The sequence below is a fragment of the Hibiscus syriacus genome, unplaced genomic scaffold (genome assembly GCF_006381635.1).
Source record: "Hibiscus syriacus cultivar Baekdansim isolate YM2019G1 unplaced genomic scaffold, ASM638163v2 tig00111098_pilon, whole genome shotgun sequence".
Taxonomy (NCBI): Eukaryota; Viridiplantae; Streptophyta; class Magnoliopsida; order Malvales; family Malvaceae; genus Hibiscus; species Hibiscus syriacus.
In genome coordinates this window covers 1,200,569-1,252,926 of record NW_024062983.1, presented here as the reverse complement: position 1 = coordinate 1,252,926, position 52,358 = coordinate 1,200,569, and the positions used below count along the sequence as shown (strand labels likewise).

Genomic DNA, 52,358 nt, shown 5'->3' with positions numbered 1-52,358 from the left:
GCTTTGTCCTGAATGAAAAGACGGATTCTTTGCTAGATGGATAGCACTTTGACTGTCGCAATACAAGATATTGTTTTCTGTTTCTTGCCTAACTCTTCCAAGAAACTTTGGAGCCAAACCATCTCCTTGCTGGCTTCCGTAACAGCGACATATTCTGCTTCAGTGTGGAGAGAGCAACTATCTTCTGTAGTTGGAAACCCAACTCACTGCAGTTCCTCCTAGAGTATAGACATACCCTGTAGTGCTCCTTCTGATGTCGACATTTCCGGCTAAGTCAGCATCTACATAGCCTGTCAGTATCATATCTCCACCTTTGAACAAAGTGCTTTGTTTGTGGTACCCCGAAGATATCTGAGGATCCATTTGACTGCTTCCCAGTGTACCTTGCCCGGATTATTCATGTACCTGCTAACAGCTCCCACTGCATGAGCAATATCTGGTCTGGTACAAACCATGGCATACATCAGACTTCCAATTGCTGAGGCATACGGCACCTCACCATGTGTGCACGTTCTTCCTCCGTCTTTGGTGATTGGTCTTTGGAGAGTCTGAAATGAACCCTAAAGGTGTACTTACTGGTTTAGCATATTGCATGTTGAACCTGGAGAGTACTTTGTTGATGTACTCAGCCTGTGATAACATCAAAGTCCCCGACTTTGTGTCTCTCTTGATCCTCATCCCAAGAATCTGCTTTGCAGCGCCCAGATCCTTCATAGCAAACTGCTTCGACAATTTTTGCTTCAAGTGTATAATCTCTTGCATGTCTGAGCCTGCAACGAGCATGTCATCAACGTACAATAATAAAATAATGAAGCTGTTGTCGAACCTCTTGATGTAGCAACAATGATCTGCTTGGCATCTGATAAAACCACTGCTACTCATGAAGCTATCGAACTTCTTGTACCACTGTCTAGGAGCTTGTTTTAAACCATACAAGCTCTTCTTCAACCTACATACCAAGTTTTTCTTGTCTGCCTCTATGAAGCCTTCTGGCTGCCTCATATAGATTTCTTCCTCCAAATCACCATGAAGGAAAGCTGTCTTTACATCTAACTGCTCAAGATGTAAATTCTCTGCAGCTACAATTTTCAACACCAGTCTGATTGTAGACAATTTTACGACTGGAGAGAAATTTCATTGTAGTCAATACCTTCTTTTGCTGAAAGCCTTTGACAACCAATCTTGCTTTGTAGCGTTTGCTCCCATCGTGCTCTTCTTGATCCTGTAAATCCACTTGTTGTGGAGCGCTTTCTTGCCTGGTGGTAATTCAGCTAATTCCCATGTCTGATTTGACATAAGCGAGTCCATCTCATCTTTCATGGAAGACTCCCACTTGACTGAATCCTCCACTTGCATTGCTTCATCATAGCACTCTGGTTCACCATTGTCAGTCAGCAACAAGTAGTGTAAAGAAGGAGAATACCGTTGGGTTGGTTTAGGAATTCTGGAGGAGCGTCTCAGTTCTGGTGTGCCTGGTTCTTCTTGAACTGCTTCAGGATTGATCTGAACATCATTTCCAGAAATCTCCTCGAACTCAGCAAATTCCTTTGTTTCAGCTTCGGTATTAATTGATTCTGCGGTTGATCTATCTTTGTACATCACATTTTCATTGAAAATGACGTCTCTGCTTCTGATGATCTTCCGATTTTCATAGTCCCAAAACCGGTAACCGAACTCATCACCGCCATAACCAACAAAGGCACATTTGTTGGACTTAGCATCAAGCTTACTTCTTTCAGCAGAGTCTATGTGTACATAAGAAATACAACCAAACACTCTTAAGTGTGAAAGGTTTATTTCTTTCTTGCTCCAAACTTCCTCTGGTATTCTGCCATCCAAAGGAACTGAGGGCCCACGGTTGATCAAGTAAGCTGCAGTGTTGATTGCTTCAGCCCATAGAAATTTGGGCAAGCCGGCATGTATCCTCATACTTCTGGCACGTTCATTCAGAGTTCTGTTCATGCGCTCTGCTACACCATTATGTTGCGGTGTCTTGGGAACTGTTGTCTCCATCTTGATCCCATTGTTTGCGCAGAAATCTCTGAATCTACTATCTCTGTACTCTCCTCTATTGTCAGACCTCACCGCTTGACTTTCAAACCAGTCTCATTTTCCACCATGGCCTTCCATTTTCTGAAGATATCGAAGACTTCTGATTTCTTCTTCATAAAATAAACCCACCCTTCCTTGTTGAATCATCGATGAAGGTGACATAATATAGTGAGCCTGCAAGAGATGGAACTGGGATGGTCCCCATACATCAGTATGAACCAATTCTAACCTTTCTGCCTTGGGTGTCTTGCCAATCTTTGCAAAACTGACTTTCTTTTGTTTGCCAAAGATGCAATCCTCGCATAGTCCGACATCTACATTTTTTAGATCCGGCAGCTTCCCTTCGTCTGCAGCCATCGCTCCCACTCGAATCTGGCTTCGTTTGGATCGTTTCTGACAATTCTTGCGAATCACCGTGTATTAGAACACCACCGTCGATAAACTCGTATCGCCGACCGAATTTCACTATTCACGAAATTCACTATTCACGTGAATAGTAATGAATAGTAACCTCGCAGAAAATTTGACAAAATTCACAACCAAAAGCTCTGATACCAGTTGTTAGGAAAATAAACCGAGTACAAGTAATTTCCCTATAACCAGATTAGTGAGAATGCGAAATAAAAGCGGAAAAATAATACCCGAAAATTGATAACGGAGTTCAGCCAATTGTGCTTACGTCTCCGGGCTGCTGCAGATCTTTTACTAAGAGAGAAAATTTACAGGTGTTTACAAAACACTCACTACTCACAAGAAAGCTCTCTAGTATAAGAAGAAAGAAATGTTTTGGGATGGGATTTTGAAGCTAAATGGGTAAGGGTATTTATAGTAGAAACTTAGGGACTAATCTTTGAAAATACCCTAAAGTGCAATGACTAAAGTGAATTTACCCATTCCTATTTTCAACAAACATCTACCAAAATTTTACCAAACTTTGAAAAACATTTTTCAAAGAAACATTTACCAAACTTTGAAAAAAACATTTTCCAAAGTTGATTGCCAAACTTTGAAACTTTTAACAGAGTGCCCCTTGTAAAACCTGCTCTTTCAAATCTAAAAATCTTTCATCCAACCTTTTCCCTGCATATTTCCGATTCCATCATCTTCAGTATACAGATCAAATCCATTAACTAACTCTTAAAATACAAAATATTGATCAAAACCCCAAAATTAGTCATTTAAATTTTCATTTTTCATTTGGTTGGTTGATACTGGGGGGACCATCAGCATTGATCAAAACCTCTCTTGGTAGGTGTGAAGTATTTAGTGTAATCTTTCAAACCATTAAGATGACAGCTTGGGGATCTGAATGATAGAAGATACAATTCCGTCAATAAGTCGCATGGAATGTTAAAGTCGGCTAACATGTTATATTCAGAATTTGAGCTCAACTATTAACTTATTGAGCACTCGAAAAATAAAAGATCAGTTTGCTATTTTCTTCAGCTTTTATTGCATGCAGACTTATCAGTCGAGAGAATTGTCCAAAGATAAAACAGTAAAATGCTTCATTAGTTGGATAAGAATGATAAACTGAGTAGTAAGAGATTGATCTTGCTTAAGCAAGGTCTCATGTTAATCTTAGTTGGAAGATTCACCCACCAAAGACAGATGTACGACCTAGGTCGGTCCAGATTAGTCAATACGAAATATTGGAATGGAGGGCAACAAAAAAAATTAATGATACCATTGATCTAATTTAATGAACCCTTTTTAATATCCTTAATGAATCTATTAATAGCATGATTAAGTTGGTAATTAAACACACAGTCCACCGACCTGATGGTGATGAATAACATAGATTTTGATATGCTTTTATTATTTCAATCCATTTTGGGTGGAATTGGATACCAATTCAAATTGAAATCTTTAAATTCATTATTCATTTTACTTTTTAAATTTTTATTTTAGATGTATTAATGTTGATAATAAATTGATTTGAATTTAAAACATTTGATTCAGATCCCAAACACTACACAAACAACAAATATCTTATCAATTATTAGTTGATGCGAAATACATTATAATTTAAAAATAAAAAATGGCCACAAATATTAAGATTTAAATTTCAAACCTACTAAACACTATTTAAAAAAAACAATATATGTGATATTTAATAAATTAAACAAACAAGTAACGAAAATTAAATATTAGGAATATTAAGTATTGAATTCAAGTTCTAAAATATGTTTGATATATTACTTATAATTAGATACTATACATAATCAAATTGATGATAATGATCAATTTTAAAAGATAATAATACCTTGAAAGAAATAAAATAGAAAAAAAATTATTGAATATGTTTTATGTTAGCATGAAGGAATAAATAAATCTTTATCTACTTACTGTTTTTCATAGAGAAAGTTTATAAAATGGGTTTCATTTTAAATTATAAAATGTATTTTTAAATTTTAATTTATTAAAAATAGTAATTTTATTGTTTTTTTCAACTAAATATCAAATTCCAAGTTAGATATTTTATGTTGTATAGTTGGTTTAATATAATTTTTTTAGGGAAGTTTGTTTAATATGTTAACTTAATTGTATGGTTTGGTTGGGATAAATTATGAATATATAACATATAGTGGGTTTAATTTCACATACGAGAGAGTTTACCTAATCAGGGGAACAAAAATTGATCATCTACCTTATTGCATATATAATAATAGTAATATTTTTATTAAAGTGGGTAATGCTTCTGTTAATTAATTTTAATTTAATAAATATACAGCTAAGAATGTTATATTTATATGGTTCTTGAAGGTATGGAAATTGTCTAAATTATACATTTAAAATTATCAACTTCAAAATTTTGCCCTTTTTATAATAAAAGTTAAATCCAAGAATTCCATAATACAATGATCTCTAAATTCATATTCAACTCCAACCCATTTTATAAAACAAGGAGGCAAGTTTCCACTTTGATATAAATAAAACAAAAACATCATTTTAATATATATTGATCTAGTGGGACGGTGTACTAAATTGCTTAAGCAATATCAAAGATTCGAATCCTGATGTCTGCGTATAAAGCAAATTGGGTTGGGAGAGTTACCCCTATAATGAGCCTCTGCAAAACTCGATCTGCATTAGTCGGTCAATGGATATATACAAGTGATTAATTAAAAAATAAATATATAGTTGAAAAGACATTTTTTTATATAAAGTTGCTAGTTTTATTAAAAATAGAAAATATCCAAAATTATAATGAAGATTTACAAGTATAATTGTAAACCTAAAATATAATTATGGCAAATTCCTATTACCATTGTGACAAAAACTAACCACCTGGATCACGTAAGGATCAAAGAAGGAAAATGTTAAAAACCTAATAAAAACTCGAATAAAATAAAGATATAAACAAATTTGATTGCATCGGTAAATGAACCACAAAAGGGGATGAAATTACTGAAAGATCACCGACAAATCGAAAATCAAAGTCAAACGACATGAGAAAACTATCCACGAACGCAAAACGTGTATCCAAATCAATTCGAGAGTTCAAAGTAGGGAAGATCTTTTATGATAATAAATAAGCAACATCTTTATCAGTCGTGGAGATGCCAAATCAAACTCTAAGAAAAAAATAAACAAAAACAATGAAAAATAACCGTAAACTACTGAAATACAAAGAAAAACATGTCACAAAAACATAGATAAACATATCACAAATACATAATTATTGTTAGAGATACATTTACTCCATGCTTTAGCAAATGATGAAATAATGAAAGGTGCATTAATATTCTTTATATGCTTAATTCTGTGGACTTTGAAGGGTGACGTGTGTGGTTTGAAACAACGTAACATAACTATGACATATCTAACCCTTTATTAAAGATGACAATAACCAGTTGCTTGCCTCATTTGTGCCGTGTTTTATTGTTTTACATAGAAATAAAGCTTGTATTAAGGGAGATGCAATAAAACTTAAGATTTACGTCGTTATGAATAGGATTAAAAATATGATTTTATGTTATGAAAATAAATTTATAAAATTTTAAAGATAAAAAGTATATTATTAATAAAAAAATATCTTAAATATATAATAATTTAAAGTTTTTAGGGGCGAATGTCCCGGCCTACCCAGCCTTTGATCCATTATTGATTATAAGTACTCATCACATATTATTATAAATTAAGTTATGGCTTTTAGTATTCAAAGGAATCGTAGGTAAGGATTAAGCAAGGCTTACATGTTTAGGTATGATTTTGTTAGGGTCGTTCTAAATTGATCCTCAGACTTTTGAACATTTCAATAACCTTCCCCATAATCATTCTAAATTTTGGATGAATTAGGAATATTCAAAAGTTTAGGGACCAATATAGAATGAGGGTCATATATCAGGGGACGAATTTGGAATTATAAACAGTTTAAAACCCAATTTAGAACGAGAGTTATAGTTGGAGGATGTATTAGAAGGAAGTAGGAACTTTACTAATTTTACAGAACCGTCACGGGCGGGGTTGATTTCATTTTAGATTTTGTACACTTTGCCGTGGCCGTAAAGTCGAAAAAAGTAATACTACTTACCTCCAGTCAACTACCAATATTCCATTTGTAGATTGCCAAAATTAATAACTCACTGTATTAATTAATATGCAAGTATTAGGGGTCCATTTACTGATTTTTGCCCTTAACAATTGGGTAAACTGTCCCATTAATTATTGAATTTTAGATTATGTATCGATTTTAATATTAAATTTTAAAATATTTTAATTTTGATAGTAAATTTATCTTATGTTTCGATTTATCAAATTTAAAACGACATGATTATGTGAATAATAACTTTTGTCAATGTGACAACGTGAAGTTTGAATGTTATAAAAAGATGTAATAACGACGGTTGTACAAATATTTTTATATATAGAAAAGATGTACGTATAAACATCTGTATTTGATATTTTAAGTATTTAATATTTTTGAACCCATTGAGTGGTCTCAATCGTAAAATAAAATATTATTTTCTCGAGAGGACATGCGTTCGCACAAGTGTATCTACAAAGGGTACGTACGTCATCAACTGACTAAGAAACTTCTGAATAGATACAATGTTGTAATTACTTCGTATCATTAAAAAGTATTTAAAATTATTTATTTAAACAAAAAATTCGTAGGGGGATTTTTGGTGGGCTAGTGAAGCTTTATTATTGCTGTTGTTATGTTCTGTCATTCTTTTTTAAACAGTACGTAGAGTAAGCTACTAATTAAATTAACAAAAGAGAAGGAAAATTAGAAACAAAAAAAAGTCTATTTTTTAGACATTATTAATTTAGCTGGAGACGGTCCATTATCCATATTTAATGTCTGCAAACAATAACACCATCACTAGCATTATATGTATATTAAGGAAAACCATTATCTTTTTCATTGGCACAGGTCTGGTACATTAACAATAATTATTTCGATAATTTTCACATCTTAATCACTTAAATTTGATTATTTAATTATAAAACTCCAATATTTGTAAAAAAGTAATCATTTAATATTTCTAAATAATTAAAAAAATGAATTATGTTTGTTGAGATTTAATTAGATTGACTATAATTTTGAAAGCACACAAGCTTAAACGTATTTAGTAATAGAACATGTATAATACTAAATAAGGTAAATAGATAAGCTGCAATCTTTTCTCTACTTCTTTATTATAAGAATCTCAAAGTCCAATTATGTATTAAATAATATTTAATTTAATGAATAAACAAATGTATCGTAATCTTCTAATAATTCGATGAAAAATAAATGAGATGTTAAGGATATGTAATATTTTAATTCATAAAAAAATAAGGAGAAGACTTTATAAATTGAATATTATAATTTAGAAACTTTGTATTTTGTTTGAAGATTTAATTATTTGTAATTATTAAAATTCTTGGGTAAAGTACATAAACGATCCATGACTATAGGGCATTGTTTTGTTGACTCGATCGACTATTAAAAGTTATAAAATGATTAATCGACTATTCATTATATTATAAACTGTCTTTTTCTAGTCCGTACTTTACCCTAATTTGTGTTCTTTTTTTTGCCCTCCCGATTCCAGGACTTCACCCTGATTAATCCAGATCGACCCGCGTCGCACGTCTGATTTTGATGGGTGAGTCTCTCAACGGGAATTTTCTACATACATTGGGACTCGAATCCAAGACATTACTTAAGCGATATTAAGTTGTTTACCACTTGAATCAGCCTGTTGGTGATATTTTTATTAAAAGTTATATAAAATCGTATCTTTTTCTTCGGGATCTTTTTAAAATAGTGTTAATACTGTTTAAATTTAAATATTATTTAAAATTATGATATCATCTAAAACAAATCACAAATAGTATTACGGAGAAGTGTATCGTGTGTTGTTGCCTTATGTGTGTGTATTTAGTGCGTCATTGTCAATGTTTCTGGTAGATTTTGTCCCATTAGTTGAGTAGCATGACAAGGGCGGCCAAGCTTTCTTTCTTCTAATTATAAATCAAAACTTTGAATGGTTGTGATTAGCATGATTAATGATGTATGATTCTTCTATATTGTAACACTCAAAGTATATATATATATATATATATATATATATATATATATATATATATATATATATATATATATTTAAAAAACCATAAAAAATGACAAATCTCTCAGTTGGGTCACTATTTGATGTTCATTTTGGGTGTCATTGACGTTAACAAAGAATATTAAAACTAAAATTATTTTTAAATTTATGTTTTTTTTATTATTTTCGATTTTGGACCTACTTAATGCATTATTATTGTCATTGATTATCTCTCTTAATTCATGCAGAAATTATAGTTAAGCAAAAAAAATCCAAAAAATAAAGTAAAGAATTAGTTATATAAAATTTATACTGCTTAGACTTTCTGTTATTAACAAATCGAAAAATATTAAAAATTTATAGAAAGCTGCGGGTTTTATTAAAAATATAAAATATTCACCAACGGATATTGATTCAAGTGGTAAGCAGTTTAATATCACTTAAGTAATGTCTCTGATGTTCGAGTCCTTGTGCATGCAAGAAATCCTTGCTGGGAGACTCACTCACCAAAGTCAGGTGTGCGACACGGGTCAGTCCAGATTAATTAATGCAAAACATTGAAACTGATGAGCAACAAAAATATATATAAAATATTAAAAATTACAATGAAAATTTACAAACATAATCGTAAACATAAAATATAATTAGGACATTTTCTTATTACAATTGACACAAAAATTAGTCATCTGGAATACATAAGGACCAAAGAAGAAAAAGTTTAAAAATCCTAACCAAAAAGTTCAAACAAAATAAAGATACGAACAAATATGACTGCATCGGCAAACAAACTACAAAAGAGGATGAAACTACTGAAAGACCACCGATAAATCGTAAATCAGAGTCGAGCAGCATGAGAATAAATTTGACTGCATCGGCAAACAAACTACAAAATATGATGAAACTATTAAAAGATCACCGATAAATCGTAAATCAGAGTCTCGAGCGACATGAGAAAACTATACACGAACACAAAACGCATATCCAAATCAATCCGAGGGTTTAAAAGTATGGAAGATCAACATGATAACAAATAAGCACTATATTGATCAATTATAACGATGTCAAATCCAACCATAAGAAAAAATATAAACGAAAATAACAGCAAAAAACCAGAAAACTACCAAAAGGAAAAGGTAAATGTGCAACAAAGACAGAGATAAACGTGTCATAAAGACATAATTATTGTTATGAAAAAAATTAAAATAAAAATAAAATTAAAAGACAATAAACGGTCGACAACATGCATCAAAATCGATACAATCACCGACTAAACAAAATCAAAGAAGAAAAAAACGATTTCATCTATAAAAATATTAAACGTTCAAGTATGTTCAATCTCACGTCTTCTTATATAACATACTAATTGCAATATAAGCTGAAAGAGAAAAAAGTAAAACTCAACCAAATTAAACATTCTATCTCGTATATATTACATGCAATGTTGATGAAACAAAATATAGAAGAATAAAAAAGATGATAGTTTACCGATATTTGTCTTGGATTAAATAGTTTATTTCTTATACACTAGCTTCAATAAGAAAAATAAAATAAAAATGATCTTGTAATAATAAAATCTCAAAAAATATATAATCCTAAAATGGTATTTTCTTTAAAAAAAATTGAAAACAATTATATATTTTACTGTAAACTTAAAATTAATTATTCTAAATAATTGTTCACACGTGTATACTAATTTTTTAATATTCATTTTTTTTATTTCGACCGCAAATAAATAATTTCACAGTTAAAAGTCAAATAAAAGATTATTACTATTAAAAGTTATATTTGAAAGAAATTCCAAACTTCTGTTTTGAAACCTTCCAGATAAAATCAAAACTAATAAAAAATCTAGGATATATAGATTACATAATATTTGACTTGGATTTGATATATTTATAGTTTTTTTTTCTAAAAAATATAGACTTTGAAATTATATATAATTAGATTATGTAATAATTAAATGTTAATATTATAAATATATAATTAAGCATTTTCATCGTGCAAGCATATTATTTTGTATTTTAAGATCTATATATATTTATAGATTGTAAAGTGAATATAATGTATACACTGTGCATGGCATACGCCGACATTTTGAAAGAATCTGCTTTTTTTTTTATAATATAAAAACAATATGAAAAATATAAAACAAAACAGATCAACCAATGAACCAAATGAGCTTATTAATCTCTAAATTAAAAATAAAATTTGAAAATTTAAATCAATTAAAATCCGATATACTCTTTTTTATTGTTGTATAATATTGCAGCTAAAATTTAATAACAATATTATCCTAATTTGTCAACAAACAGCAGTGAAGATCCTACAACACATTAATGCCTTAATCGCAGGCTTTTAGCTTCTGCCATCTATTAAATCACAACTCAAAGCTCACCTTTTCCTGTCGCTCTCTCTCTCTCATTTCTCTTTCTCTCAAGCTCACAACTTTGGTTTCTCTTTGAGCAGTTCACCGGCATCGACCTTGCCGGGATCTGGTCGGAAGTTTCACCGGAAAATGCATGAACCTCAATGAGCTTTTCCCCATTTTTAGCATTCTGTTGTAAGCTAAAGAAACAAGCTTTTTGGATCGGTTTGAAAGACAGCTTTTTGGGGGAAAGTTAGTGGAGATTTAGTTGAAACGGAATCATAGAAATTCTGGGTTTTTCTTATTTTGGTAATGTATGTGGAGAGTTGACGAGGTTTTAGCCAAAACAAGTGATTTTTTTTTTTAAATCTGAGTTTCTTTTTTCTTTCTCAAGTTTTGCTTTTGGTAAGCTTGGTGGAGCTGTTGTTTCTAGGTGAAATTATAGTTTAGTTGTTCCAAAGAATCTTAGGCTTTAGTTAATTTTTTAATGCAAAAGTTTAGTTATAAGGGAAGTTTAGAGATTCAAGGAGTTGGTGATTAAGTTGGTTAAAATTATCAGAAATCACCTCATCTTGTTACAAAAAGAACCTGAAGTTTCACAGGGAGTTTTTTTTTATGCATTATATTTGATTAAAAAGCCTGAATTTTGGATCAAGTGGAGCGGAAATTTGAACTCAAGTATTTGTTGTTTATGAGTTGAGAAGGGATAATTTAAAATGTGTAGACTAGAAGAAACAAGTGGAAAGTGTGACTACAAGAAACAGTGGGAAATGAAGATTAAGATCTTTGGGGAAGGGAAAGTGGAGAAGTTAAAGAATTCAATGGTTTCAAGGCCTAGAATGAAGCTATGGACGTTAAGGGTATTAACCACAATTTTGTTATGGACTTGCTTTATTCAATTGATGACACTGGGAGAAATGTTTGGTCCAAAATTCATGAAAGGTTGGCCTTCTTGTTTCACTCAATCTGATTCTGAATTGCCTTTGGTTCCTGAATTGTCTTCTATTCCACCAAAACTCATCCTTCCTCCCAAAAGTAAGTTTCCCAAGGTTTCTCTGTTTCAATGTTAATTTCTATGTAAATGAAGATATCCCATTTCCCCATCTGATGTGATTTTAATTTGCAATTTCTTGTGTATGCCATCATTAATTTCAACAACTTTCGTTTTTGCTCTATAATTGGTGTTTCTCTGCAGTATTTCCTTTTCTCCTGAACAGCCAAATTTTGCTAAAGATGCCTTTTTAAGTCCTTAACAAATCTTTTGCTTCTTATGTTAATTTGCCTGTGAATCTTTTGCTTCTATGGGGCTTTATATTTTTCGCTATCAAGTTGTCTATGATTACTGTTCTTATTTGATGACTGTTTTCTGCAGGGTTATATAAGAACAATGGTTATCTTATGGTTTCCTGCAATGGAGGACTTAACCAAATGCGAGCCGCTGTAAGTCGATAATTGGTTTTTCTTCTCGTAACTTTCCTGTTCAGATGCTAACTGTTTTGTTTCGTTTCCTGATTCTATTCGCAGATTTGTGACATGGTTGCCATTGCCAGATACCTAAATGTCACGCTTATTGTCCCGGAATTAGATAAAACCTCATTCTGGAATGATCCTAGGTACATGTTGTTTATATATCTTTGTTTATGGACAACTAAAAGGTTTTAGAATTATGCGTTGAAATTCAACATGGTCGTCTAATTGGTGTTCGTGATATCAGTGAGTTTAAGGACATTTTCGATGTTGAACATTTCATTACTTCCTTGAGGGATGAGGTTCGGATATTGAAGGAACTACCACCTCGAGTTCAGCAACGGGTTGATCAAGGAATGTTCCTCTCTATGCAACCCGTCAGTTGGTCCGATGCTTCTTATTATGTTCATCAGGTTAGTTTTCTATAGCTTGAAGATGTAATAAGCTTTGGTGGCTTGGAATTGTTTACTATTCATTGAATTGCAGCTAATTTCTGGAGTTATTGCTTGCAGATTCTTCCTCTTGTGCGAAAGCACAAAGTTGTACAGTTGAATAAAACCGATACTCGGCTTGCAAATAATGAACTACCCCTCGAGATTCAGAAGTTGCGCTGCCGTGTAAATTTCAATGCGCTGAGATTTACTTCCCAGATCGAGGAATTGGGTAGAAAAGTTGTCAAGATTTTAAGGGAGAGAGGCCCTTTTCTCGTGCTTCATCTCCGATATGAAATGGACATGTTGGCCTTTTCCGGCTGCACTCACGGCTGCAACAGCGAGGAAGAGGAAGAACTTACGAGAATGAGGTAAGCCATTATGCTTGTTTGTTGTTTCAATAACTATAAATTTTGTCAGCCCTTCACTAATCACGGCGAATCCGATGCTATCAGGTATGCTTATCCCTGGTGGAAGGAAAAAATAATAAATTCAGAAATGAAAAGGAAAGAAGGATTGTGCCCTTTGACACCAGAAGAAACAGCTCTAGTATTAAAAGCCCTCGGTATTGATCGCAACGTCCAAATTTACGTTGCTGCTGGAGAAATTTATGGTGGCGCAAATCGGATGGCTCCGCTGGCAGAAGCATTTCCTAATTTGGTCAGTAAACTGTAGTTTATGCATCTACAATGCTTATGTATATGCCCTAACAATCGGCATTTCTTGTAAAACAGGTCAGAAAGGAGACTCTACTTCGATCGGACTTGAAATTCTTCCAAAACCACTCATCCCAAATGGCAGCATTGGATTATCTAGTCGCCATAGAAAGCGATATATTTGTTCCGACATATGATGGAAACATGGCCAAAGTTGTCGAAGGCCATCGGAGGTAACATATCGATCCTAAAATTTACACTTCACCATTCTTTTCTTAGCTCATATCATATCGATGGCATCGAGTTTGGTCTGATTTACATTGGCGATTTCCCTGTTTAACACGTTCCAGATTCTTGGGGTTCAAGAAAACTATCTTACTAGACCGAAAACTTCTAGTTAAGTTAATAGATCAATACCAAAATGGATTGTTAAGCTGGGACGAGTTCTCCGATACCCTGAAGGAAGTTCATTCGAATAGAATGGGAAACCCGAACAAACGGGTCGTTATTCCGGATAGACCGAAAAAAGAAGAATATTTTTATTCGAATCCACATGAATGTCTACAACTGTTGGATGAACCTTTGAGAAGAAGATGAGGTGAATAACGGTGGTTAAAGTATGATCTTCAATTACACTTGTACTTAAAATACGTATTTATTATCAAACATTCTCAAATAATGCAGATCCCAATTTGTATTCGTTAGGCTATTGCTTTTTATTTTCAGCCATGGACCATGGTTCCCAAGATTAAACTTGGCAGATTTTTTATAATTAGCTTAGCATTAAGATAATCAAACTGGGTTCGAATCCCGTTTGCGAATGGAGCAAACTGGGTTGGGAGGATCGCCCTTCCTCTGTAGTATCCGATTTGGATTAGTCGATCAATAGATCAGATACAAAAAAAAAATACATCAAAATCAGAATTAGACATTTTTTGATGTATTATCGCCAAAAGAAACATAATTATATACGGATTTTATTCCAAGAAATTACAGTACATTGTTCAAAACATAAACTCCCATTAAAAAAAATGGAAAACGACTCGTGCACCAAGAAATTCCACTTTGGAGAATTCAAAATCCCTAGAAGTCTCACTCCTCTTTAAAATACATAAAATTTTGGATGGTTGAGTTGAAGAAATAGAGGAAATTGTGGGGTGATCCAAGAAAGAAAGTTGGAAACTTTGATAAAAATCAAAACTTGGTAATTGCGGGGTGATCCAAGAAATCACCCAAATCCCACTAAGTAGTCAAAGCCATGTGTGGCACGTCCTACCCCCTCAAAGTGCACTATTCCCTATGAAGTTTCAAACTTTTCATGAATATCCAACAACCCAAAATTAAATTAAATATTTATATAAATTTATACAACATTTAACTTTGATTAAATAATTAATAAATAAATATTAGTGGCTATACGAAAAATATTTTAAAATTGAAGTTGTTTAAATGCATTTTTCTTGGATATGAGAAAGTTCCATCTTCGACTTCAAGCTCCTGTGTCTTTGATTCTTTTCCACGGTTTAATGATGGAGATGATAAGATGAAGACGATTGTGTCATAGTTTATTTTTATTGAATTAATTTTTAAAAAAATATTAATTAAACACATATAATACTTTTAATCTAATTTAGATATTTTAATTTATGGTCGCACACTTGATTTTGATGAGTGAGTCTTTCAACGAGGATTTTCTACATACACAAAAGACTCGAACCTGGGATCTTGCGTAAGAGATATCAAATTGCTTACAACTTCAACCAACCCCGTTGATTAATTTATATATATTAAATACGTTAAAATATTTTTTGAGATTGTTAATATAATTTTGAACCCAATATTAACTGATCATACTCAATTGAAGAGATTATTATGCACCTAAACTCTATTCAGTTACAACATCCAAGAATCTGTCAACTACAACATACTACTATAATATAATATTAAACAAATTATCTATTTGGTCACTTATTTATATATTTCTGTTTTTTTAATTTTAAAAAAAAACTATACTCAACACTAATTTTATTTTTGTTTTGATTATTTATCGTTAAATTTAAAAGTTGACTTAATTAAAATAATAATATGGCATCGCATAAAAACAATTTTGATCTAAACAATTTACGGATTAAAATTAGAACGATACACTTTGTTACCATTCATCCCTGCATGTATAAATTCAAATCTTAAAATCACAAAGTTGAAACATAATTTAGGCATTTACTACTGTTGGGAATCTAAATTTGCAGCTCATGCAAGCAATAATTGTCTAACTCAAAATGGACAAGCTAGGTGAGTTTGAAGGACATTGTTCCCTTCCCTCGTACAACCTAAATTCACAAATATTCTCTCCTTCATGAGATTACAAAATGCAAAATCATCAAACATATGATCTACAGCAAAAAAAAAAAACTCCTGAACGCACACATGGTGATGAAGATAGTAAAAGAAAATAGAGAAGACAACCGACAATGGCATAAGAAATGTCATTCGAAATTCGAACCCAAAAGGAAAAGAAAAGACAAAAGCTTTTCATATGGGAATTAAATGGAAGATAGAGTGATCATGGATTTAAATAGCGGTCCTCTATCGTAATAGCACCGATGTAGGGCAATAATGATACATCAACCACTATTTAAATAACAAAGCATGCATGCGTGGTAAACCCTGCATATCCTATACGAATAATTTTCCTCCATATTCATCGAAGGAAAAACTTCAACTGTGAATATCAGTTTTCAATGAATTTATAGCTACCATTCTTCATTTGCCACGGTTTTAACAAGTTATACGCCATGTTCTCAGAATCAGAAGCAGGCTCGTTTCGGTGAGTAGGAAAAGTGTGTGTATGCTAACTGGCCCAGTGGTACGATCCAATGCTTTAAAAGGAGCAGCTTTACCCAAGTATGACTCAGTTGAGTTCGGGGTATTGATGGAATGTCAACGTCACTCTCACAGCTACAGCTATTATTCATAACTTCACAACGGTCGATAAATTTTTCTGCAAGCATGTGGTCATTTTTCTGTTCAAAAGAGTTACTAACAAAAGCAGTAAGCTTCCTCTTGCTAGGTTCATTGGACTCGGGTACACCCATATGCTTTGGGGTACCTTTTCTGTATTTATTAAGATAGACAAAATCAGAAAATTTGAATTTCGGTGCTCGAGTTTAAAAGAGTGATGTCAATATTTTTTTAAGTCGTAATAATTTTTTTTATATAGAACTTATTAAAGAATTTTTTTCCCAAAAAATTCAAAATTTCCATTAAAGTGCTGTTAATTTTTTTTTAAAAAATTATATAAAACTAAGAAAAATCCAAAAGTTATTTTCGCCAATGTATGTGAACGATGGTGCACCCGCGTGCTCGTCAGAGTTGGACAGAGGTGATAGAGCCTAAGCATTATCCGGTTGAGACAAAACACCAAACCAAGTTTACACGGATTTGTTTTTATAGCCTGAACGAAAGAACTATTTGCTTTATGTTTTTGTTTCATAATTTTTATTAATTTTTTAATGAACTTGGTCGAATCAGTGACCCAAATCAAAATCCAACCAGCTTGATAAGCATGGGTCATCAGCATAAGGCGGCGAAAGCAGATATTCAACTGGTGCCAGAAGATAAGGAGCACGCAACCCTGAGAGGCTCCCTTACAGAAATCGTTGATTAGATCGGGTCAATTTTTTTTGAGCAGCGGGCAGGAGAAGATGTGCTATGGTTTGATCATTGCAGAACTTAAAGTACAAACTCAAATTAGATCTTTCTATTGAACAAATTTGGCACATATAACATATTTGATCTTGCATTAAAGCAGAGAACCGCAATTTTATATGATGTTCTAGCTCATGCCTTTGTACCAATTTTATCTCCAATTTCTCTCTTCATTCCTACACATTTCCCCAGTAAAGGCATTCAAGGAATGAACATCCGGATGTTCTTCCATGGGAATCAAGATTTATCCAATTCAAGTGGTGAATCCGCTATGCTAGTCCCCACATGCGGAGGTGCCGTATCTTCAAAGCCATGAATGGCACACCACTTCTAAGACAGCGTTGCACCTCCAACTCAAACGATATAAGGACAAGCATAACTAGTACCCATATTGATCATTCAACTTAGTTCTCCCGTCACCAGATTGCCCTGCAAGGAACATAAATCTTTTAAATAAAAACACTACAATTCCTATGAATGGAATCAGGTTGTGATCCATTCATAAGTACACATTACAGATGCTACGGCTAAACCCAAATTTCTGGTTCACTGACACTAAGCAAAAACTAAAATGAATACCTTCAGGAGGAACCCATGTTTCATCAGGATTGCTATCAAGAAATGAAGGCTTCTCAGGTCCAAGCACTCGTTTCGGCATTTTCTCCTTAGATTGATTTCTGGCTAACAGATCAGGGGTTTTATGCAACTCCTCATCATCTGCATGGTACCCTCTAGTGTGCCTCAGTAACAGTGCCACAGCATTCTGCGCAATTTCTTCAGCACCTGTAGAGGATGCCGTAGATTGATCCGACGCTTTACCAGCATCTTCATGTTTCTCAACCTGTTTCTGTTTCCTTATAATCAGACCAGGGGCAGCAGTTTCAATTCCTGGCTCTTTAACCTGTGGATTGTCAACAATTCCAAGTACTTTCTTCCTATCTTTGTAGTCGACAAATTCATCAACTTTACTTGTATCTACTTCTATTACTTGATTTGACTCTTTAATCTCCTTGTTCTCAACAGCACCAAGCCACTGTGGCTTTGCATTGGTATTGATAGCCTTTTTCCCTTCGGATGTATCACTAACAAGATTCTCTTCTGGTTTCTTTGTTGATTCTGTAGAGACGTCTGCAATTCCCTCTTTCTGCATGGGAGAATTTACTGGTTCTGTAGATGTACTGATTTTTTTAGGTTCCTTTTGAGTCTGCTTCTGGACAACAGCTGCAGGAGGTTTAGACTTTTCGGGTGCTGGTACTTGTGCCTTCATATCCCTTTTCTTAGCAGCTTCTCCCATTGGATCCGCAATCTTCAACAGGTAGGAGATCCGCTCCAACTCAGTCTGAAGGGCAGAAAGTTCCTTCTCAAGTTGCACTGTCCTATCAAGCACTGATGGAGAAAGAATCAGCCTAGTTGGCTACACGCATTTCACTACTTACTCTCTCGGCTTCATTAGATTGCCAAGTAAAAGTTCTTCCTTTTTGTATTATCCATGACTCGGTAGTTTATTCATTAATTGTTGGAAAACATTTTTGCTTTTGTATGCTAAGGCTTCTTTTTCTATTTTGCTTTCAAAGGAAAAAGTAGCAAAAGGTTCGATTAGAAGAAGCCTGAGAAATAAGTTAAAGGACAATGTTTAACTATTTCCACCATCAGCATTCTGCATATTTTATAAGCTTGAAGGAATATACACATACAGAGAGACACATATTGTAGTTTAAAAAGAACTCACCTAGATGGGATGAAAGCCCAGACATGTAAGCATCAAGTGCATCTCCAGCTTCAGTTTCTAAGGCAGTTTCTGATGCCATTTTATTCTTCTCACTCAACAGCAACTCTTTCTTGTCTTCAATTTCTTTTGTGATGGCCTCTCTCTTATCAAGAAGACTATCAGCGGTTTCAATAGACTGGGTTTCACCAACTATTTGCACAGTGGGTTTCTTCTTTGTCCGGTCATAGAAGTCATCATCATCACTGAAGAACCAAAAATCATTATGAGCATCAAATATTTATCTAGCTTCGTAAGTCAACTGAAGAACAAACCAGAGGCACGTCCTTCTGATATACTTAAAGAAGAGAAGAAAAATGAGAAAAACAAATGGCAATTACCTTTCAAGGTCCTCCTCCTCATCCTCTGGCCCTCCTTTTCGCTTACCGCGAGAAATCTTTCCAGCACGTGCACCTATGCTTTCACGGATACTGTCGTTTAGAGTCTCTTCCAAGCTTTCAAGCTCCTCCAGTATCTACCAAAGTTATAAGATTTGTGTCAAAAATATTCTTCGACTTCTCTTCACAATCAAACCATATAATCCAACAGAAATGCACCAGACTCCTATCCACATAACTTTCAACATACCTGTGTCATCCTTTGTTCATTCCTAGCAATCTGAGTTTGCTGGCCTTGCGTCAACCCACCTTGTGCAATGTCTTTGGCTCGTATTGCATCTATCTCTTTCTTCATATGGGCAATCTATATCCAGAACAAGTTGCAATAATAATAATAATTGAAATAAATATATTGAAAAACACTAACACGGAATAGATCAGAAAGTGACATCTCAAAGTTGAATCTAAAGATCTAGAAAAAAAGTTTAGACAACTAAAACAAACACCTCAAATGTGGAAAAGAAATGTGTCGCTAAATTCAATTCATAAGAAGTCAAAGAAAAAGGGCTTGCCTTTTCAGTCCTTTTTATTATCTTATCACGGGTTTTCTCCTGCTTCTCTGTAAGCTGTCCTTTGTAGGTTTGCCAAGTCACTTCATCAGCATCATCCTAGATATCCAAATGATTAATAAGTAGAAAATAAAATTAACAAAAATCATCTGTTAGTCTTACGTGAAAACAATAGGAAATTAAGGTATGAAATAAAAAATACGTGGCCATCAAGTGAAACTAGATAGCTGATGGAATGAAGTGGATCCTAAAGAAAAACACCTGTGCCATTGCAATCAGTCAAATTTTGGGAGAAAGAGTTCAAATATTTTCATAAAAGCATTGTTTTGATCACATATAATATAAACAAAAAACTACAGAAGCATTATGTTAGTTTCCAAGTAGTACAAACCTCATCTTCTTCAATAGCATCCTCTCCCATGCCCCATGAGATACCATCAGAAAGAGATGCTTCTGCTCTTGCTCGTCTAAGTGAAGCTTCCCGGTCAAACATCTCTTCTCGGATCTTAGCTTCTCTGATGACTTTCAAGTCTTTTTCCTATAACACAACAGCAATCAAACATAATAAAGACAATCTCATAAAGAACATACGAAGTACAAGTTTCATGACCAAAACAATAAAACACTGCTGCATTTCTTTCTAGTTCTTGCAATAGAAGAATAGACTAGAGCATAATGTTAAAGTAGGTTATAATCCAGAAACATATAACCAATAAAGCATTCCATCATAACATATCCCTGAAAAGATGTCATGTAATATAAATAATATGATAACTGAAAGGTTAATATAACAAATTGGCCCCAGTCAAATTAGGTGATAATTAAGTAAGCTCCTGAATGAAATGTTGTACCAGATTTCATAAAACAAAAACCAACATGTGATCACATTTGATGGCAAGATAAGAAACTGGAAATTCCAATAAAGAAAAGATTTGCAAACAAACAAAACACTTAAAGTGAAAAAAAGTAATTCTATCTGTCAAACACTTCAACCCCAAAATTGAAATTAATATCAAATAAAAGAATAAATAACCAAAAGAGGCTGAAGTCTTACCGGTGGCATCAACTCAGATGGCCCTTGGAAAATATACAAGCGTGTTGAGCTACAAATAAAAATGAGAAAAAATCCATCAGAACCTGCTATGGCATCTTCCTTTTCCTTCCGTAAGTAAAACATGAAAATACTAACGCAAAATAAAAGGTCAGATCAATGAAGCACTAAAACGTTTAGAAATTTTAGAGCAAACTGAGACCCAAGTTACTAAACATAAAACCTACATAAACTTAAATGCATCATCTGCAAACTCCCTTCTACCCACCCACCCCTTCTATATTTGTGTGTCTACAAAAAAAAATAACTGATGAATTTACAAGTGAAGAAACTATGTCTTCTATATCAATTTTCCCACCATTATGTAGACCACAGTAAAGGGATAACCGCATAAGCCAGATAGTCCTTTAGAAGGGACAAGAGACAGATATGCACATCAGAATATGATGGGGGTAGGAAGAAAAACAGCATTAAAACAATGGAACTATGAATTAAATACGAATGGGAAAGGAGATGAAACTCAAGAAAACTTTGGGTTATGGAAAACCTCTAGTGTCTCTCTATTAGTTCAAAGATAATAATAAGTTATGTAGGCTGTAAAGTGTAAAGCCGACAACTTATTTATACGGTCTTGCTTTCTTGCAAGTAAAGTTTAAATCCTAAAACTAGATTTAAACCCTAAAGACAACTATCTAATAACCTAAAAGTACTTGATAGCCCTAGCCTTAGCCATCTATCATATGTCTAATAATTAATAAATATTATAAAATAAAACTGAAATAATCATTTTTTTATAAGAAAGGGAGGCCTCGTTAAAAACCCCCTTCATAACCGTCAAAACACTAAGGTATCTCGACAAACATTGGAAGGAGGATTACCAACCAAGAAAAAACAGTACAAAATGTCCATTACAACAACAACACCTTACAGCAGAAATAAACCTCCTAGAAAAACCAAAAACACAAGCTCACCCAATTCCTATCTGAGCTAATTCATCCGCCTCACAATTCACAACTCTATTCACATGCCTTACAATAACATTCCTATCTACTACCAAAGACCCAATTTCCTTCACAAACGAAATAAATAAAGCAGGACAAGAACCTGGAATCTTGATCCAATCTAAGGCTTTACTGCAATCACTCTCCAAAATAAGCCTTCCCCTTGTGCTCTAATTCGAATTCATGAAGAATAATAAACTGGCTTTGATAGCCAACAGTTCTGCCAAAATTAGAGGGCCCGACCCAACACTTTCAGAAAAGGTCCCCAACACCGTACCATCTTCTTCCCTTAGTAAACCACCTATTCCCCCTTTAGTCCAAAACTTATCTATAGCCCCATCAACATTTACCTTGAAGAAACCCTAGGAGGAGGGTACCAAGACAACGAGCTAGCGAGGGGTTTATTACAACACACCCATGAATCAGCTAGAGCAGGATTACCCACAAGACAGTCGAAAAGAATTGGGACAGCAGGAAATTTCGCCAAGAACCAAGAAACCAGTATGTACCTTGTTAAGAAAAACAACAGTTGTTGTCTAACTTCCTTAAAAAATAATCTCATTTCTATACTTCCAGACTGACCATAAAATAACCCATGGAATAAACAACCAAATTTTCGAGCGAGGCACCAGCAGCATCAAAACTGAAACTAGAGCAGCCAGTCTTTCTGGAACAGCAAAAGAAACATCTCACATCTTTAAAAAATGGACCATAATTTCCAAAATACCAAGCAAGACACAAACAAATGAGAAACCGTTTCTAGAGCCCAACCGCACAGGGGAAGAGATTTCCACGATCCCAGGGACTCTACGTTTCACCAGCTCAACTTTAACTCCTACCTTCATACGAAAAACCTGTCAGACAAAAACTTCCACCCAAAGAGGGGACACCCCAAGCCAAACAAGGTTTGACCAAGCCAGATCCACATTCTCTTTCTCATTTAATAATTTTAAACAAGATCTAACAGAATAAGCTCCTCCATTTCTTGTCCAAACAGAAGAATCTTCCAAAGAAACATCAACATAAAAATTGCAGAGAATATAATTTAATTCGAGCCAAAGCTCCAACTCCCAGTTTGCAAAGTTTCTCTTCAACTGGGTGTCCCAAAACCATCCTGACTGACTTTGTTTTCTGAAATCAAAAATTCTTTCCCATTTGTTAATCGAGAGAACAAACATCCTTGGAAATCGGTCTTTTAAAGGCACACTCCCTACCCAAACATCATGCCAAAAGAGTATAGCATCCCCTTTACCCACTTTTAAACGAAAATGATTTCCAAGACAATCCCCAAAATCATCCTCAGCCAAGCAACTTTTAACCACCCTTTCCAAATCCAAGAAGCATTAGAAAAATCCAATCTCTCGACTGAAATAGCCCTCGAATCCACATCGTTCTTGCAGCAAATCACTATTTTCCACCACGAATTAGATTTGCTTGCAAATCTCCACGACCATTTGCCTAAGAGCACTCTATTCAACAAATTAAGATCAGTAATCCCTAAACCGCCTATATCCTTAAGCTTACAAAAAGACGACCAGTTGACCCAATGGATCTTTCTCTTATCATTTGAACCTCCCCACAAAGAATTCGCCATATTCGAATTTAGCCTTGATAAGACACAAGATGACAACCTGAAAATAGACAAAAAATAAATAGGCAGTGAGCATAAAATTGATTTAATCAATACCACCCTCCCCACAAGAGAGGAAAGTTGCTTTCCAACCCGAAAGCTTCTTATAGAACCTCTGAATAACCGGTTCCCAAAGAGCCACCGAACTCTTCCTTGCTCCAAGGGGTAGCCATAAATAATCTGACGGAAGAGAACCCACTGAACAACCAATCGAAACAGCCCACTCGTTCAAAACAGTAACATCCACATTAATACCAAAAATTCTACTTTTGGACAGGTTTAACTGTAACCCAGACATCAACTAAACAAGGAGAGAACCCTAAACACATTCTTTAATTCCCCACCCTCTGCATTACAGAAATTGATAAGGTCGTCAGCAAACTATAAATGTAACAGTATAAAGGAATTATCCAAGTCGTCAATCTTGAAACCCTTAAAAAGCCCAACATTCACCGCCTTAGCCAGCATTAAACTCAAGACTTCTCCCACCAAATTGAATAGCAGCGGAGACGATGAAAACCTTGACGAAGACCTCTAGCAATCGAAAACTCCTCCGAATGAGACCCATTCACTAGAATAGAGATAGATGCCGAAGATATACAAGATTTTTTTCCAAGAACACCACCTTTGTCTGAAACCCATATCTTCCATTATTTTCAACAAAAAAATCCAATTCACTGAATCATAAGCTCTTTTGAAGTCAACCTTAAAAACAATACTTTTTCGACCTTTCTTCTTCCAATAGTCGATTCCTTCGTTTGCAAACAGCGAACAATCCAATATTTGCCTTCCCGAAATAAAAACAAGCTGAGAAAGTCCTATTATCGAATCAATGCACACCCTTAACCTTCTAGACAGCACCTTGGACAAAATCTTATAGTCCTCCGACCAAACTGATAGGCCTATAGTCTTCCACACTAGCCGAATTTACCTTCTTGGGGATGAGGGTTATAAAAGAATGGTTAACCCCCTTTTCCCATTCTTTCCCCTTGAAAAAGTCTTTAAAAAACTTACAATATCATCTTTTAATTGAGACCAGAACTTCTTTAAAAAACCCATATTCAAGACATTTGGACCAGGGGCTTTATTGTCGTCGGTAGAGACAATAGCCTCCCACATCTCTTCCTCTGTAAACTGATTCTCTAAAAAAGAGCTTTGCGCCACAATTTAGAGAAATTCATGTCCATATCCTCCACCTCAATCGTTAGGGTTGAGCAACGAAACCGAGAAAACAGAAAAACCGACACGAACCGAGTAAAACGGTTCGGTTCGGTTTGGCATTATACGGTTCGGTTTAAAGCCTCCATTCTTTTGATTCGGTTCGGGTTTTCCATATGGAACCCATTTGTTCCATATTAAACCGAATAGACAATTTTTTTTTTTTAAATTTATAGTTTCAAGTGATTTTTTCATTGAAAAATCGAAAAACCGAACCGAACCGTTTAAAAAACCGAACCGAACCGAAAAAACCAGTTTCGGTTTTTTAACCATTCGGTTTCGGTTTAAATATTGAAAAACCGTTTATTTCGGTTCGGTTCAATTTTTGGTAAAAAACTGAACCGAACCGAACCGAATACACCCCTATCAATCGTATTATCCAGATTGTACACCTTTTTAAAAAAAATACCACACAAGCTTTTATTTTCCCAGGGTCCGAAATCAACTCATCACCAACCTTCAAAGATTTGATAAAATTCAATCTCCCTCTATTCGCCACACACTGATGAAAAAATCTAGAATTTCTATCACCCTCCAAAAACCACTTAACTCTAGAATTTTGAAACCAAATCTGCTCATCCTTCCTATATAACTTCCAAAGTTCCTTTCTAGCCTTAGCAACATCTTCGATTGTAAATGTGGAGGACCCCTGCTGTATAGCCATTTCCATATCATGGATGGAACGTTCCATGTCAGAAATTAAGCCAGGCAGATCAAGGTGCCTATTTTTTAACCACTTTTTTATAGTTGCTTTAGACCCCTTTAAAACACTGAAAATTCCTTTTTTTCCTACCTCCTTTTTGAAGCTCCTTCAGTTCCTGTTCCATCATTTCTTTAAAACCGTCTTCATCTATCAGATAGTTTAATAGTCTAAAAGGCTTAGGTCCCCAATCTACCCCGCTGTTCTCTAGGAAAATGGCGTTATGATATGAAATGGATCTCGGCAATAAAAGACCGTCTAACCTTCGGAAAGGCTAATAGAAACCGAGGATCAACCAGAAACCTATCCAGCCTAACAAAGGTCGAAGACTCCCTATTATTGCTCCAAGTAAAACTACCTCCAGCCAAAGGAAGATCGTTCAGATTAGCTTGATGAATAAACTCACTGAACACTCATTGAAAACCCATTCTGAGGACCACCCAATTTCTCTTCTTTTGATAGATACGCATTAAAGTCACCCCCAAACAGACGGTCCATACACATTAATAAGACAAATCAGACCTGAAAACCCGTTTAGATTGACAATAATAGCCATAAACCTAATGTGTAAATATTTAGAGTGCAGATTAAACACCTCCTCATCGCACAATGTGACTAAACCTCCCACTGCCCCTTCTGCAGGAGACCAGATGCAACCCCGCAACAGATTTCCTTCGAGCCTTCTAACAAGAACGGGTTTCACCGAATCCACTTTCGATTCTTGAATAAATAAGAAAGATGGCTTCTTTTCCAATATCAAATTCTTCGCCGCTCTTGACTTCTCCTTCCTTCCAAGACCCCTTATGTTCCACGGTATTATAGCTAACTTTGACATTATAAATTAAATAAAAAGATACCTATTCACTCGGGGGCCTTCATTCTCTTACCCAATACCCTTCACTTTCTCTTTAGCAGTAACTTTTTTAACCAAGGCTTTTTCCCTCCCCAAAAGGTGATACCCAAGAAATTGCTAGCATTCCAAAGAGCATTCGCCCCGTCCTTCTCCTCTGACCTACGTAGGGAAGCACGAGAGGAAGACTGGTCTTCATCACCCACGACATTTTTCCTCTGGATCTTCAATATACCCCTCCTGAAGAATCTGCTATCTTTCTTTCCTTCTGAAACACAACTCCCTGCGTTGCGCCTATGATTGAGTTAGAAGGAGAAAACTTAGAAGAAATCTTCTTCTGAGAAATTGTGTTGATCTCTTCCAAGCCTTTAGTTTCCTCTGAAAATGGCCCAGACACACTGCGATTACCCTCTCTCCTTCTAGGTGGTTTTAAAGAGCTATGCCTCCTCGTCAGCTCAATTTGAGAATCTCTTTTCCCATGCTGGTCCAAACCATTCTGATCAGGCCCATCATCTAAACTAGCATAATTACCCGGCCCAAAGGCATTAATGGCCCTCTTTCCCCCCCCACCGCACGAACCGTTAATTCATCCCTCGACAAAATCTGTTGCATGGAGGCTACGTAATCATTGTGTTCTTCCCTCGATTCTCCCTCTCCCTATCTCGATCCCCTGAAACATTGATCTCGCTGACATTCCTCCGCTGCCACCTGTCAGATTATCCTAGAGCCAAGACTCCACCCTCTCTTGAGACGATCCTACTGACTGATGAGCTTCCCTACCTTCATGCCTAGTGAAGTCTTCGGTTTGAAAAGAATCCGATGAGCCTTCTTCCGATTCATCCTCCGATTCCTCCTCTATTTCTCTCATGTTCAATTCGGGAAAATAATTCTCCACCGTTTAAACTTTGATCTTGATCACATAAGACCTTCCATTAGTATTAATTGTCACCGACGATGGAATATCAAAGGGACTAGCCACACGAAGGAGAAGCTGAGCTACCTGAAAATCCTTCTTCTGAAGCATCTCCTCCTTTATATCCACCATTGATTCCTACCTTTCAGCCAAACTTCTAAAAATCACTTCAACAATTCAGAGGAACTCCCATCAATGAAATCGAACAAAAAGCTAACGGAACATACCCGTCTATCGAAATCAAAACTGGCCAGTCAAACCACACTTTTAGATCTTCAATTCTTTCCTCCAAAGCTTTCCTTCTTTCTTCTAACAACGAAAACACAATAATACAAGCATTCTTTGAATAACCCCATCTGGCCACTTTCGCATCAAAACCATCATTAACAATAGCTTCCTGAATGAACTCCATATCATACACATTTTGAGAATACCTGTTTATGACTTCTTGATCCAATCTCTCTCTGGGTATTAAAACATTCAAACTACTCTTTACATTCCCAACTCCCCCATATTCTTACCTTGACGATCCACTAGTGAACTTCTAACACCTGTCAGAGAATCCCTATAAAACCTTCCATCATGAAACCTGTTGAACAACGCCTCTCTAACTTCCATATTCTTTGACCTACCATCAGCAGCAACAATCGAGCCTTTCTTCAACTGGGACTTCTGATATTTTGCCACCTCTACTGAAATCTTTCTCCCATCAATCGTCGCGTTATTCGTCTTCTGAATAGCGTTCAGCAGATCCTACTGACTTTCGAAATGAACAAAAGCGAAAGTGAAGTTTATGTACCTCGGTCTTCTGTTCACAAAGGGAATAAACACCCTGCAAACCTTCCCATGATGCTTAAAGCGTTCCCACAAAGATCTAGAAACTCTTCTACTAAGGTTATCGATGAAGGCCGACCAGATCATTCCAGTGGGGAATGAACTGTCTCCTCTCTCATTTTCAACGACATGATTTTATAAATAATCAAATATTATAAAACAGATAAAGCTACTGTCTCAGAATGTATATCCTCAATCAAATTTTGGCTCTACAACTGATATCACATATATCCATCGGATAACAGTAAAATGGGTAAGGAAAATCAAAAGGAGAATCAAACAAACAAATGGCATTAAAAGAAAATTGGAGAAATAAAGCTATGAGCAAATAAAGACGGGCAAGCAAAAGTCTACTTACTGGCCAAATCGAATGACATCACCCACACGTAAGTCCACATAAGTCCTTTTAGTCACCTAAGATGGGGAAAAACTCAGCATGATATCACAAGCACAAGACATAAAGATAGGCCTCTAAACACAAAGTTCCTACTACAAAGCAGAAAGTTGACCTTCTAAACGTGTTACTATCTTAGCAGAAAATCCAACGGAAAAACATGTTACAAATATAATAAAGTTGGACAGTAATACCTGATTTTTATTGACAGAAGTTCCATGCGTGCTGCCAAGATCATAAAGATAGGCCTCGCCACTACTCCTAAACTGAAGCACTAGTAAAGAGAAATGACAATTAAAAGTAACAAAAGGAAAACCATTAACTTTAGCAGTCCTCAAATTTAATATTTGTGCATAAACCATAGATATTTGAAATGAAACAAACAGTCTAATAATAGCATTTACAAGGATAAAAAAGAGAAGAAGAAAAAAAGGTTTACAACATGTAGCATAAAAACACCATCTTGTACAAGTGAGTAAATTGGAAACCAGAAAATGCACTTATCATGGAATCTATGACAACTCTAGCTTCTAGAGGGTACAGAGTTGGTCATTTTAGAGAAATTTGATTAATCATTTCACAACAATATCACAACTCACAAGCCAAAGATGCTATTCATTTCAGTCAATTTAATCTGGTTTTATTATAAAGTAGAAACTATAAACAGCAGACAAAAGACTTCAACTCAGAAAAGCTATATTGCATGAGATGCAGAAAGATTAACATTTTGCTGGCCAGTGAAAGGACTAAAATAGGATAAGGTTTGATAGCCTTCACAATGAATTTTAAATATGTAACTCCACGTAACCATAACCTTAATGATCTGAACTTAATAAGGAGGAAACCCAAAAAAAATCTTGCTCCTTTTATTTGGAATCCACTCATTTTTCCATTTTAACAACGCAAAAAAGATTTACCAGCATGAAACCGCGAAATAGTGGGATGTTCAAGCACAAAATCACAGATATCAACACGCCCAAACATATAAGCTCCCTTCTCATACCTACACAAACAAATTTCACAAATCTTCAACATCCCCCCCAAAATAAACAATAAGAATGAAGGATTAAAAGGGTGAAAACAGTTACACTTTAAATTGGTCAACGATGCAGCCATCTTTAAGCATCTCGAGGAAGAAATGGTAACAAGGAGGTCCACTCCACTGAGGGATTGTGTAAGGCACAGGTGATTGCTTTAAATTCAATGGCCTTTCAATTGAATTTGGTTCCGTATTTGAGTTTGACTGTTTGTCTTCGTCTTGGGGATTTTGCAGGTTAGGGTTTATGGGAGGAGATGGTGGCGGAGGACCCATCGAGGTTTTGGCTGTATTGGGTTCGGATACTTCTTCGGCTACCGGTTCGGGTTCGGTGGAGCGATTAGGATTCCGGGGAGGCGGTGGACCCATCGTGACAGTCATGGTTGAGGGAAAGATAGACGAAAGGAGAGGAGTTGCAGAAGTTTGAGAGTAAGGCGGCACAGCGAGCAATGTTAAGGCGGATCTATGAATGGGTTACGGGTCGAAGTATTAAGACCAAACCAAAAATGACAGGGTCGGTTTTGGTGGTCTTGTATTGTATATACTTATTTCTAAAACGTGTGTAATTAAAAATTAAAATTATTTTATAATCGAGGACATGTATGTCGACATGATTTTAGTTAGGGTAAATTACGTGTTTAATACATAAATTATTACTTTTGATTTGTTTGAGTACTGAAATTTTTTATTTTTTCAAAATCATATCTAACATTTAGTTTTTGTTTCATTTAGTACCTCAACGTTAAAAACTTAACGGCTGATTTGCAAGTGACACTTTTTATAGCTAAATTGCATCATTCAATTATCTTTTCACTCTTATTTTTTATCATTAAAGTTTATTTTTTTAATTTAATTACTTAACTTTCAAATTACTCTTAATTTAATCACTCTCACTTTCAAATTAATTTTTATTTTCAATTTTGTATTAATAAAATAATTAAAAAATGTCATGTCACAAAATTATTAATAAAATAAATTAGAGTGATTAAAATATGACCAATTTGAAAGATGAGTAGTTAAATTGAAAATTTTTAAACTTTAGTACCAAAATAAGAGAGAGAATATAATTGAATGATTAATGATGTAACTTACCCATATTAAGTTCTTAACGACAATATACTAAAATGAAACAAAAACTAAATAAAAGTGAGAAGATAATTAAGTGATTAATAATATAATTTAAACTTCAGTTTTAGGCGAGATGACTTTAGTTTCAGCAAAGCTCGAGAAGCTAATGATGTCCGGTACGATTCATAAATTATGCTTGAAACAATAATCTGTCATTGGTATGATGTCAGTAGTGGCTAGGATTTCTGGCCTGCAATCCAGGCATGCACTTCTTTGATTCTTAAAGTGGCAGGAAAAGGTTTAAAACATCTCATTTAAGATATTTGTTTTCCCATTTTGCCATTCGGATTTAAGTTCATTATTTGCCGAAGCTAAAGTGCTCTTTTGGTGAAGATATTATTTGATCAGAGGAAGAGCTAATGCCTAATACATGATGGTTAGAGTTCTGTTTGATTAGTGCTTTTACTTTTTGCTATTGGTCCCTTATATTTAATTCCATTTGCTTTTGGTCACTTTTTCCTTTTTCATTTCTCCTTTGTTTTTCATATGGACCATATCCGTGAAGAATGCATAACTTGATAGCTTCCTGAAATAGGATATAATTTTATTGACTGTAAAAATATGCAAGAGAAACTTGTTCAGGGTGGTGTTCGTCCAAAAGTCTAGAATGTTGTTGCTGTCCAACAAACTTGTAAGTTCCTTTTTCTCTCATGTTTATGTAACTTACCAAAATCCAATTTTGTTAAAGCAATCAAGCATTTCTCGTTGTCTTTTTGGTCCTTCCGTCCCTTAACGTTCTGAATTTTTTTAGGAAGATGCCTTCATCGTTCCTGATTTCGTTGAGCAACTTCTCTCTGATTATGTAAGAAGGTTTCATGAAATCAAGGCTCTTAAAACAGAAAAAGAAGAAGAAAAATCAAACGGTCTGTCAAACATGTTGAGTCAATTGGTTTAACGTGCAAAGTCAACATTCCGTTACTGCAGTAATTGTTGTTAATGGCGAGTGACCGATTTGTAACAAATCGATAACGTTAGTGACCAATTTGTTATTTTAAAAACTTCAGCGAGAAAAATGAAAACTTACTCCGATATTAGTGACTTTTGTGTAGTTTATCCTTAAATCTATTACTTCTCTTCTAGGCAAAAAGGCACACGAGGTATTCTCTTAACTAAAAAACAATGTGGCCCTCGTTTTATGTTTTCTCTCGATGTGACTTTCGAATTCGAAAAAATAACTCAATGTGACCTTTTGACCAAAGCTTTTTGTCGTTGACCAATATCGTCGTTAATTTTTCCTGATGTGGCACGTCAAGCAAGCTACCTCCCTCTGTTTAACGTTGTTATAAATGGGTAAATTACACCATTAATCACACAGTTATCTTTTCTCCTATTTTAGTCACTAAACTTTAAAAAAATTCAAATTAGTCACTCAACTTTTGAATTGCTTCTCTCTCTATATATATATATATATATATTGATAAATTGAATTGCTCCTATTTTGAATTGCACGACCTCCCTCGTTTTTTTCCCACTGCCAACGCCATTCGTACCCCCCCCCCCCCGAATAACTAGGGTTTCACTCTCACCCCTGCTTAAATTTCACCATTTCCCAACTCCCTTCGTTTTCCCTTCACAATTCTCTCAGCCTTAACACTCCAAGAACATGGTGCAATTCGATTCGAATTCAAATTCCGCCCCCGCCGTCCACCACTCTAAACCACCGGACTCATTTCAGCTCATGCTACTAGAATCTATACACCGGTTTTTCACCCAACACCATAGCGGTTCGACTGATTTTTCCAATTTCACATCCATTCTCTCTCGCTTGCCACAGTATCTACCGATCCGCCGCTCGAATTCGTCTGGTTTTACTCGTATGTAACTTTCCATTCCACTAATAAATTTAACTCCTCGACTTCATCTCATATGTAACTTTCCATTCCACTCCCTCCCGTTATTTACCAGCTTTACCATTTAGTTTTCAACCAAAAAGAGTTTAAAATGGAAGTGAAGAATCTGCTAGAAGGGATTGTGAGTTACATTAGCATACGTTGCAGTATGGAAGATGATGGCAACGACGATTTGAGTTCGCGTTTTGGTGATTTGTTGCGTGTTTGGATGATAGATAGAGTTGAGAAGGAAGGTGAGAAGAGAGAGAACATAATTAATATTACTTTAATCATGTATTAATAAAATAATAATAATAAATGTCACATCACATAAATATTAATAAAATAAATCATGGTGATTAAAATAGAAACAATTCAAAATTGAGTGATTAAATTGAAATTTGTTAAAATTTAATGACTAAAATGGGAAGAAGAAGATAATTAAGTGATGAATGATATAATTTATCATTTATAATAACATTAAATAGAGGGAGATTGATATGCTTGACGTGTTATGTCAGCAAAAATTAATAGCACTGTTAGTCAATGATAGAAAATATTAGTCAAAGTACTACTTATTATTATTTTTTTTGAGTTAGAAGATCGTATTGAGGAAAAAAATAAGACGAGGATCACATTGATTTTTTTTATTTTTAGGGATATTTCCGGAACAGTTCCAAGGCTAACACATCAAGCAAAGCCATTATTAATCTGAAAACACCATATTTTCTATTTTACAATTTAAAATGTTCAAAATCAAGCATTAATCGTACATGGGGCGTATGATGCATGACCTTCATACACTTCCCTACAATCTAAGTTTTATTCATTGAAAGCAAACTTCATCTTATTATTATATACCTTAATCAAACCTCCTTCCGAAACCCGGATTTTCGAAACATATATCGGATGATTCTATAAAAACCAGGTGTCTTCAAGGATGTCGAGACGTAAAATCTCACTTCTTGGAACCAAGGGGACTGCTACATAGATCATTCCATGTGTCCTGAATTCTTCTTAAAGAGGGCGTATGCGTCGCTGTATATGGCTATCACGTTCGAGAATACTGCGAGGACAATCATTAAAAGAGCTAAGATAGTGTCTTTCTTTGTTGCTATGAAGTGGTGATCCCTGAAACGCCAATGGAAACAGAATTAGACTAAAAACCAACGGTTGATACGACAACTTGTATGTGCACTGAAAACGATCGAGATGGATACGAACTTAAACCCGAAAATATTAGGCAAATGAGTAGGGCAGATGAGGCAGGAGCAAAAATTCTAAATAACAATCCACATAAAATCAAAGATGTACCTAAGAGGTAACATCTCATGATTCTGGAAACACCAAACTTTTCGAGATACCGAACACTAAAACCATGTGTCACCAGGTTTAAATACAAATCAAGTTTCGTATGCAATTGAATCCTATATATGAGCATTTCCAAGCCACTGCCAACCATGTTTCAGTATCAATTTTCCTCTAATGTATGAGACGAGAAAGTTGATCACAGGTGTGAAAGCAGGGAAATTAAAACGTAGCTGATTCTAGTTGAATCGGAAGACCGAAAAACTCACCTAAGAGTAACCGCGGCAGGAAAGATGAACCCAAGACAAACTGCAGCAGTTGCTCCGGTGAACTGGAAAGCATCCCAGATGCTGGGTATGAAATTAGCACCCAAGAAGATAACTGTGATGAGTCCGACAGTAATACATGCAAACCTCGTATTAGACAGAACTAGAGGCCTTGCAGAAGGGAAGAGGAGGCCGTCCATGTTGAGTCGCAGTGGATAGAAAACAATGGGAAATACAAGCATGAGGTGAGCAACGTAGCTGACACGGACAGCATCATTAAGCAGGGAGCTATAGGGGATTCCAAGGTCGGTATCAAAGTTGGCAAGCACATCATCCAATGTTCCGTCACCAAATAGAAGAAACCCGAAAAAGCTTATCATTATGTAAACCGATGAGCACAAACCCAATGCTGTTCGTACAACCGGTCTTATCTGGGTAGGGTCTTCCAGTTCGTTATCTATGCTGTGAACTGCAAATTTACACACACATGAAAATCAATCATTCCCGTTATGACGAACCAATGTTAAAGATAAAAGGTACAAATTAGCTGACCCTATTCCCATATGTAATGGGATAAGGGAGATAGGATAGTAGGCTGCTGCCCCCAACTCCAGGTTGAGAGCAACTTCCGTGGGAGACCTCCGACAATCAGAATTATGAATTGCCCACCGTGAGACTTAATCCCACGACCACAAGGTTAAGAGCCTTGCACTCTTACCAACTGAGCTGGACATAGCATTTCATGAATCAACTCGCATACCATTGTAGTGGCAGATGTATGCAGTGACTAAAACGGGGACTACTGTGAAGAGTTTCCAGAATGACGTCAAATCGGTGACATCGGGGAGTAACCTAGGCATTATTATAGTTCCACTAATCAGCTTGATAATTGCTATTCCGACAGTGATGACAAGAAACACAACTGCTAGAGCAACTGATAAGGCGGATGTAAATCTTAAGGAATCTGCAAATGAGAAGGCACTATCGCTCATTAGTCACATACAAATAAAACAATAAAACCTCACTACAAACTACTCGATTTAGATTTATTCAGGTGTAAATGTAGACCGAAAAGTACTACTGAATTCTATGTAATACACATATGTTAAGCACTTTAACAGCATCTATATCAATTGCAGTTGGAATATATTGGATATTTTTGAGAAATGATACAAAAATTATACGAAAGCTGATTCAGAAACCTTGAACTGATTCATAAATTATATTCTTTCGGGGAATGATATATTTAAAATTCTCGACAAGGCGATTAAGTTTTCACAGAGATACTACTGTAAAATACTGAAATAATTTCAATCATTTTTTTATGGAGTCAACATATGATTTATCTAATGATCTACCAAGAACAAGCAAGACAATTCACTAGAATCCAGTAAAGCTAGCAAAGCCAAAACACTAACCGATCCGCTTAAAACATGCCAAGGGAGCGAAGATGCCGAGTGTAGTGATGAGAAGAATAATGGATCGTCCGTTCCACCAGTGTTCTCCGAACCACCCTTCGAGGACTCCTGCATGGTGCACCCCACTTGATGATGTTCCAGACAGCACATCACCTTCATAAAAACAACAAACCATCATTAGTCCATAAGCAAATTAGCACATTACCATAAGATCAGACTAAAGGCAGCCTAATGACATCATAGAGCAACCAAATATGCAATTCGATTGAAGGAAATAAAGCTTTTACCAATAATAATCATGTAAACAATGAGTACACCAATGTTGTTGACCAGAACACAGATTTGCAAAAAGATTCTTCCGTACTTTCCAAACGCATCTCCCATGAGACCTCCATAAGAATTTGTTTTCCCAGCTCTACTGAATCTAAGCAAGAATTCAATAGATGCATCAGTTAAGAATGCCATGAAGACGATCATGGCAATCCCAAGAATCAATCCCAGAACTTTCATTGTTGCAGGCAAGGCCATGATCCCAGCACCAACAATTGTTGTTGATAAATTGAACACCGCCCCAGTAAATGAAGCTCCATTGAATTCATCATAACCAGCTGCTTCATCTTGATGTTTAGGCAACAACGGAGCTTTCTCATAAACAACATGCTTGCTCCTCCTTGACTTTCTCTCCTTCTTTGATGTTATATCCCCAATTGTCATCTTTTGAATCACCTAAAACTCTCAAAGATTCGACTTTCTTAAGAAAATCTAAACAAACTCTTCAGCACACTGCAATTCTGTCCACATAAGAGAATACTAAAACATTATTTCCTTAAAATCAAAACCAAAAAAGGGGTAAAGCATCAATTTTTATAGTCCTAACCTGTAATAAAATCCAAAGCTTTCAGGTTGGAAAAGTTGCAAATCTTGTCCAAAAAAGGATGGAATTTCCAAGTAAGATATCAAGATGACCCTAAAAAAGGTTAATTTAATGTACAGATTTTTTTATAAATAATAGAATGCTTGTACACGATCAACAATTACAAAGGCTGAGTCTTTGATATCAAAATCAAAGAAAAGAAACCAACCCAAAGATCCAATCAACAAAACCTTGAAAACCCAATTTACAGATTCTAAGGAGAGCACCAAAGGAAACAATCAAAAAATATGAGCTTTGAAATGAAGAATTCAGGTAGACCCAACAGCCAAGAAAAGAGGACTTATATAATCAAGGCAAGGAAGCGAAAAACTACACGGCAAAAAAGGTCGTATGTGATGACAAATAAATTAAAATTTGTTTTTTAATCATTAAAAATATTAATTTTCATGATTATTGCAAGGAAAATAAAACAGGTTTGTGTAACCCACTAGCCGCAACTAGCTGACTATAAAGGTTTAGTATTCCATTATTTCTGTATGTTAGTTTAATTTTTCATTTTATTTTTTTTTATAAAATTTTAATTATTTTTAAATTATTATTCCATGCTCAGTTATTTTGGTAATATCACTTTACCTTGATCATTGTTTCAGTTTTTTTTTATATAAAAGAAAGAGAATACAACTTTAATGACTGAAAATGTCTCATAAAATATAATTTTAACCAATTTTTTTAAGATTATAAAAATGACCAATAAATTCGCAACGCGAACTCTAATTTCGCAACTCAGTTTTAAAATCCGCAACGCGAATATGTAAATCGCATTCGCAACACAAAATTTGTAAATCGCAACGGGAATTTGTAATTTGCAACACAGAGTCAAATTCACAACACATAAGTCAAATTCGCAAAGCGCGTTTATTTTCGTAACACGGATTTTGTTTTCGAATTCGAAACACAATATTAATTTCTCAACACAAATGTAAACAGTATAATCGCAACTCATAACCTAAAACCCTAAATCACAACTCAGTCCCATCTCCATCTCTCACTCTCTACGGCAATATCCGTCCCCATCTCCGAAGAAATATGTCCTCATATCCGGCGACCCCCCTCTATCTCCATATCTTAGAGCCACCCTCACAACCATTCACGGGCACAAATGGAAAATCAACCACCGAGGGTTAGATTTTTTAATTATTTTTATTTTAAATTTTTTGTATTATTATTATTATATTTTTCATATTTAAATTGATGATAAATTTACTGCTAATTTCAATATATAGATTAATCATTTCACTTAGATTGCTTAGTAAATTCATTCGGTTGCTGCCAATACTGCTAAATTGTTTATTCTTTAACCCTGTAAAGTTAATATTTGTCTTTGTTTTGTCTTTTGGTTGAAGTAATGCAATTCATTCAAGTTTCAATTTGCAGAAGAATAGTTTTTGAAACTTAAATTCGCAACACGAAAATGAAATTCGCAACACGAAAATCGCAACGCGAAAATGAAAATCGCAACGCGATTTTTGTTTCGCGTTGCGATTTTCATTTTCACGTTGCGAATTTAAGTTTCAAAAACTACTCTTCTTCTTCAAATTGAAACTTGAATGAATTGCATTACTTCAACCAAAAAACTATGATAGAATAATGACTTGGGTGAATACCGTGCTAGTTTGAAACATATTTTGCTTTGTTTTCACTGTTTAATATCATGTCTGTTTATAGTGTATAATTTGTAGTTTTTGGTATATATAACTTGGTATGTTTATTATTTTTGTTAGAAATTTTTTTCGGCTTCATTGACTCTAAGGAATAAATTAAGCTTAGCCACTACAATAGCGTCGACACTTACACCTATACAAAGAAAAATGTTTGAGGATACTTACTTCGGGCCATGGCTGAAAGTACAACATCTAGGTGGATATGCTATGTTGACCCATTTGTTTCTTCAGACCATGACTAACGATCTACCTGAGAGAATACAACGTGGTGATGAAGAGATATGGTTTCATTTTCCACCGGCGTATACTTGTTTTGGGCGAGAGGAGTTTTGCTTAATCATTGGTCTACGTTTTGGACACGATGAAGTAGGTCGGTACACTAGTCATATCGCCCGACCATCATGGTTATCTCGGTTTTTTCCTGAGCTGAAAAAGGTGAAGCCCAGTTTACACGTCGACTCCTTGAAAAGATTACTTCTTAAAGATGGTTTTACTCGGATGGATGACCTTGATGTTGTCCGAGTATGCCTTTTATTACTTTGAATGCCAGTTTTTTAGGCAAAGAGGCCAGACGACCTATTTTTGATGACCTAATATTATTGGTAGAGGTCCTAAATGCATGGAACGTGTTTCCTTGGGGTTCATATCTATGGAAAGCTACCTGGAAAAAGTTATCGTCTGCCTTTGAGGACCGTCGTAGTTTGCATGGTCATGGTTCCAAATACACTTTGGTAGGCCTTATTTGGGCCTTTAAGGTAAGAATTTCTATATAATGTTTCTAAAATTATAATTAAATTTAATAATTACTAAAAAATTAATGTTTGAGTATTATATTGTTTGTAGATTTGAATATTTGAGGCTTTTCCCAGCATGCATGCATATGCAATCAAAAAATCAAATGATATTCCTAGGGCTATTACCTGGAGGAGTATCCGACTACTGGATTGGGAAGATTTATTACCATATACGATGATGAATTATGTAAGTTAACACAAATACTACCATATATAAACAAGTTATTACTAGTAGATGTTTGACTTTGTTTGAGCTTTTATATTGTTAGGAGGCAAACTATCCATTACAGAGGCTGAGCTTGCCACTGATTGGTGGCAAGCTAGTAAGCGTTTTTTTGATGGGAATGATGATGAGTACCCCCCACTTCGAGAGACATCACCTGATCGAGCCGATTATACTCCTCCACACTGAGATCCATCACCTATTCTATCACATCATCGAGCCTCTTCTCTACCATCACCTCATGATAGGCGACCGACAAAGATGCCACGACATTTATTTCCCCGTTCTCCACCTCTACGGGATGAGTTAGGGGAGTTACGTGATGAGGTCAGTACTTTGCGTGATAAGGTCGGTACTTTACGTGACGACAATGGTGCATGGCGTGATGATGTACTGTCTTTACGTGGTGAGGTAGATGTTTTACGCGATGACAATGGTGCTTTACGTGGTGAGGTATCTACTTTACGTGATAAGTTTGTCGCTCTACGTGAGATTGTTTCATCGTTGCAGAATGAGGTTCATACTCTACGCAATAAGGTAAGTTTGTTTAATACTATACTAAAAATGCAAATAACATTTTTTCGGCATTATTTATTTATTTATTTACTGATTTATGTATTAATTTATTTTTAGCGGTCCGATAAAGTAGATGTTTTACTTAGGGTTTTTCTTGCACAACGGGGTTCACGCATCAGACGTCGTGCACATGTAATTATGTCTTATTTCACCCCGATGGTTCCAAGACTCCGTAAGAAGAAGCCCGATTCACCTGTCATTATTCAAGAGGCCCCTCCTATTGTTCAATAGGCCCCTATCATCGTTGAATAGGCCCCTCTCATCGTTGAAGAGGCCCCTCCCACCGTTTAAGAGGCCCTTCTCATCGTTCAAGTGGTCACTCCCACCGTTCAAGAGTCCGATTCACATGACATACTATGTCGACATATTGATAAACCCCCTCACGTGCCCGGTATGATGGATGAGATTTGGCTTTCATATGAGTTACCGGCCAATACCATTCCTCAGCAGGAGAGGAGAACACTACCGGACACAATTATGGATAATACCCTTTGGGCTAAGACCGCAATTGATTTTTATCTACATGAGCGGAGCCAGGGGTGTTACGCTGACATATGCAAAATCGATGATAGTATGCATTTGTTTCTTGATCGGTCTTGATGGGGTATTTTATTAGGGGTTGAAGAGAATGACTATTTCGAACGGGGGTAAGTCTTATATTATTCTTATATTGCATTTTGATTATTTTTTAAATTTATTTAATTAAATTAACTAATATATGTTTTTTTTTATAAAATAGCATATTGATGCATGGGTGTCACGTCTTCTGATTATAAGGAAATTGAAAAAAATAAAAAAAACGCGATGGACTATTATGCCTTCGTCTTTTCACGTAGCTCACTTGAAGGATTAGAGAGACGATTCATATGCATTGGGTAATGGAAAAACTATCATTTATCCTGCGTGGTGGGAGGTCGATAAGGTTAGTATTTATTTTGAATATTTTAAAGGTGTTCGTAAATTTTATTTGATATGCGCAATTGAATTATTATTTATGATTGCAAGTATTTATCCCTGTTATGGAACGTCGTCATTGGCTTATCGTCGAGCTTCAGCTCCCATCCCTGAAGACGATAGTATATGACAGCATGTTGAGTTACATATCATTGTCTGATTTGAAAGATATTATTTGTAAGGGATGAAGCGCTCATTTGGCTAAACACTTGGATGCGATTGATTATTGGACTAATTCTGGAAACAAGAAGCCAAAAAAGTTCAAAGTTACAATGATGAGAGACGATACAGCGCCACAACAAACGGCGGGAGCCAGAGGGGATTGTGATCCTCTTGTATACATGTACTTGGAACGTTTGACGACAGGAGGTAAACAGTTTCTACCTCCCATAGATAGAGATAGAGGTGCAGTAAGGTTGTGGTTTTGGCATTTTATGGCTAGAGCGATATATTTGAGACGTTGCCTACCTGCATCCGCGTGCTGAAAGTGTGCATAAACAACCATTTGTTATTGGTAAGTTTGAGCAAGTGTTGTTAACATATATACTCTTTGTTGGTTTGAAAATGTTTGGTTAAGTACCTAGAATTCAATAATTTATTTTTTGTTGGTTTTATATGTGTAGAAAATCTCATGGTCATAACGTTTCTGTAGGTTACTAAAGTGAGCTGCGTGAACAAATTGATGTATTTGGATGTAAGCTCCTTATTGTTAGGAGCATTTGGATATACTGTGAACAAATGTTTTACATATATATAGCAACTCATCTACAATGTTGTTTAATTGATTTGTTGTTTAATTTTCAATCTCATGTGATTTTGTTTTTTCGCAACAATCGCAACTCAAATTTGACTTTCGCGTTGCGAATTTGACTCAAGTTACTAATGCATGTTCAACTGAAAATGTTCAAACTCAAGTTACTAATGCATGTCTAATTGAAAATGTATGCATTCACACATAAAAAACACATAATACAACATTTGTATTTAAAAATCACACCTAAAATACATGTTCAAACTCAACAGAACATATCATAGCAATGTTCAAACTCAAGTTACTAATGCATGTCTAACTGAAAATGTATGCATTCACACATAAAAATACACATAATACAACGTTTGCATTTAAAAATCACCTAAGTTAATAAGTCCCAAAAGGTGAAGTCGGTTGTGATTAGGATTTTGATTTTGATTGCGATTTTGATTTCCTTTTTCTTGGTACCATATGAGCTTTGGATTTTGATGAGGATCCATATTTTGGTAGAGGAAAAAATGATTGTGATGGCACTGGTGATCCACAGGTCAACCTTGTATGACCACTTTCCTTGCACCGACTACATGTTGATATCCTCTTCTCTTCACCCTTAGACGGTATACGATCGTGATTTTTTGGTCGGCCAGACAGCCTGTTGTCCATAACTAGTGGCAAAATTGTTTGTAAGTCATCTGGTATGTCCCACTCAGAAGGATATGGAATAAGGTAGACAATATCGATATAAGTCTGTCGATATACTTCTGTAGTGTAGTAATCCATAGCGTATGCGCTTGAATCATCTTGGTTTAGATGAAGAGCAACTTTTATAACATGACCACACGGATAACCAGATGTTTGACATTTTATACAACTACACGTCTTTGCATTTAGATCGACAAGCCCATTTAAGTTATTATCCAATACTTCAAACAAAGTGTTTGAACATGGTTCAACTCTCCATGACATTGATTTCACAACACGTTTCGTTATCTTTTTTTCAGTCCATAGTGTAACACGACTTTCCAATGTTCCTGTAAATTTAAATAAATAATACTTAGTAAAATATATTAAATATGATAAATTATGAATTTAAAGAAATAATACATGCATGGTTTCTTTTCTTGTAGTACCACTGTTGAATAGAAGCTCAAAAAAACTCCATTAACATAGTAATGGGTAATTTTGGGAATGACGACTTAGAGCGTTGATTGATTCTGCACTATTAGACGTCATGAAACCATATCTTGCTCCAAGTTGATGTACTCTTGACCATTTTTCAAACCCGGCATCTTCTAGTGTTTGAGCACATTGAGGCAAAACATATCTTAAACAATTTATATGCTTATTAAAATCCACTTCCCGATAAGCTTTTACAGCCTTCCAATATGTCCATTTGTGATTTTTTATACCAGTAAACCTTGATTTTAGATTTCTGTACAAATGAACACCACAAAGTCCATGAAAAACATCTGGGAAAGACCTTATAACAACGTTGTCAATTGAGTTCGCCCTATCAGATATGATTGTCAGATTGCTAATAGGACCTATGCAATCCCTAAGATGCCCCATAAACCATGTTAATGAATCAAAGGTTTCAGATTTTCCAACCTCGTAAGCTATTGACAGTATCCCATTGTTAGCATCCATGGCTACCGCTAATAAGTTTACTCCAAGATATCGACCTTTCAAATGTGCTTTGTCAACTATAATAACTGGGCGCATACAAGTAATAAACGAACGAATATACAAAATAATATACACAAGAAATATAATAATTTAAATGTGAAATGCATGTAACTAACAAAAATGAGTCAACAAAATTATATTGATTTACTAACCGCAACACCAATGACGATAACAACAACTCAAAGCGTCCATCTCTATCTGTTTTGATATGAGTTACCAACCCAGGATTTTTTAGTTTTAAATTGTGACAATAAGTCGACAGTTGGGCAAACGATGCTTCTGGCGACCCCTTAACAATTCCAAGGCATAACATTTGGCTCTCCAAGCTTGAGAATATGAGATACTAATCTTGAACCGAGCATTCATGTCAGTCATAATTTCATGTCCCCGATATACTCTGCCATTCAAAAACATTAACTCAGACAAAAAACCACTCAACACCTTTTTGTTTGCCTGTCTATGGTGAGAAAAAACTTGGGTTCTTGAACATGTATGTTTATCAATAAAAGTCCTAACTTGAAACATTTCTCAATCTTTTATCCTCTTTGCAATCATACGCCACGTACAGTTTTTGTCAATCATACACCTTGTTTCGAAATGATCTTTGCTTGATTTGTTAACTTTTAGTTGATAGCCATCTTCCACACATTTCGTATACAAAGCTATCTTCAAGTCTTCATTTGTATCAAAACAATCATTTTTCTTAATAACTTTTGTGTAACAATCAACTTCTATCTTGACCAACTCTTCTTCCGGTATCTGAAGTAATTCTGGCATATTCCAGTTATACTCTCGTGACATTTTCTTCTTTTTTTTTTCTTCGGGGTCTTATTATTCTTCTTTTTATTCTTCAGTGTTATATGAATTACAGAATGGATGTTCAACATGTTCATTCAGAGTTGCAACTTCCTCCTCATTAACATCAACAACATCTTCCTCGGCAGCGGCTGTTTCATCATCAAAATTTGGGTATTGACCAATATCAAAATCATTACATGCAGGGTATGTTTCTTCTTCTTAAACATCATCAAAATCCGAGTATTGACCAAGATCAAAGTCCGGGTATTGACCAAGATCAAATTTCGAATACTGACTAGTACTCATAATTTTTTCTGTTGGCTCATCATTATCTAACTGGTCAATACGAAAACTGGAATTTGGTGCTGAAAGTTGATTGAGATTTGGATTAGGGAAATGTTGTGGGTTTTGAGATTGTGTTTGATATTGTGTTTGGTATTGGAAATATGGTGAAACAAATTTTCTTAGTGATGAAATTATGGTAGAACCATTAAATTTTGAGGTTGATAACAACGTTGTACATTGTGAGCACCATAAACTGGGGTTGAAGAACTTAGTTGATTACTACCCGCTAATGACCCAACTTCACTACTTCTAGGTTCAACAACATACAATGTAACATCATCTTCTTGCGAAACACTAATGTAAACAATGAATCGTTCAACATCTTCATTGTCGGTTAACAAATAAACTTTACATTTTCTCTGATAAGATAGCCTAAATCCACTTAGGGGCTCTAAATTCAATTTCTTTGCAACACGTAACATTAGAGTTTCATAAATTAACTTTTTTAATGACAGTTTCAGTTGAAGATTCATGGGTAAAGGCATATATTGTAAAACACCATGAACATTCTCCCATGACCCTCCAAAACACAAATCTATCCAAACATGATCAACATTAGATGATTTCATTCTACAAATTGTAAATTAATTTACTAACAAATGAGTTATAAACTAGATATCATCACTAACTTAGAGAAAACATACCTTTATTAAGTTGATAGTTGATAATTTGGGAGAGAAATCATTGAAAAATTATATAGAAATAAAATTATGTAAAAAAAATTAGAGATGGGGAAGGATGTCGTTGGATATAGGAACGAATGTCGCCGGAGATAGTGATAGATGGAGATGGAATGAGTTACGATTTAGAGATTTAGGTTATGAGTTGTTATTGCTGTGTAGTTTATATACCCAAAACATTTGTGTAGTGAAAATAAAAGCTGTTGCGAAATTAAAATTCGTGTTGCGAATTCGAAAATCGAGTTGCGAAAACAAAATTCGTGTTGCGATTTAGAAAATATTGTCGCGAAAAGGAAACTTGTGTTGCGAAAAATAAATTCGCTTTGCGAATTGAAATTCCGTGTTGTGAATTTGGAAATCGCGTTGCGAATTTGAGATCGTGTTGCGAATTTGTTGGTCATTTTCGCAAATCCAAAAAAAGTTTATTAAAATCGTATATTATAAGGCATTTCCGGTCACTGAAATTATTTTCTCTAAAAGAAATTTTAAGACCAAAGATTTAGTTCTTATTCAATAAAAGAAAAGTTTTCTTTAAATTTTTTGCTAGAGACTATCGTAATAGTTTTAATTGTTGTTGTTTGATTATGTGCTTATATACTTATATGACCATTTAAAAGAAAAAAGAAGAGTAATATTCGAAATTTGTAGGCGAGGTGCCTCCGATTTGAATTACCAAATTAAAATGAGACTGAGTATGTTGAATGCAGCTACTTAGGGTATGTAAAACGATAATTAGTACGTGTGTCGATCGTAGAATCACCATAACTATATATAAGTCAACAGGTTAAATAAATTTAACGGTCAGATCTTAGATTTTTTTTAATATTACGTATCGCATGAACTTATTAAAGATCTTACCTATATACTATAATTGACTCGAAGATTTTTGCTCGAGAGGCAACTTCTTTAAAAGCTCCAATAATAGGAGAAACTTATTTACGACGAAGAAAAATATTGAAACAGACCAATAATCGATTTTGTGGACTGTCCTCCTCCTCCTCTGTATCAAAACTCACATCATTTGATAAACGGGATGGAAAACGACCAATGTAGCGAGCTTCCTTGGTGGCCAATGCCATTGGCATCTTGTAACCACTCATCCACCGTGCAAAAGGAAAAATTCAATGAATTTGTGGTAATCACTAATAATTTAATCAGCAAACGTGGTGCCTATGGAGTTAATACCTTTTTTTTTATTAATTAATCATGCAGATATTTTACATTAATTTATAACTAATATGAGGTTCAGGTTGATCCATCTGTAAATTTGCTGACGATGCAGCCTACTTATTGGTAGGTTAATGATTCTTAGTCAAGAATGAACACATCAGTTAATTTATTTTTTCACATTTTAAAATAAATTTATTGGAATGACCGGCTGAGAACGATTAAATAAAAATATTAATTTATTTCAACATCAGAAGGGAGAGGTGAGGTCATTGGGTTAAATTATTAAAGTTGGTCACATGATTTCCGTGATAGGAAGGTGGGTCCAAATCTAATGAGCTCATAAGGCCACGAAAAGTCGTATAGAAGCGGACAATAGTCCCCGTCGAAAGAGCCATTGGATTGGATGCGGAGACAGGCGAATGGGAAACATGGGTCGATGCCTTAGGCACTTCTATTTATGTTCCCTACCTCGTATGCTATAAAACATTTTATTATTAATACGAACATAGCGATTTTAATAATAAAGAAATTATTATTATTCATCAAATTTTTAAGTTCTAGTACTAAAAATATTAAGGGTAGACTTGTAAATGAATCGAACGAATTCAAACAACTAAATAAATAATTTTTTTGTTTGTGTTCGTTTATTAATAAATTTAGTTTGTTCGTGTTCATCCGTTTAAATAATACATGAAAACAAATGAACGAACGAAACGAACACAAAAGAATAAACATAAACAAACGTAAATGAACATAAACAAACGAACACAAAATTAATTGAGTTTATATTTGAGAAGAGATTTTTTTATTTTCAAATAATTTTAAAGTTTTATATTTTTTAATTGATTTGAATATTTTTTATTTGGGGTTTAAAATTGTTTTAATTTAAAAACATTATTGAGTTTAAGATTAAAATTTATTAAGTCTTTACATTTCAAACGTGAAGAACGAACATAAATGAATAGACATTCACGAAATGATTATCGAACGTTCATGAACGTAAATGAACGAACGGGTTTTTTGTTAGTATTTGTTTATTTAATTAAACGAACATAAAATATTGTTTATGTTTGTTTGTTTAATAAATAAACGAACATAAACGAACTTCCAGTCGAATGGTTCACGAACAGTTCGCTAAATGTTCGGTTCATTTACGGGCCTAATCAAGAGTGTGAACGTTCAATGTCAAATGACTAAGAATTATCTTTAAACAAATATTACATTATATTTACCATATTAATAAAAAAGAAATTTTTTATTATGATCTTCAATACAGTCGTATCTTATCAAGTGCAATGCATTAAATAAGCAATTATAAAATGCAAAATGTGTAAAAAATATTTAATATTAGATATTATTTGATGGTATGCTAAAAATAATAAAATATATTATGATATAAAATAATTTAAATATAATATAAAAATATAAAATGTCTCGTAATGAAAAAATTTAATTTTCTCTTATTGATGTGCTGCTCATCTTTTTTTTTTTACTTTATTGATCGACGACGATATTAATTTTAATATTAGTTGTCGACCTCCGATATTCTTTATTGTCTTTTTCTTTTAATTATCATATATTTATTTTCTTTTTTTTTTATGTCTGACTGTGTTGCATATTTTTTATGTCTTTATGGCATACTTTCTTTCTTTCTTTCCTATGTTTTCGGTTCTTTGTCATTTTTTCATTTATCTTTTTTAAGAGTTGATTTAATATTGTCACGACTGATCAAGATGATAGTTATTTGATATCTTGTTATTCTTCCTTACTTTAGACCTTTGGATTGGATTTGGATATCCGAATTGCGTTCTGGACAGCTTTTCACGTCGCTCGAGTCTGATTTACGGTTTATCAGTGGTTTTTTCAATAGTTTGATCCCCTTGTGTGGTTCGTTTTCCAATGCAATCAGTTTTGTTTGTATCTATATTTATTCGAATTTATTGGTTCGATTTAATCTTTCCTTGTATGGTCTTTACATGATCTTAAGTTGATACTTACTATTTTGAATAAAATTAGTTATTTCTATTAAAAAATAAAAAATCTCAAAATTTATTTAATGCGAGACATTAACATATTAAATAATAGGTTAAGTTGATTAGCAATAGTCGAGCACTACATTTTGTCTCTTAAAAATAAGATTTATAATTTAAGATTGAATAATTGGTTCGTTCGATCGGTAAAATTAAAATTGATATTATTTCGACCACTTTGAATGGTTTTTCGCTTAACAGAATTATTTCAATTGGGTTCATAAGGGTTGGGCCACTCATATGGAGCTTAGGTTGATTTTTTTTATCATTTATATTTAGGGGTGAATAAATTTTAATTTGATTCTAAAAATATTTTTAAAAAAAATTAAAATTACTTGATTTAATTTAAATTTGGATAATTTATTATTCAAAGTATTTGTAATTTGATTGAGTCAATTCAATTAATGTTGATTGATAAATTTATATTTCATAAAAAGTTAACTAATTATAGAAAAATATGGGACGGAAACGTGTCTATGGCCTCACGCTTATGCTGATGGTTATATGTTCCCTCGCCTCTGGACTTTCCTTTGGCCGTTCCCCTACTAGTGTTATGGCTTGGCTCGGTTTCGGCATCGGTGGCGATTACCCTCTTTCGGCCACCATCATGTCGGAATATGCTAACAAAAAGACTCGTGGGGCTTTCATCGCTGCTGTTTTTGCAATGCAGGGTTTTGGGATTTTGGCTGGTGGGATGGTTGTCATTGTGGTTTCGGGAGCTTTCAAGGCGATGTACCCTTCACCACCATTCGAAAAGAGTCCGGATCGATCGACCGTACCGGAAGCCGATTACGTTTGGAGGATCATTTTGATGTTTGGTGCACTCCCAGCTCTGCTTACTTATTACTGGCGCATTAAGATGCCCGAAACCGCTCGGTTCACCGCTTTAGTCGCCAAGGACGCAAAACAGGCCTCCGCGGATATGTCGAAAGTTCTCGAGGTCGATTTAGTAGAGGAACGACAACAAGAGAAACCGAAGGAGAGAAGAGAGAGTGAATTTGGTTTGTTCAGCCCCCAATTCCTTGGTAAACACGGACTTCACTTGCTCGGCACGACAACCACTTGTTCTTGTTGGTCATTGCCTTCTACAGCCAAAACCTGTTTCAAAAGGAAGTTTTCACTGCCATCGGTTGGATCCCAAAGGCGAAAACGATGAACGCCATTGAAGAAGTATACCGTATCGCGAGGGCTCAAACACTCATCGCACTATGTAGCACCGTCCCTGGATATTGGTTCACCATGTCATTAATCGACACGATGGGGAGATTCAGGATCCAACTGATGGGGTTCACGTTCATGACATTGTTCATGTTTGCCTTGTCAATCCCGTACCACCACTGGACTTTACCGCACAACAGAATCCGATTCGTTGTAATGTACTCCCTCACGTTTTTCTTCTCGAATTTCGGCCCTAACGCAACTACATTCGTTGTCCCCGCCGAGATTTTCCAGGCACAGTTGAGATCAACATACCAGGGGATATCGGCCGCATCGGGAAAAGAAGGGGCAATGGTGGGTGCGTTCGGGTTTTTGTATTCCACCGAAGGGATCGGAGTGCAAAAATCGCTTATAATTCTGGGCGTCGTCAGCTTATCGGAGTTTTTTATATCACATTAGGGGTCATAGTTCACAGTTAAATTATATATGATATGTACTATGTTAAATAAAAAATCAAAACATAAATATTAATATTATTAATAATTTGTTTTTTAATAAATAAAATATTAATATATTATATTTTCGAGCTACTCATGAATTTTTTAAGTCGAGTATCAATAATTTGTTTCGACTCGTTAAGAACTCGATTCGAGTCTATTCGAACCGACTATTTATCGAGCTTTGACCGAATCGATCCCAAATAGCTCACGATCTATCTCGTTTCATTTACAGACCTAATTATTACTGATCAAATATGTACATCAACAAAAAAGAAAAAAGTGATTTTCAAAATCCAACAGTAGTGGAGAACTAATCCTTATCCCTTCATTGTTGGTTGAGTTTAAAATTATTTTAAAAAATAATATGATAAAAATGTATTTTGTTAATATAAATATTTGATTTTATTGTCAAAAAATATTACGAGAAATTAAAATGTATATTTTAAGTATAGGTTAAATAGTATAATTGATTGTAAAATATGAAGAATAAATAAAAAAAATATTTTACACAAACTAAATTACCTTAATAGTTAAATAGATGACTATAATTCCACCAATATATATAAATAGAGATGTTAAATGCATTTGTTGTCGAATAGTTTATAATTTTTAGAATAAATATTACATTGTAATAACCTTATTTTAATAAAAAAAAATAAAAAAAAAGTATCTTGATAATTTTATATTTAATATTATCCATTAAGATGATTACAAATATTGTTTGAAATTTTTTTATCTTAAGTTTTTTTATTCTCCATTACTCAGTGTCAAAAAGTTTTTTTTTTTTTTTTGACTTAAGGAGAGGCACAAGCCTAAGTAACCGAGAGCGCCCTTGCATAGGGTGCGCCAGAGATGTCTCTATTAAACTAAAGACAGAATTGCAGCCGGTAGCGAATCGAATGTGCGAACCATATAATCACGAGGTAGATCAAGTTTAGACATTCCATCTACTACGGCGTTCCCTTCGCGCGGCACCCAACAGAATTCCAAGGACCAACCACGAGAGCAAAGCAGTGAAATCATTGAGCACATTAACGACCTGCAAGCTATCTGTCTGAACTTGCAAACAGTTCAATAGCAAGATCCCAAGTAACCTGCAAACCGACAAGAATACCCCAAAGCTCGGCCTGGAAGGGGGAGGCAATACCGATGGACTTGTGGAAGCCAGCTACCCAAAGACCATCGCTGGTACAGATTGCGTCACCAACAGAGCTGAACCCCGTGCTGGAAGCTACAACAGCATCTGTGTTTATATATTTATATCTATTTATATAAAAACTAATATTTTAATAAATTTTAATGATTATTATCTAACATAAATAAAATATATATTTATTACTAATATAGTTTAATTATATATTAGCATATGTATTTTAAATTTAATCTTCTTTAAATTTCGTAAATATAATTTTAATATAATTTTATTATTTAATTCATATAGATACACATTTAAATTTATGGTTATTTTTATTTTTATCTCACTTATAGTATGATTAATTTTATTTGAATTTGAATTTAATTATTTAATGTTATTTTCCATTTCGAATCAAATATAATTATAAGATATATCTATAAGTTTTCATACATAAAATAAAACTAAATAGGGTACAAAAATCAAATAATAGATAATAACAATAATTATAATGTCAAAAAAGTTAACAATAAGTATGATCATGAATATATTAAAAATATATTTTAAAATTATCATATATTTTAAATTTTTTTATATATATTTTATACTAAAAATATATTTTTATCATTCTAAAATTATATAAATTCGTCTATTTTTTTAAATTTTAAAAATCGGTCAATAACATAAAACTTTATGTCCATCATAAGTACATATCATAGCTTGACACATGTATAAACGACAATGGGGAATATATAATATTATAATAGATTAAAGTAAAAATGAAAAAGAAAGAAAGTTAAACCCATAGGCTGTGAGGCTTGTGGTGTTTATCCAAATGTATTCAATTATTGGCGACTTAGTGAGAAAATATCAACTGCTTTTAAGATCTGCTCTCAACGATTATTTGAATAATCATAGTCAAAACGAGTTATGGTTGCTTAATCCACTTACATTTTCTCCATTTGTTTTTACTTAATGATTAATTACATAAGAAAAATACAAGTTGGACTAGCATCACTAGCAAATGGCACCACTCATTCCCCTTTACAAATATGCCATCTCGACTCTTGTTTAACATCCCATTTATAAAAGGATATAATATATATGTTAATTAACGAAACAAATAAAAAAGAAGGGAAAAAGGGCATAAAGAAAAAGATTTTCAAGGTCTCCCATTTTATCACGACAGAAGAAATGAAGGAGACAACTAAGCTTTACATGGATAAAGAGATACCATTCAAATTCAACCTCTTCTTTCTCTTCCCTACCGTCGCAGTTCCTTGGACTATCTTGATTCATTCCTAGCGTCAAAAATGAAGTTTTGGTCAACAGATATGGGGTTGTGGGACATTGCGATTTCATTACCATTAAACGAACCGAACGAACACCAACGGGGTATGTTTATGTTCGTTCGTTTTACTTTAACAGAATAAATGAACTAACACAAACATAAACGAACAAAAAATTTCTTGTTCGTGTTCATTCGTTAAGAAA

General features: G+C 34.5%; 3 protein-coding genes and 1 pseudogene across 6 annotated transcripts; 2 read left to right on the top strand and 2 right to left on the bottom strand.

Annotated features, from left to right (window-relative positions):
• Positions 1–11,556: 11,556 nt before the first annotated feature.
• LOC120153152 (rhamnogalacturonan I rhamnosyltransferase 1-like) lies at positions 11,557–14,215 on the top strand. Its single transcript, XM_039165151.1, has 8 exons — positions 11,557–11,997; positions 12,335–12,402; positions 12,487–12,575; positions 12,677–12,842; positions 12,942–13,231; positions 13,316–13,520; positions 13,595–13,749; positions 13,867–14,215. Exons 1-8 carry the CDS (start codon positions 11,679–11,681, stop codon positions 14,111–14,113), a joined length of 1,539 nt encoding a protein of 512 aa, XP_039021082.1. The 5' UTR covers positions 11,557–11,678; the 3' UTR covers positions 14,114–14,215.
• A 3,349-nt stretch (positions 14,216–17,564) lies between these two features.
• On the bottom strand, positions 17,565–30,024 carry LOC120153151 (kanadaptin-like). Of its 2 annotated transcripts, none has more exons than XM_039165149.1 (12): positions 29,576–30,024; positions 29,405–29,490; positions 28,682–28,761; positions 28,452–28,507; positions 20,951–20,999; positions 20,288–20,434; positions 19,900–19,995; positions 19,578–19,691; positions 19,331–19,464; positions 18,954–19,195; positions 17,804–18,610; positions 17,565–17,653 (listed from the first exon to the last, which is right to left on the bottom strand). In XM_039165149.1, the coding sequence occupies exons 1-12, from the start codon at positions 29,902–29,904 to the stop codon at positions 17,604–17,606; spliced, it is 2,190 nt and encodes a 729-aa protein (XP_039021080.1). In that variant the 5' UTR covers positions 29,905–30,024; the 3' UTR covers positions 17,565–17,603. The 2 variants fall into 2 exon arrangements, with proteins under 2 accessions (XP_039021080.1, XP_039021081.1); XM_039165150.1 differs by having other exon boundaries at positions 28,682–28,753; positions 29,576–29,747.
• A 3,146-nt stretch (positions 30,025–33,170) lies between these two features.
• Positions 33,171–36,685, bottom strand: LOC120153153 (amino acid transporter AVT6A-like). Of its 3 annotated transcripts, none has more exons than XM_039165152.1 (6): positions 36,350–36,685; positions 35,760–36,263; positions 35,473–35,625; positions 34,815–35,018; positions 34,058–34,523; positions 33,171–33,611 (listed from the first exon to the last, which is right to left on the bottom strand). In XM_039165152.1, exons 2-6 carry the CDS (start codon positions 36,184–36,186, stop codon positions 33,473–33,475), a joined length of 1,389 nt encoding a protein of 462 aa, XP_039021083.1. In that variant the 5' UTR covers positions 36,187–36,263; positions 36,350–36,685; the 3' UTR covers positions 33,171–33,472. The 3 variants fall into 3 exon arrangements, 2 of the variants coding, with proteins under 2 accessions (XP_039021083.1, XP_039021084.1); XM_039165153.1 differs by having other exon boundaries at positions 36,555–36,672; XR_005518767.1 differs by lacking the exon at positions 33,171–33,611 and adding an exon at positions 33,844–33,910 and having other exon boundaries at positions 33,961–34,523.
• An 11,846-nt stretch (positions 36,686–48,531) lies between these two features.
• LOC120153056 lies at positions 48,532–51,806 on the top strand (annotated as a pseudogene).
• Positions 51,807–52,358: the final 552 nt, after the last annotated feature.

Excerpts from the sequence above, each read along its gene's own strand:
- LOC120153151 (XM_039165149.1), bottom strand. The coding sequence starts at position 29,904 with ATGACTGTCACGATGGGTCCACCGCCTCCCCGGAATCCTAATCGCTCC. Across the intron at positions 28,508-28,681 it reads CTTCTGTCAATAAAAATCAG|GTGACTAAAAGGACTTATGT; the intron begins GTATTACTGTCC and ends TCCCCATCTTAG. Across the intron at positions 18,611-18,953 it reads TGGGCTTTCATCCCATCTAG|TGCTTGATAGGACAGTGCAA; the intron begins GTGAGTTCTTTT and ends TTTCTCCATCAG.
- LOC120153152 (XM_039165151.1), top strand. The coding sequence starts at position 11,679 with ATGTGTAGACTAGAAGAAACAAGTGGAAAGTGTGACTACAAGAAACAG. Across the intron at positions 13,232-13,315 it reads GAAGAACTTACGAGAATGAG|GTATGCTTATCCCTGGTGGA; the intron begins GTAAGCCATTAT and ends CGATGCTATCAG. Across the intron at positions 13,750-13,866 it reads GTTGTCGAAGGCCATCGGAG|ATTCTTGGGGTTCAAGAAAA; the intron begins GTAACATATCGA and ends AACACGTTCCAG.
- LOC120153153 (XM_039165152.1), bottom strand. The coding sequence starts at position 36,186 with ATGACAATTGGGGATATAACATCAAAGAAGGAGAGAAAGTCAAGGAGG. Across the intron at positions 35,019-35,472 it reads GGCATGTTTTAAGCGGATCG|ATTCCTTAAGATTTACATCC; the intron begins GTTAGTGTTTTG and ends TCTCATTTGCAG. Across the intron at positions 33,612-34,057 it reads CCTGCCGCGGTTACTCTTAG|GGATCACCACTTCATAGCAA; the intron begins GTGAGTTTTTCG and ends TTGGCGTTTCAG.